This window comes from Mesoplodon bidens (genome assembly GCF_964165515.1).
Source record: "Mesoplodon bidens genome assembly, chromosome: 11".
Lineage (NCBI taxonomy): Eukaryota > Metazoa > Chordata > Mammalia > Artiodactyla > Ziphiidae > Mesoplodon > Mesoplodon bidens.
Genome location: NC_138167.1, coordinates 91,092,158 through 91,164,246, shown reverse-complemented (window position 1 = coordinate 91,164,246; position 72,089 = coordinate 91,092,158). Strand labels below are relative to the sequence as shown.

The window sequence follows — 72,089 nt, the reverse complement described above, 5'->3', positions numbered from 1 at the left end:
AAATTCAGATTCAATCTTGTCTGCCCCTATATCTACTCAGGGCTGTTTCAATTCCAACAAAAACATCCAGTTTCAGAAAAGGTTACTCCATGACTTGCAAGAAAGCCACTATGTACTTGAAGTAGAATTACCTAGAGAAAAATTATTATCAAGAGAAAAATTCTTTTTGAATCAGCTTACTCTTTATTAAGCACAATTACCTTTATGATGTTTGATGAAACAGTACTATTAATATCAAACTCCATTAGTGTTTTCATTTATAAACTTTGAATAACATTGACTGAGTGTTGTATGCTTTTACATTTTAGTATGCAATTTTTTCATGTCATACTCTTTTTCATCTTTCTATTTTTTTTAATTAATACTAAAATGGTAGAACTGGAAGTGAAACAAAACAAAATTCTTGTTTTATATGATGCAATTGTTGATTTATATATTTATGCTTTTTCTTTTTTAAGTAAATACGTGGTTACAGGATTAGAATACTTTTCAGATACCTTCATAAAAAAATCAGAACTTCTGAAATGATAAACAAAAAGTATATTCAAAGTAAAACATCCGGAAGAGTGGTCTTTGGGCCTTCATGGTGGGAATGTGAAAATTGACCACTAGATGGTGCACCTAATCTAAGTATCTAATTGAATAGGCCTCACAAGATCTTCCCATAACTTTTGGAAATTGAGTCATTTTAAAATTTTAAGTCAACTTTTCCTTTTCATTGCATAAAACATTTAATTCAGCATATTAGACAGTTATGGTGATATTTTCCATCAATTTTACTCTCAGATGGGAATGTTTTAATGCCCACCTGATTTAGAATGAAAGAATAGAAATAACAGAATAGATATTTTCTTCCCATTTCAGTTCATAAGATTCTCTTGTTGATCACCTTTACAGTTATGCTTAAGGCAAATGACAGCTTTTCTTTCTTTTGGGGACAAGTACAAGATTCAGTTGATGAAAACAGATATTTATAGAAAGTATACACAATGTTTTTATGTTCAGTCTTCACAGTTTTTAACAATTCTCAATTTGCTGCTTCAAATGAATAATAAATTGCAAGCACGAGTATAAAAACAGCAAGCATACTACTTCACCATGTTACAGACTTTAAAAAAATACATGACACAGATTAACAATAATTATTTGTGCTACCTAATGAAGAAAACATCTAGATCATTAGTTTTACATATTTTATATATGCATACATTTCTATCGGTAAAGGTTGACCATGAGATCGGTATGAGACTCATTAGGGCACAATAAATATGACTATCTTTGATGAAATTAAGTCCCTGAACACATACGGTAAAAAGTAGTTTCTCAACTAGCTTAACAGAAGTGTGATTTTTACAAAGCCAGATTCACGAAAAGAAAGCACAACTAAAATCTGTCTTCCAAATGACAGATGAGATCTCAGTGGTAGGTAGTTTTAATGAATTGGATTAAAAAAAAATTTGGACATAATCTTCAACTTTGTGTGGAGAAAACAGTAGGAATTGCAATAATTTTTTGAAAACTCTCTTTGTCTATGCAAACATACAAGCATCACATTTTCAATCAAACTACTTGGTGGCCATCTGTGACACTGGCAGAGAAAGGAAATTGTGTATTGCTCTATTACTCAGTTTTATTGAAGAAACTGTTTATACTAACATGAGAATCCCTTCTCTATAGGTTTGATATTTTGTCTGTGCTGAGATAACAGAAATAATATATACATTATGTTTGCATTTCAGACACCTCAAACTTAAGGTTTTAAATTTGTTGAAGCAATTTGATAAACTTTCTAAAATATTATTTCAAAATTTGAGAAAGTTCATAGACTTGAGAAAGTTACACTTAGTCCTTAGAAAAGATTTAACTCAATTAAACAGCAATACTTTGTTTTTAAAAAAGCCATTAAAATTTTTAGTTTTCAGCTTGTTGTGTAAGATTTAACCCAAACCCCAGGGGACAAACCACATAGTTAAATAATGAGTCATGAGGCCCAGTTCTATCCTCAGCCAATGTTAATTGTGCAAATATGAAACAGAGTCAGAGACTAGGGAAACATAATATATGACATGAAATTAAAAAAGAATCTAAATCCACAGAATTTTGTTTTTCTTTTCCCATTGCCCAAATTATTTTTGGAGTAAACTTGCTTAGAAAGCTTTGTTGAGTTCACACAAAAAAACATAGAAATATATACCTTTAAGCAAATACCAAAGTAAATTTTGACATGTTACAAACTGCTCAGTGGAGGTCTTCCTATCAGTGAAAGCTGATTTCATGGTTACAGGTCTTTCAAGCAGGTGTGGAATCATTGGTTGGTGAGACAAAATGATGACAGAATGTAGGTGAAAGCACTTTGCCAGTGTCATAGCTTAGAAAGTATAAGCTGTTATCTTGTTGTCATCTATATTTCCTCAAAGCAGTCTACTTATTCAGAATTTAGTTTCTTATCAAAGAAATAGTGATAACATCCTACCTGGCTCTAAGCTAGGAGATGCGCTATGTCTGTGCTTAGTTTTTTTTTTTTTCTGTTTTCTGAACTACGTTTATGACTAATATTTATTTAATTTTTTTCCATCTGTACATGAAAACATATTATTTGTGAAGGACCCAGATCAAGGATCTTACAGGTATTTCTGCAATGAGGTCATGTCACTTTATTCATTGCAAAAGTTTCAAAAGATAGTCATACTTAGGTCCTTTTCAAGGGCATGGGTCAGAAGTATATGTACAGAAATTGTTCTTCCAGGCTTCCTATCACCATATACATGAATTCCAGTAGCAACTAGAAGGGAATTAACAGTTTTGGAGGTTGAGCAACAGTCCTTAAGACATAATTTTAAGTATCCTGCAAATATCAGTGAGCTATGAAAGAAGAAAATGGACCTTTATCCTAGTCTCCTTCCTCTGGATATAGCTGAAGATAGTTCTGTTGTGTCAAAGAAAATCATGGATTTTTCTTTTATTGCAGTGTTGAATGAGAAAGCAAGAAATCTATCAGTCATGAAAAGAGTGAGTCCAGACAGATCATATGGTAAAAATACATACTGAAATCCTTCAGCAAAGATTTCATCTGTTCAGGGGAGTGCAGATGGTACGAGAACTTTCAAGTTTAACATATTAAAGTAGGTCCTGGGTAAAGGGAGCCACCATTGTGTATTGGCTTCTGTTGCTTTGTTTTCCATGTACATTTGGAACTTATTTACTTGGCCCAAATTATTTCACTTGGATTATTTGAGGGACTTGTCATTAACCTACAGCAGAATCCACAGCTCAACTTTCTTCCAAATATGAGACTGAAGTTAGGTGTTCAAATTTTTTGGATATTTCATATCATGTAAGTTTAAAAAATCAAACATATTCACTCATGTCTCAAATCTATTTAACTTCTCTGTGGCTCAGTCTTCTTATTTCCTCAGAGATAGAAATTATCATAATAATTCACATTGAGTGTCTACAATTGACTATACACTGTGAAGAACAGAAATATATGTGAGGAGCAGTTAATATTTAAAAACTAACTCGGAAACACCAAGTTATTTACTGTTAAATAAGCAAGGATAATTATATTTATTTGTCCAGTGAGTGTGGATAGGTATTAATTCATCTTTTAAAAAGTTATTTGGAACTATCAATTTTAAAGATACTTATTACTAAATTGAACCTCCTTCAAAAACTGATAAGCATGTTCTTAGAGGTAAAAACCTAAGCATGGCAGTGGCATGAATATTCAATTTAGCTAAGCTTAATTAAATAATACCCAACTAATTGTCAGATTGTTGATTGTACATAATCTTATGAAATCTATGTTTTGGTATACACCTATCCTCTTCACATTTTGAAATAAGAAAAATACATGTGAATTGGGCCAAAGAGAAGGTTAGATTACTTTTGCTATATCATTAAATTTCTACTAACCATTTAATACAATATATGTAGACTCAGTAGCCAAACTTTATTCTTCAAGTTTTATTTCATAATATGGTAGAGCAAAGAGAAACTTGTTCAGAATTTTGTTTAATTATAATCATATGATTCATATCTAATCTACGAGAAATCTTAAACTTGAAATATCAATATAAACGTCAGAAAAGCTGGAAAATCTTATGGGGATTAGATTTATACTTCTAAGAAATTCTTTTAATTTTTTCAGGTATGCTAATAAAAGAAGAGGTATAGTATCTAAAGATTGGCAAGTGTATGAAATCTTTGCTTTTCAGGCTTCAAGTTACAGATTTTTCTTTTCTCTCTCTACCCTCTTCCTTCCTCCCTCCCTCCCTCATTTCTTTTATTTCCTTTCCTTTTCTTTTCTCTCTCTCCCTTTCCTGCCAGTACATTTCTGTAATTTCTTCTCAGAAGTTCCTATAATTTTAAAGCTTGAATATTTGATTGAATTTAAGGTGGAAAATCCATATCTGGATTTATTCTAAGTATATTTTACTATTGTAGACAAATGGAGGAAACTCTATTCAAAAAAGTAATTGAAACTGTTTTTAAGCCTGACATTGACATATGAATACTTTAAGTTGTGCTGTAGTTTCACAGAGCAACTTTGCCTGTCCATCACTCACCTTAACCATTTCTCATGGTTTCTACATTTTTCTATTTTTTACTTGCTGAATTTGAGATCAATATTTATTTTCTTCTAACACTCCTTAAAGTTAATTGAAACAACAAAATTACTGTAAAGTGTTAATGTTGATTTATTAAATTTACTATGTCTTGTGCTTATGAAAGTATTAAACTTCACCTCTAAATCAAATACACTTCAATTAAAAAATAGGGCCTCCCTGGTGGCGCAGTGGTTGAGAGTCCGCCTGCCGATGCAGGGGATACGGGTTCGTGCCCCGGTCTGGGAGGATCCCATATGCCGCGGAGCGGCTGGGCCCGTGAGCCATGGCCGCTGGGCCTGCGCATCCGGAGCCTGTGCTCCGCAACGGGAGAGGCCACAACAGTGAAAGGCCCGCATACCGCAAAAAAAAAAATAAAAATAAATAAAAATAAAAATAAAATAAAAGGACATCTAGTCATCTTATCAAAGAAAAAAAATCACTGCCAAATCCTTTTAGGTCAGGGCCAATATTTTATTCCTCTGTAAAACTCTAAAAATAATATCATGCTTTCCCTATCTTGCAGTTTTATTGTGATAATTCGTGCAAAATTGGCTTATAAGCTGCAATTCAGTTTCAAGGGAAGTTGTTGCATTGACTGCATTGATTGGGGTCTGATGTTAGTGAGATATAGATTGTTATTTCAGTTATTTTATTCTGCTGCTTCTGGTGGCCATCATATATTGCTAGCTAGCCCCAGGCAGACTTACAAAGGACTACCCATTCAGAACAAAAACATGATACAACTGGAAGATATTTTCAGCAAACATCTTTGTTCTATCTCCTTGTTACACAGGAAAAGATACAACCAAAAAAGAAGTGACTTTCTCATTGAGTAACAAAATTAGAACCAGCATGCAGGGCATCTCAATTTGGAGGAGAAATTGACAAAGGGAGGATGCAGAATCTTTAAGTCTGAATCTCAACTCTATTACTAAGTACTGTGTCCTCACTGGTTAGAATAAAGATAACTAACCTTCCACACAAATTTGTGGTTTGAATCAGGTGAGAGAAATAGACGAAAAATCTAGAACAAGGGTAAGCAGAAGGCAAACTCTCAGCAAATCAATCCTTCACTCCCTTCCTCTCTCCCTTCTTCTTTAACCTTCAAACTAATTTTGGGGGATGATTATTGTTTTGTGCACAGTCCATAATTCATAGGCAGAATGAGCTGTACTGTTCTATATTTGGAAATACTTTGTGAAGTGAATAGGGAAACGACTCTGAAAGCTGTCTTGAATGAACTGAAGGCTGACTTTTTATAATTGGTGTTTCTCTGCATATGACACGAATGGGCCCATACTGTATACTCTTATTAAACTAAATTTCCAAAAAATAATATTTGAAGTGAAAATCATAAGTTGAAACAACTTCCTCCTACTACTAGCTTGATTTTTACTGAAACTGTATTTATTTATATAAGATATGACACTTTATTTTAAAATTACATCTCGCTTAAAAGAAATCATTTTATTCACACAAATTTATAATGCTGTATTCATTTTTTAATGACAATGAACTTAATACCTATTTCAAGAACAGAATCTTAGTCACTGCAATGATTCTCTGACTATAAATTAGAAAACAATATTCTTTTTGTAATATATGGGCAGCTACCAAGGCAAGAATTACAAATTGGTAGCAGGTAAGAAAATGGCTGTTGACTTTCATTAATATTCTAGTCCTGCTGCAGTCAGACTTACAAAGTGTGAACCATAGCATCTAACTCCATCATTTTATAATAATTCTTGAGACTGTCAACTGTATGGGCATTGTTTAGCAGCCTCAAAACACTGAGATTTTTACCATCTTATTACAGAGAAAAGCCAACTAAATGATAAAAATAAACTTTTATGAGATCAGAAAAAAATGCATGACATAAATATTTAGACATCTCTTTTTTTTTGTTATTTCCATTTCAGAGAGCGAGAAAAGTTAAGAAACAAAGGGGATATGTCTGGGGATGGTACTAGTGAACAATGAAATTATATGATTTCGATTATAATCAGAAGAATTATATATAGTATATATTACATATATATATATATATATATATATATATATATATATATATATATAATTTTCTAATTTACAGTCATCCTCCACAAAAAATTCCTCCTTTATTCTCTTTTTCTATGTCTTACTTCCTCAGGAATATTTCATGTGTTTGTGTTTGTCTCCATAAAACCTTCACCTTAAGGAAATTTCCATGCTAGATACAATATGAGCAATTGACAAAAACAGCAAAAGACAGTCTCCTATTTTCTTGAGTTTCCCTTTTTACCCTGACTTTGCTTATGTAAGAATTCATACTCACTTCATACTATATATAGACAAATTGATATACACTTTTCATTGACCTTAAAATAATGGGGAGGCTCAGACTGACAGCACTAAATACAATTTAAAGCTCCAGGAATTCATTAGGATTTTAAGGTTATTCTGTGATGATGGAGCTCAAACAATAAGAATTGGCTACCCATTGTCAAAATCACTCCCTATCATCAAAACAGAATAGTAAGACTATGGACTATGTCCAGTTTTTTTCACTCTCTTTGTATACCTCAATGAGATGTGTGGAAAACATAACCATAGAATATGATTACAGTTCCCTTAAAACTGTAATTATAAAAGTCATCTGAAGACTTTAAAAGAGTTGATTAGGAAAGAATAAGTTTCCTTGTCAGTGAGCTTTATATGCTTTGTGGTTCCACAAAGATTTTATGGTAACATTGGCCATCGAATCTTGGAATGATAGTTATGGAGAGAATTTAAAGATTTTTTATACCTGGATGAACTAATAGTATCATTCTATTTCAGGACCTTAAGCAACATCCATTAAACTAGAAAGTTATCTTGATTAAACTATGCTTTTAACCATGAGGGGGAATCCAAGCAAAGGAAATTGACTAGATGAGGGTAATTATATTTACTGATACAGAGAACATTATCTATTTATGGAGTACCTTTATCTAATATATAGGCCAGAAAAACTGTAACTCCTCTGAAAACTACAATTATTTTTTCCCAATATTGCAGCTAGGTTTTAAGCTTTCACCTACTGTTTCTTCTGACACTTCAATGGTAAAGGAGAAATTATTAGCAGCAATAATTTTTTTTTCTCTACAGAGTCAGCCATATGGATAAGTAGAATTAGTTGCCACCTAAGTAATGTGATTTGTTAAAAATCCTCCATCCCAAAATAGATACCCCATCTGCAGACTGATGCCTGAAATTCCTATTATTATATTCACTTTTCAGGTAAGATCCTGAGGCTCCAGAAAGCCCTTGAGAAATGCAAATGTACTATCACTGATCTCCCTTGGATTATTATGTAGTGTTTGGAGGCTTTTATTTTTTGTCAAATGTGGAAGTTATTCATGAATCCTTCCTAGTTACCTTGGCTGAAGTCTCATGAAATCTGCGTTAACTTCTGTAGACATATTTTCTTTCAATTAAAGAGAGTTGTTGAACGTTGAGTGAAGATTCTTTATAAAATCTATTGCTTTTAACATTTCTTGTTACTTTCTTACTGCTATGAAAATTGTGAATTTGGGAAAAAGGACACTCTCAACAATTGGATGAGAACCACACTTAGAGCCGGAGAAGGAATAATTATGAACAAATGTGACTTTCATGAAGTGAAAACTTGAATTTGAAGCAGAACTTGTCCTATACTCTGAATGAGTAGAACTTTCAGCTATTTATTAAATTTACTTAAAATTGACATTTTTTGTCCAAGTGTGTACCATGGTTCATGCCAAGTCTACAGATCTAAGATTGTCAGATTAATCACCTTTTCAATTATCTGAATTGTTTCAACATTTCAAAATAGACAGATTTTCATAGACTATCTCTATTTAATAAATGTGCACAAAACTGACTTGTAAGGCTATGTTAAGAAAGGGACATGCCTGGAATGCAGAGAGTGCTCACTAAATAGCTGACAAATAAATGACATTTAGCTGTGCTGAATAATTTAAATTATCAGTGCTTATTTTTCTACTTTCTATTATCCAGAAATTTTGTGTTATGGTTATATTATCTATGATTGTATCCAAAATAATTTATGAAACATTCATTTTTATATTATCAAAAGTTTAAACAATAATACCAAGACATAAAAAATGATGTCTTATCATTTAGTTATTAATTTGAAGGCTTTTCTTTATTCATTCATATTTATCCCTATCTGATTTGGCCACATTCTCTCACTTTCTTTTATTTTTGCTAAGCTTATGGATGGAGCTGTAGGTCTCTTTTTCTAAAATTGACATACCTATCTATCTATCTACTTAACCCATCACCAGCACCTACCTAGTTTGAAACTTCTAGAATATAAGGGTACTTAATCAAAGTATTCATCTAATCATTTGTTAGTGAAACTATTAAACCCAACTGTTTCACTCTACTGTGTACCTGAGTACATAAGCAAAGGCAATCTTCTTTAATCTTAGTTCTTTGAAAGTAAATATATTTTTTGAATTTGCAAATTTGATGAATCTCAGACAGAGCATTGCCTGAAGAAACAACACTGATTTGTATTTTTGTCTTTGGTATTAACTAGCAATGAAACTTTGAACAAATTTTTTAAACTGTCTGGCATTTCAGATTCATAATCAATCGAGAGTATTTAATTATAAATCCTTTGATTTAAATGGTGTTTGACAAAGAACAAGTTTCATTTCATCTTAGAGGAAAATGTTATTTCTTCTATACTAATCAATGGAAAGTTTAAAGATAAAATTGGTTATCTTGAGACTATCAAATAACTATAAGAAATCTCTATACGTTGTATTTTAAGTATATATGGTGCCCTAAATTCAAGCTTGATAGCGAACATTTCCAGTAATGTTTGCAAAGAGAAAATAAGGAATACAAATGAGTGTTCCTGAAACTAATTTTATGTAGATCAAATCTGAAAATCCTGTGAGTCCAAAATAAAAATTGGCCTCAGAATATTATTTATGAGATCTCTTCATTCATGTAAAAGTACTTCATTTTAGCTAGAGACCTTGCAGAGAAAAAGATTACATTTGGAATAAGACAAAACATCAACATATGGATGTATTGATTGGTCTCAAAAAGATTAAGTGACCAGGTTTCTTTTACAAGTGAATTTAATTAGACATGATTCTCTTCAGCCAGATAATAATGAGAATTTGTGAGTTGGAATTAATGTACGTGACTCCTTGGAACTATGTGTGAATATGTGTGTAAAAGTATGTGTGTGTGTGTGCATAATTTATTCTATTCATTGCTTTTGCTTTTTTTGGCTCAATCAGCCATCACCAAGGTTTCTGACACTTTACAGGTATTTGAGTAAGGACTTTAATTTCTCTGTGGGAATATGTATCAGGGCTTATATCAATAACCTCAAACTCTCTAAACACTCAGAGCAAGCCAGTGTGTTCTCTATCTGTTATATGAAATTTGAAAACTTAACAAATATAAATACATTTTTAAAGTACCCAGTTCCTGGAAAAAGAAAAACAAATATATTAGAGATTTGGATAATATGGGCTATGACTGCATGAGGAAAGACATATATGTTGACATTTGGAGAATTTATTTATTTATGGAAAAGATGAAAAAAGGTTTAACTAAGTGGTAGTTTTTCTCCCTTTCTTGAATGAGTTTACTTAAGTTTATGGACAAAAGGAAGGTAATTCAGCTTACATTAAAAAAATGCATTCTTGTATTTTAACAAATTAAAAAGATGGCACCATTATATTTTATGTATTAAGATGAAGATTCCTAGGTTTTAATTAATAAAATGTATATGCCAAGACCCATATAAAAAATTACTTATGCAGTTTTTAAAAAACTATAATCCTATGCTCAACATCACTAATCATTAGAGAAATGCGAATCAATACTACAATGAAGTATCACCTCACACCAGTCAGAATGGCCATCATCAAAAATCTACAAACAATAAATGCTGGAGAGGGTGTGGAGAAAAGGGAACCCTCTTGCACTGTTGGTGAGAATGTAAATTGATACAGCCACTATGGAGAACAGTATGGAAGTTCCTCAAAAAACTAAAAATAGAACTACCATATGACCTAGCAATCCCACTACTGGGCATTTACCCTGAGAAAACCATAATTCAAAAAGAGTCATGTACCACAATATTCATTGCAGCTCTATTTACAATATCCACGACATTGAAGCAACCTAAGTGTCCATCGACACATTTTATTTTTTTTAATTTTTAAATTTATTTTTTGGCTGTGTTGGGCCTTTGTTGCTCCGTGCAGGCTTTCTCTAGTTGCAGCAAGCGCGGGCTACTCTTCGTTGCGGTGTGTGGGCTTCTCATTGCGGTGGCTTCTCTTGTAGTGGAGCACGGGCTCTAGGGCTGTTGGGCTTCAGTAGTTGTGGCTCACAGGCTCTAGAGCGCAGGCTCAGTAGTTTTGCACGGGCTTAGTTGCTCTACGGCATGTGGGGTCCTCCCAGATCAGGGCTCGAACCCATGTCCCCTGTATTGACAGGTGGATTTTTAACCACTGCGCCACCAGGGAAGTTTATCTTTATCCATGAATGAATAAAGAAGATGTGGCACATATATACAATGGGATATTAGCCATAAAAAGGAACGAAATTGGGTCATTTGTAGTGAGGTGGATGGACCTAGAGTCTGTCATACAGAGTGAAGGAAGTCAGAAAGAGAAAAACAAATCTGTTAACACACGTATGCTAACACATATATATGCTAACACATATATATGGAACTAAAAAAAATGCTTCTGAAGAAACTAGGGGCAGGAGAGGAATAAAGACACAGACATAGAAAATTGACTTGAGGACACAGGGAGGGGGAAGGGTAAGCTGGGACGAAGTGAGAGAGTAGCATGGACATATATACACTACCAAATGTAAAACAGATAGCTAGTGGGAAGCAGCCGCATAGCACAGGGAGATTAGCTCAGTGCTTTGTGTCCACCTAGAGGGGTGGGATAGGGAGGTTGGGAGGGAGATGCAAGAGGGAGGAGATATGGGGATATATGTATACGAATAGCTGATTCACTTTGTTATAAAGCAGAAACTAACACACCATTGCAAAGAAATTATACTCCAATAAGATGTTTAAAAACGCAAAACCAAACTACAATCCTAGATTCAATAGAAAGGCATGTATGATGACCTCTATAGACCCAACAAGGCAATAGGAAGTTGGCTGGAGCTTGTATTTTTCAATCCAACTCTAATAGTATTGAAATGACTTGCAAGGGCAGGGAGGGAGCAACAAAGGAAAATATACACCTTCTATCTCATTTCTTAATCTATGGCCTTTCCAACTTGGATAAATGAGAAACTTTGGAATTTTACTGAGGTACAGTGATTTTCAATTGTTCTCCATTGTTGCACATTAGAATTGCTTAGGAATTTTTTTTAAAATACTGGTTCCTGGAAACCACAGAACACTTATGATAGACTCTCTGAGAGAGGAGCTGAGGAATGAGCAAAATACTTCCCTGGTGATGTTAACAAGCAACCAGACTTAAAAGCTACTAATTTAGGTAAACGTAAGTAAAGAATAATGGTGTTCATAAGAATTGGGTTTAGGGTTTCACTCTCAAGGTCAGAGTTTTGATCCAACTCAACTGTGTGATCTTGAGCAAATTGCATAAATCTAACTTGAGATACCTCATCTCTGAAGTAGGAATAATAGTCATTCCTACTTAATAGAGCTGGAAGGATTTAATGCAGTATTTCTGAAAGGAGTTCATGCACCATCTGCATCAGTGTTAACTGGAATACATGAAAAATACCAATTCCTAGACCCATACTATGTGTACCATAAGAATGCAGTAGTCTGATATATGTATTTTCAGTGAACTATCCAGGTGATTCTTTCGCATAATGCCTTGTAAAAACCATTGTTTTAATAAGTAACAGAAGTACCTATTAGGAGAATACCCCATACATACTAAGCACCCAGTACAAGTAAGCTGATAATGTAACTTTAAAGTTTGTTGGTGTTTTCCAACCTTTCCAAAATATTTACTGAAAATTTAAAAAAATTCAGTTAATCAACTAAAAATATTTCATACATATTGCCAAACTACCAACTAGGCAGATTTGGGGTTAGAGCTATGAAAGACTATCATATAATGCAGTAATTCAAATTTACAACTTTGGGAGTCCTTTAATACACCGAGTCCATAAGTTTTGTTTCTTTCTCAAATAACTGGAATTAGAAAAAACAAAACAAAACAAAAAAAAACAGACAACCTTAGACTTCCAGGCTGTGGCTGAGTACAGTAAAATAAATTGTAGCAACATCTTAGATGTTCAAATTTTTTAAAAATGACAAAAAACATTTCATATGAAAGAGCTTCAATCTAAATTCAGTTTTAAACTTTTATATTATTTTTAATGTAGTCGTATCTTCTAAATAATCACTTTATAGCCATATGCATTCATTGTCAATGAATGTATCATAATTAGGAGGTGATTTACAGTAGTGGTTAAGAGCAGGGACTTTTGAATTACACAGACCTGAGACAGAATCTCTTTTCCATCACATATTAGTTACTTGACCATGGACAAATTACTAAACTCCAATTTCCTCATATGCTGTTAGTTTAATAATAGTTATTGTCTTACATGATTGTTTCAATTATTAAATAAGATAATGAAATGTACATGAAGTCATTAAACCATTGTTTCACAGTCGCTCAGAACATGTTATTTACATGTAAGCACTGTTTTAGATGCTGAAACTATACAAATAATCTATAAATTAGAGACTTGTTTTGTTTTCTTATCAGTCAAGGTGCCTTTTCTTTGGAACCTAGATAACTTAGTCTCACTTTCTGTGTTCCTCTTTTACCCTCCATTAAATATGAATTATTAACATCATGATTTAATCACTCAGTTTGTAAGGAAATATTTAATTTGTTAAAATTGCCAATAGATGAAACAATGCCTTTCCTACATCACTCAAATTTCATTAAGGAATGAATCAACTGGTAAATTTTGAATTCTATGGTAGATTCATTAACATAATTAATAAATTCTATCAAAAAAAACCCCTGAATTTTTCCCAAAATTGAAAAAATTACGTTTTTTTTTTTTCCTTGTATTTCTTGGAAATAGAACCTACATTCTTGGGTCAAGTCAGTGAAAGCTGTTAAAGTGATATGAATGTAGACACATTACTTAAAAATCCTCCTAGATTACTTAAAGACCTGTGAATACTTTGTCAGTATAGTCCAGCTGTAACACGACCATATGTTTCTTGTTATTTTTAGGTCTATTTGGACACAACTGATTTCCTTGTGTGCACTCATTTTAATAAATTGTCTTGAATATATTCTGAAGAAAATTATAGGTTTAACAAATCACATTTACTATTCTTAGACTATTCCAAATTCCTATTGATTTCACAATCCAGACACTATTTTGCTTTGAAACCAAATGGAGAAATTGTAAGCAATTTAAATTAAATATTTTACATTATATTTTATATGGTAAGACCAATAAATTGACTTATCAAGAATGTTGACATAGTATGTAAAGCTAGTTCCCTAATTCACCCAAAAGGTGTCTTTGTACCTGTACAATCTCTATCTCTATGACACCTAAAATGGCTAAAAAAGCAAAATTAATCACTTAAATTATGAGATTAAATACAATGAAGCAGTGGCATGGAGATTGTTATTGTGTTAAGTAAAAGTGCACCTTGTAAAATCTTTTAGGTATTGTGAGAGTGATGTATAAACTTTATTGCAGCAATTATTAAATTTACTGATGAAAATCAAAAAAATGGTGAAAATTAATGTATTTATAATAAATTTAGTTATTCATAGTAATACAATTTACATTAATAGTAAATAAGTATATTTGAAAGAATAAAATAGGCATCAAAAGAATTTAACTAATGTCACTTTCTTCTTACAAAACAAAATACTAATTGTTAGGGTGACACTGTATGAATGGAATTTATGACAGCTATTTTTAATAGTGCATCAGATCACTACTTCTTAAGTACCTACTTATTGGTGGTGTGTTGATTGAAAATGTGTAGCTATAAATACATTAACTTGATTTGTCCAGTTGAAAGATTTATCAGAAAAAAATATTACAAAATATCTTTTTACTTTTCAAAGCTGATCAGTTTAGTTTGCTTTAACTAGAAGGGCACTTATATATTTTTAATCGATTTTATAGGAAACACATGACTCAGATTCATCATTCCCCATATTAATTTGGACCTCCTGTTGTAACATCCCATAGCAGAAGACAGTTTATCCATTTTATAAAATGGCAAACAAAATACAGCTTTCAGTCTAATCTGGAATTTTGATTTAATTAAGTGTGAGCTTGATCTATTTGGTCAAGTAATATTGTCTTTTGACAGTCTCAAGGATCAAATTTTGATTTGCAGGAGGAAAAATTTGAGGAGTATTGTAGACTAAAAAGTTGAGCCATGGTAATTTGTAACGCTGACAGGAAAGATAACTTGCTTTAGGCAAAATCATGAAGCAAAGATTTTCAGTCTGAATCCTTCCAGCTCTTGTATGCGGTATTTCCTGTTGTGATTTTTACATTCTTTGGTTGCCCAGCAACCTCTCCTTACCACAATATTTGAAAGGATTATCTCATCAATTGTCAAAGTTCAATTAGCAATCAGTTATTATCATCACTCATTTCATAGCAATTTGATATGATAGAGAATATTATGAGAGGATGTTTTTTGACCACTCTGAGAATGGTTACAAGGAATCAGCAGAAAGTGAAGGTAGAAATATGTACTTTGGTTCATGAATTTAACTGAACAAATCTGCAAGCATTAAATTACAGATACTTCAAATACACACTTAAGTCTTAGAAATCTTCTTGACTATTAGTGACACATTTTCCAAATGTTTCTCCAAAATAATTGGATATTCTAAGTGATTTTTAAGGACACTAATGAGGTCATGATTGATTATCAAATTATGGTGGATAAAGATAACACATGTAATAAACAAAAATTTTGTGCTCAGTTATATATGATTTAGAGCTTGAGAAATGTTGATAATAGAAGTACAAATTGCATTAACATAATTAAAAAATTTTTAATTTGGATATTTACTCAAATGGCAAAGCCTCTTTATTGTAATTCTATAAAAAGCTAAGGTTATAAATATTTTCATTTAGGGAAAAGCCATTGTTCATTCCATTAGCAGAGATCAGTTTGCCCTTTGGAAAATAACTGACTTAGATAGGTTGATTTATGAATCAAAGAAATCAGTTTTTAGGGAATTATTCTTCTTAAATTTATCCTTTTATTAATAGTATAATTATTTGTAGGTAGGGAATTCTAATTCAAGAATAGATCCAATGCGTTATAAAAAGAAACGTGGAAACCCTCAATGCTGTTCAACAGTACTCATTGTTAAAATGCAAGCTGTAGTTTGTTAATGTGTTTATTTTCTAATACGAATGAAAAACTTCTGCCAACTATTGACACTGTCTTATGTGGTGCACAACTGTAAGATTACAGACGTAATTTGTAGTCAAAACCAGACTACTTTAAAAGAGAAAAAGTTGGTAGAATTGAGATCATTATTTTAACTTTTTAGAAATATACTCTCACTTACTGATAAAGTAAAAAATGTAAAATAACAGTGTGTGGCAAAATATAAATATATTTAAAAGTTGGTGTGAACTATATAGATTATTTTAAAATGGGAATATAGGAAATGTCAAACATTTAAACCAATATGAGGTATTTCATGGGGAAAAATGAATATAATATTTTAAAAGTTTTTTTCAAATAGTTGGGGAAATACCACAGATAAAATGATAGATTATTATTCAATAAGAAAATTGTCTTAGATGAAATTATAATAAAATTATTTTTAACATCTTTATTGGAGTATAATTGCTTTACAATGGTGTGTTAGTTTCTTCTTTATAACAAAGTGAATCAGCTATACACATACATATATCCCTATATCTCCTCCCTCTTGCGTCTCCCTTCCATCCTCTCTATCCCACCCCTCTAGATGGGAGTGCCTGAAGTACCACGCAGAGATAGATGGCAATCCCATTTTCAATCTCCAAGGTTTTAAACTCTGTTACAAACTAGACATTTAAAAAATGAAAATATTTTATTTATATTTAATATTTAATAAAAGTATTTTTAAATGTCTAGTTTGTAACAGAGTTTAAAACCTTGGAGATTGAAAATGGGATTGCCATCTATCTCTGTGTGGTACTTCGGGCACTCTGTTTCCTCGGTGACACACAGTGAAGTGAGGCAGGAGGAGGTAGATAGAAGAAAAACTTCTCTACATCTCTTCCAGCCCTTTGAGTATACCATAGACTAAATATTTTTGCTATAATTAGCTTTCAAATATGAGTGCTAACAGCTTCCATTGCTTTATTTGTGCATTGACTTTTGGTGATTTTTATACATTAACATTGTATTTATCTGCAGTTAGGCAGAAAGATTGTAGGTTATGTTGGTTATTGTGGTTTAAGTTGTATTAAACACGTAGTATTTTGAAAGTATAGACTCAGTTTCTAAATATTTTTTTATTCACTGTCATTATTTACCCTTAACAATTAAAGTGATAATTTCCTGTATATTAAATTTAATGAGCATATGCCTCATGAAAATTTTTATTTAATAGAAAAGGTATTGAGAATCTTTTCACTGCATGTTTGATTCAGCCATTTTAAAGAGCTGGCTATTTAGGGTATTGCTTTTTCCTCCTATAAGACATGAAATTTGAACATTCTATGTTCTTAATGTGATTGTATTTTTCTATGAGCATATACAACTTACATATTTTCTCACATAGTGAATTTAACTTTTGAGTAATACTTCAAAGAGAATATCTAGACAGAGTGACATGGGAAGCTGAAGCAATTGTTCAAATAAAAAACTACTTTGGTCTCAAATATGTTTTTCAATACAGATGTTCATATCCAATAATCCAGAACATGGCTTCAAATCTACATTTCAATCTCAATGTTAAAAATAGAAGAGTAAATCATCTCAGAAGATTTGGGGATTAATGAAATGATTTCTACTCTGGACTTAAATTGGAGTAACTAACTGATGTTGAGCAGATTAATGAGGTGGAAGGGATTAGAATTTTGGGGATGCATGACTTTGTTATCAGAGTAACTTTACAGTTTGGAAATACAACCTCTTGAAACTGATATTTTAACCTTCAAATTTTATTTAAATTTTATTTAAATTCAAAGGAATTTAAATTAAAAAATAAGGAATTTAAAGAATCTAAACAGTTGCACAAAATCTCTAACGAGAAATATTTTCAGAGGATGTCATGTATAAAATATGTGGTAAGGACAAGTAACCAAAAGCCAGTTCAGAAGGGGAACATAACCAGGAAGACAGCATGTCATGAAAGCAAAAGCCAAGAATAAATGGAAGTGTGGAAGCTAAAAATAATGCAAAGGATATACATCTCTCTCTTTCAGCTATACAGGTACACGTGTACAAATATATATATATATAGCTAATATATAATATATACATGTATATACATACATGTTTATATACATATAAACATATATATATGTATGTGTATATACACACACATATATATAGAGAGAGCACTCATGACAGATATGTAGATACACGCATGTGCAATGATTTTGGAACGTATAAAAAATACTAAAGGAGATGTTTTCTCAGGGGTAGATAAAAAGTACAGTTAAAAGCAAAGGAATAACATGGGACTTCCCTGGTGGCGCAGTGGTTGAGAGTCCACCTGCCAATGCAGGGGACACGGGTTTGAGCCCTGGTCAGGGAAGATCCCACATGTCGCGGAGCAACTAAGCCTGTGTACCACAACTGCTGAGCCTGCGCTCTAGAGCCCACACTCTAGAGCCCAACTACTGAGCCCACGTGCAACAACTACTGAAGCCCGCGCACCTAGAGCCCGTGTTCTGCAACAAGAGAAGCCACTGTAATGAGAAGCCCGCGTACCGCAACAAAGAGTAGCCCCCGCTCGCTGCAACTAGAGAAAGCCCGCATGCAGCAACGAAGACCCAACTCAGCCAAAAATAAATAAATAAATTTATATTTTAAAAAAAAGCAAAGGAAAATCAGAAAGTAAGAACTGATCAAATCACCTTACATTACAGCCTTTTCCTTCCTAACAAGAATAATTCTGAAATGAATAGAGACGAAATTCAAAGCAGTAGAAATATAAACACTGGAACTCAAGGTAGTCAAGGGGATAAACTGTCTATTTCCAAGTTTGAACATCATGCCTGGGTCATTTATATCATTGCACTGGTCACTTTTGCCAGTAATGGAAAAGATACCAGAGAACAGGAAGTCAACGTTAAAAAATTTTTTTTGAAATCCTCAGCTCTATGAGCTTAATAAAGATTCTAAGCAAAATTTTAGAAATTACAAAAAGCCTTTCTTTTTCTTTATTTTTCAAAGTAAATGAATTTAGATTTCTTTAAAAAATGGTCATTAATATTTACAATGGGAACATTAGGAACAAATGTTACAAATTTTGAATAAGATTTCTAAAGTAATAGATTAGAATGACAGAAATATATCTTGATTTTAGGAAGGCATTTACATAATTCTACATGACATTCTTTTGGACATAACATAAAAAGGAGGGTGGATAATATATTTAATGCATAGTCAAGTTTATGATTCCTATTGATCAGGATGAAGGTCTCTGGTAGTGTTTTGAAGGGCCATATCCTTTTACATATGTATAACATGGCTAAAAAGGAAACATAAGTTTCTTGATGAGTTTATGTTATCTGATTTCCAACTCTAACATCCTTCAAGGTAAAATTATTCCAATTTCACAGATGAGGGAACTGAGTTTCAAAGAGATTAAATAACTTTTATCACATCTAGAGACTAATTATTGTAGATCTGAGTTTCAAACTCAGGTCTGCATGACTCTTCCATTGTATCTCCTATGAAGACAAAAGACATACATATTAAATTATGGTAACACAAATTTGGAAGGCTATGTTAAAACACTGAATGACAGAATCAAGAACTGGAAAGTGTGGGATCGTGGGTAAGAAGAAACAAAATGAAATTCTTTTGAAATTAATATTAAATTTTAGAAGAAATCTTCAAAGAATCAATTGAACATGTACAAAATGGCAAATCATGTTTTATCAGTAGATCATGTAATATAAAGTTTGAGTGTGGGCTCTATTAGTCAGTAGTATGGTGAGAAAAAATGTGTTGCATTAATGGATATATTGATGAGGCCACAGAAGAGAATTACATTTTCATCTTCAACTGCTAGAGGAGATTGAGAGCAGTGTTTTGAGAGCAGGGTTTTCAGTGTTAATCCTGGAAGCAATGTTATAAAGGACATGCTGCAAACTGGCAAATATTGAGTGAAATGTGCCATATGGACATCTAGAAGAGCAAGTGCTTTCCCTGCCATATATTTCATATATGTTTGTTTCATTTATACACCATTATTGTACAGCCAGTTTTTCTATGATAGCTTTATAAAAATTCCCCAAGAATACTGGCTCAGTAAGAAATGGAATGTTCCAATGTTATGAGTGTAACTGTATGACAGAAATAGTTCTAAATGACACATTGGTTTCCAAATTATATTTTTATAACTGGAAAATATCTATTTTATAAATTGCACAAGGTTATAGTTTTTCAATGAGAATGTAAAAGTGCTTGTGTTAACAAGTTTTATGTACATTTTTTATATCCACACTTGTTATTGCCGCTAAAATGTGTATTTTCCGAAAATGGTTATTTTCCAAATTTGTATTGTGCTTTTCCAAGATGCTTTTCTTTGATGTCCATAAATGCTGAAAAGGCTCCCATAAGAAGAATTTTAAGTGTAAGTAATCTCAGTCAGTTTAAAGTATAAAAATCGAGACGTTATTTGTCATACCATATTTTGTGCTTGAAACCTGTCAGTGTCTATTTTCATAGCAATTAAATAACTCAGCTATTCATGTCACATTCCAGTCGTTTTCAATGGGTACTTGTAACAAAGAATTTAATATATGTATTTTTTTAATTACTGCAAAGACAGAGATCTCACATAATGCTTAATAACAGAATATAATTAAACCTGTTTTTTTGCTTTGTGTTTCTGAGACAAGATTATTAGAGCCTTATTCAGAATTTTAAAATATAGGATATATAGCATTGAACCATGTAAAGATAAAGAGTGTTTGGTCAGATTTTTTTTTTTAAAGAGAAAGGTTATTTGTCCCCCTGATCCATAATGGAGAAGCTTTCTTTGTCAAAGTCTTTTCTTACAAAGTTGACCCACAGTCAACCTGTAAAGAAAACAAAGAGACAGTCTTAGGTGATTGATCAGCTCAAACCCAGTTTTAGTAATGAAAGGATCAAATTTAAGATGAAATGTGATCCCTTTGGTTCACATTAGCATTTGTAATTCTCCAGCAAACATCCAATTTCACTGTTACCTTAAGTAATCTTTCTTGAAGCATTTTCCAGAAGTTGATGTCAATGGCTGGTCTTTGGAAACACTCTCAGAAGAATATGTAAAAGTTTACAACTCACCTCATGGAGTCTACCTAGGTCTTGGTATTATATGTCTTTGTTGTGTACCTTTTATCACTGAAAGTGCAGAAAAGTTATTTCTGATTTCTGAGATATGCGTAGAATACTATATATATGATTAGCCAGTTAATAAAAGAGGGTGAGAAAAACCAAGAAAACAGAATATTTTTAAGTGTCCGGCAAGCATCCTCCAAATGAAAGCAAAGGTTATTACTGTTAGCTTAGTTTAGTTTAGTTTAGTGGCAGTATTCATCTTTTCTTTGGACTTTAAGACTTAGATGTGCCACAGAATATTTATACCTATAGGTTCATTGTTTTCTCTATCTAACACTATAGCAACTGGGTGCAAGGAAAATACACAGTAGCTATTGTATCAATAAAAGAAAATATTTCCCAATTTTTAAGTCTGAGTTTCTAATTTAATTGATTTGAATAGAATTAATAAAATACTTTCCATTCTATTTTTGGACTGTATCATACCAGTGAGTCCTAAGGATTTTGTTTCAGGATGGAAGAACAAGAGGAATTCCTATGCCTTCTCACTATCCCAAGTCTAATATCTCCCTCTCTTGTGCTCTCTCTCCATATATATATATATATATATATATATATATATATATATATATGTATATATTTGTCTATATAATAGTGTATATGAGTCTCTCCATAAACATCCATGAAGTACTCTTTATTTCTCTTCATAATAACCCCCTTCACCTTTGCTGTTTGTCAAAAAATAAAAGGATGAGACAAGCTCAGGACATTCTGAAAAAACAATGATTTTAGGATGCACTAAGGTGTCCTGAATTGTTTTAATGGACCCATGGTGTGGATACTATTGTCAAGTCCCTCACAGTAAAATTTTGACAAGTTTCCGTACCATTTGGGTGCATATACCACAAGAGCATCATTTAGCACACTTTAGGATTATTTTACAGAATGATAACATGACTTACAGAAGAATTATACAAGCTACTTCCAATAGGATAACTTATTATCTGAGACTCACATACCAGAGAACCAAAAGCATAAATTATGTGAAGACTAATCTCTACATAAGGGAAAGAACATTGTCTGGATATCAGAACATCTGATCTCTCATTCTAGCTTTGCTATGAACTAGCTCTGTGTGTAGAAGTGACTGATTTCTGTTTCTTACTTCTGTCCTTCATAAGATGTCCATTTGAACTCCAAAAAAGTATATGATAAATCACAATGGTTTCAATCATATGAATTTTAATACAAAACATATAAAATCAATTTCAAAAATTTTCTGCATATACTGAAAATGTTCATTAAGAATGGACTAACTATAAGCCTTCTTTAATTTCTTCTATTAAATGCAGGTACCCAATGGAACCTGAAAATATTGAGCATAACTTCTTCTTTGCAAAAGGGAAACTAGAAAAAGACTGCTTCCCACAGAAAATTTATTGACAATAGGTGTTCAAGTTTTTATACATTGAACAATGTCCCCTTTTATATAATCAGGGGAAGATATTTTTTAAGTCTTTTTTTTTCTTTCTTTCTTCATCACCCCACCTACACACAAAATTCTGTTGTAAAGACATCACTTCTATAAGGAGGTATTCATTGTAGATGTACAGAAGTCTATGGAAACCTAAGTTTACAAGAAAAAAAAAACATTCTCATTCTAACCAACTGCATAGTCACAGAGATGCTTAATAAAAGTTATCTGCTGATATAATGAAGTCACTTCTTAACTAAGTGCATACAGTGGCAACTGTTTTTCAAGATTCACCATCCAACAAACTACATTTTCTCTTTGAAATCCTTCATGTCACCTTTTGACATTCAGATGAAATTTTGAAAGTAATATGATAACATTAAAATATAAACAAAAGTAGCATTAACTGTGAACTGATACTCAACTTCAGAAGTTAAAATAAATGTAAGTGTGTGTTAGAGTAAAAGTATGCTGACAATGTGTAAATCAAAACGGCCAAAATGAGTTTTTGAACATCTGATCCATTGTTTTCCCTCCAGAGGATAAAGGGAGCAAAAGAGGAAGGTAGCCAAAAAGGAAACAGGAAGACCTGCTTCAGTAACTGGACATATTGATTTAATTGGCTAAGAAGTCCAAATGCTAATACTCCTAATAATCAGCCATTCCTTTTGTGTTTTGGTAACATATATCCTCATACAATGTATATCAAATGGAATTTTTTGATTTACATCAGATACTTCAAAGTTTCCATTTTTGAATTCCCCTAGTCTTATGTAAGTAACACATTGTCTATTTTGTTTAAAATATCTAATATCTCCCCCAACATCTAGGGCTCCATGATGCAAAATGTCATTTTGTCGATCTTCTGTTCCAGTATTCACTTTAATTCTTTTGATTACAATTGGATTTTCAAATATAATCACAAAGACATCTCCTGTTGACGGTGATTTTCCCCAAAAGTATTCATCAACACTACTATAAGCCTTGCTCGCATCATAATTTTCAAAAACACTCATGTTGGTATATAGACTTGCAGGAGGGTTATCTGGGATATCAAATGGCTCCTCTTCAAAATCATCATCCTTCAGCTTATTCTCAGTTCCTTTATATGACGAGTAATAACCCATGTGCTGAAAGAGAGATGGTTTGAAACGAATCACATTTTTCTGAGCCAACAGACCGCGGAAATGAGTCAGTAGCCAATCACAAGGCATTTCTTGATAAAACATTAATAAAAAGTGCGCCAAACGTGGGAGGTCATGAGAATGATAAAGTTTTCCAATATAGCCAAGCTTAGAGAATTCAAGGGTTACCCAGTAAGTTCCTTCTAGGGATGTAATGACTTTCTTGATGGCAGTAAAGAAATTTTTTGAACAGCGAACATCATCTTCAAGCATTACATAGTAGTCTGATATATTGGCACAAAAATTAAGCAAAAAAGCATAATCTACATTTTGTTTGGAACGAAATCTCACTCTGTCTTCTGGATCATTGTAATTTCTTTTAAGGCCACTCAGGATTGGGTAATATTCCTCTGGAGCATGTATAACCATTAATCTTCCCGCAATAATATGGTGGGCAAATTTCTGTGTAATATCCTGTAACATGACCTCACGCCAGGATGAATTAAAGTCAGCTAGATGAACCACCACTGAAATTTCCTTCAACTCTTCATAGCTGGATTGCTCAAAAATTGACTTGATTGTCTCAAGTAAATAATTTCCTTTTTTTCGTCTCACTGATGAAAGTCCAATTGTAAGAAACCCTGAACAAAAGAATTCATAAGGAAGACAAATTAAATGTGAAATTAGGTTTTGAATAACAGAAAAAAAAAAAAAGAAAAAAAGTTCTTTTCTCTTTAAGCCTGCTACTCTATTAAGTAAATCTAAGTGAATGATTATATACAGAACATTTTGTCATTAAAGACTTATGCTAAATATATAAAGGTTATAGTACTTTATATATAATTGATATTTTCTATGGAAAAACGGCATCTTAAGCACAATGATGTATAAGCTCTATTGCTTAAACATTTGTGTATGAAATAAGATATATGGTTTAAAGTGTTCTGCAGCTTAATGTTCTCATATATGCCCATTAGAGAAGATAGATATTTAAATAACATTGACAATGTTTTCTTAAAAAAAAAAAACTGAAAAAGGAGACAGGAATTCATCCAGTTAAGAATGACAAACTAGGGGCTTCCCTGGTGGCTCAGTGGTTGAGACTCCACCTGCCGATGCAGGGGACACGGATTCGTGCCCCAGTCCAGGACGATCCCACATGCCGCGGAGCGGCTGGGCCTGTGAGCCATGGCCGCTGAGCCTGCACGTCCGGAGCCTGTGCTCCGCAACGGGAGAGGCCACAACAGTGAGTAGCCCCGTGTACTGGGGGAAAAAAAAAAAAAGAATGACAAACTAGTCTCAAATGATGAAAAAGAAAATTAAGGGTCACTCATTCTTTTAAACATCTTTAAGTTTTTCGTAGAAAACATGCCATATATTTTCATCTTTCTTTAATCACTGTTATTATCTTGTACCAGAATAATTCATAACTGGACTTCACAATTTTATTTTGAAATTTATCTAGTATGTTAATTAGAATGAAAACAATATCATAAGCTATTTTTGAAAACCTGCATTATTGCTTAAACGTATGATGTATTGTTCTAAGACATAAATATTACTGATTTCTTTATTGTAAAACACATTTTGTAGTAATTTTGTCTGGTGAAATTTTTATTCAAATATTTAAAACCTAAAATTAGAAATTAGATATTTTTAGAGAATAAAATAAAACACTGTGAAATGGCAGTTCACCACTGAGAAGCATTAGATGTCTTCTAATTAAAATGTTTTCACTTTTTAAAGCTCTCATTCTCACCATGACTCGGAACTGAATAAAATTTCAGAGCCACCATTTGGAAAATAGGGAAATGTTTATATTCACCAAGATCACCGTTTCAAGACAGACACCTACATGATTTGATTTGCGCGATACTGAAAAAGCCCCTTCCATGAAAAATCTTTTTTACTAGTCTATTAGAGAGGTAGAAATTTACATGTTTCATTGAAATACCTGGGCTTATGATCCTGTCTTCTACTGAAAAGCTAACATGCTATCTGTTACAATTTAACTCAAGACACCAGCCCTCATTAATACTCAATAACAGCCAATACTTATAGAATACTTTCTACATAAAAGGCAGAAGTCTGAGTATTTTACAGGTAATATGCATCTTGAATATTCAAAATAGTCTTTTGAGATAGCTTTGCACTTTCAACATTCCTGTTTTATAGATAAGGAAACTAAGTCACAGTGAGATGAGGAAACTCGTGCAAGGTGTAGTACCTAGTAAGTAGTGTGTAAGAGCAGTAGACATTTGAAATAGAAGAAAGATCTAAAGAAAGCTGAATTGTTACAATTTCCTCAACCTGGTGATCACAAACTCATTTGCATAAACACTTCTTAACAGGGAACTCAATTTTTGTGGTCTCCACACGATGTACTAAGAAGTTCATGATATCACGGTGTATCACTTATTCTAAAACTCATATTTTTCACACAGAAATATTTTAAAATCAGGTTGTATATCACAATTGATGGCATCTTACAACTTAAAACTGATAATGCTTGTACTTTCTTAGTGGTGCATCAATTCGATCATGATACTTTCTGTAATCTATAATGTCTTGAAATCCATGAAATGTAGTATGTTACTTCTTGGATCCAAAGTGTCTGTAGTGGATTGAATAGTTTCCTCCAAAATTTCATGTCTACCTGGAACTTCAGACTGTGACCTTATTTGGAAATAGTCTTTGAAGATGTAATTAGTTAAGGATCTCGAGATGAAATCGTATCAGATTCAGATGAGGACCTAAATTCAGTGACTAGTGTCCTTATAAAAATAGGAGAGGACACAGAGAGACAGAGAGACAAAGGGACGAAGGCCATGTGAAGATAGTGGCAGTGATTGCAGTTTTGTTGCCACAAACTAAGGAATGCCAAGAGCGACAAGAAACTGAAAGAGGCAAGGAAGGACTCCCTCCTACACGGAATGTGGTGCTGCCAGCACCTTGGTTTCAGACTTCTGGCTTCCAGAAACATGAGAGAATACATTTCTGTTGATTTAAACCACCTAGTTTGTGATATTTGTTATGCTATCTTAGGAAACAAATATAATGACTTTCACTACTTCAAGCTGGTGGCATGTCATAAAAACCAAACCAAACTTTGAAACTGTATTACTATGGGAATAACTAGTTTTAAAAGCTAACTTTAAAAATTTAAAGTCAATTGATTTTTCCTAGTCTCTCTACACGGTACTATAGCAAACTGTTAAAAAGTTTATGTCACAATTAGGCATTTAATTTTTTGTTGTTATTAATGGAATTGGATCCGTGAATAATTGCAATTTGTGAAGAAACACTGAACTATTTCCCAAAGAATATATTAGTAAAACCCATAAACTTTTATTGTTATACAAATGAAGAAAGTTATCATTTTAAAACAAAATATTTTATTGTTCTTGATTTTAAAAGTCTAAGGATACTTACGCTTTCTTTGTAAAGGCATAACAGCTAAGAAGCGATAGGTGACATTGATGGCTCCTGAGAAATTAGATAAATCTTTGAAAGTATGCACATAGCGTTCTGGATTCAGTTGATGTGTAGACGTTTCCCTTACAAGTTGTTTGTCTCCTTCCTGAATGCCAAGAGGAAGGCAGAGAAAACAAATAAATAATAGATGGTCATGGATTAAATAAATTTTCTCCTTACACAATAAATATATGGATCTGATATATAATATGGGTATTATATAAATCTCAGTTACTGGCACCAAAAGCTGTAGATAATTATCTTTTCTTCTTTTTTTTTTTTTTTTGCGGTACGCGGGCCTCTCACTGCTGTGGCCTCTCCCATTGCGGAGCACAGGCTCCGGACGCGCAGGCTCAGCGGCCATGGCTCACGGTCCCAGCCGCTCCGTGGCATGTGGGATCCTCTCGGACCGGGGCAAGAACCCGTGTCCCCTGCATCGGCAGGCAGACTCTCAACCACTGCGCCACCAGGGAAGCCACCAGATAATTATCTTTAACCAGAATTCCTACCTAGAGTCTCTGTTCCAGTTATATTCCACTTTTTATACTATGCTTACAATTGCTTTTCTACAGCATACATTAATAGTGGCATTCTCTTGATAATAATAAAGCATTCTCTTGGTAATAATTTTAAAAATCTCTATTTGAAACTCTATTTGAAAATCTGTTTGAAACATGAATTTCATGTTAAAATTCAAATTCTTTACAATAATTTAAGGATCTTAAAACTTGACAGTAGGGCTTCCCTGGTGGCGCAGTGGTTGGGGGTCCTCCTGCCGATGCAGGGGGCATGGGTTCATGCCCCGGTCCGGGAGGATCCCGCGTGCCTCAGAGCGGCTGGGCCTGTGGGCCGTGGCCGCTGGGCCTGCGCGTCCGGAGCCTGTGCTCCGCGACGGGAGAGGCCACAACAGTGGGAGGCCCGTGTACAGCAAAAAAAAAAAAACTTGACAGTAATCTCTTTTACAGTTTCACGTAAAGCTAATTCTCACTAGATTCACCATATTTGAGTCATATTAAACTATTTACTCTTCTTCAAGCCTTATCAAATAAAAGACCACACATTATTTCTATGATTTTGAAATTTTAGGAATGATTAGGAAGATGCAGCAGTGAACATAATAGTTGGAGTCTGGATAACTTATTAATTAAAAAATTTTAGTCAGTCACTTATGTGGCCACTATAATCGAAGGCTGTTGAGAATGGACAGACATGGTCCTTGTGACACGGTAGTATTTTTTTCAAATGTCTTCAAGATAACTCAATTAGGATCCATTTGTACAAAGTCTTCAAGGAAATGTCTTTAGACCTTATACTAGTCTTTTCCATGATGTTTTCTTGTTGCTTGTGGGTGTAGAGGGGGAAGGGGAGTATTCCGATGGAGGTGAAGTTTGGTCCTTTTTTATTTAAGACCCTCATTATCGATCTGATACTGGAATTATGTCATTCAATCTTCAGGATGGTTTATATTCAAGAAGACGTTCATATTCAGCTTTAAAAATATCCTGTTAACTACTAATTGCTTTGTTTTATCTCCCTTTGATATAAGTTCAGTTGTAGATTTTGATTATCTAATCACCATTTGATCAAGCCTCTATTGGTTATACATTACTAGCAAAATGACTTGCTTGGCTTTTGTATATGGTTTAGTACCACTGGTAGAATATTAGGGCAACTAATTAGGAAGAAATGTTTCTTTTTTGGCAAGGTGTCTATTGTGCTGTGTGAGTTATGTGGATATTTCTACTATTCAGTATAGGAATGTCAGTTCAGGCATGGGCATGCCATTAAAACTACAGAGAAAGTGAATGCATTAAATAAACTTGGTCCTCATGTTTTTGGCTGTGGTCAATAAAACTTTAATCAATTAAACCTTGTTCTAAAATATTAGAAAGGATTCAAATACAAACTTTACCTCAACTGGAACATTCACTACTTTGTGTCAAATTTAAATATAAATGGAAAAGTTGACTACCTCAAACTTTTAAATCTATGGCAGGGCTGAAATTGTCTTAGAATAAAAATTGAGAGTAGTGAACCCTGACTGGGAAGAGCTATCAATCTGGTCCTTGATAAATGAAGATTCATTCTGAATATCTCTTCTGTATATTCAATTATGTTTATGAACCTATAGTTGTTCTTTAATACTGTATTTCTATATTTTATATTGACTTGATGATTTAGACAAAGAAAAAATACTTTAGTCTGATTTATAATGTATTTGCCATCTGTAAAATTATAGAGTTTCAAAATACATGATATTAAACTTTGGAGGCTAGTTTTCTTATAAATGTACTCATTGAATATCCATTGATTTCTGATTATTTTAAATTCATTGCACATAAATATTTTCATTTTTGTATTTCTGAAAACCTAAAAAACATCATGGAAGTTTTAAAATGAACAAGTTTAGGATTTCTAAAAGGTAACCAGAGACTCAGTTCTGCATCAGCTACTTTAATAGTAATGTAATGGTGTACACAGTCAATAGGGTGTAGAAGAAATATGTATAAAAATCACAGTAGTCACAACACCGAATTGATTTTACCATTCTGGTCTTATGTGATATCACATTCTAAAGGAAGTGTAGGATACTGAATATCTCTTTAAGAATTTTATCATGAACACGTAAAAATCCAGACTTTTTCTGTGATAATATAGAGTACATTCATCCTGTTTGAAGGACATAACAGAATATAAAATGAAATGAAACTTACATGAAAGCACTTTATTAAATTCTCAAGAACAAGTTTCTTTACACTTTTCAGCATAAATAAATCATGCAACTTTCACCTGAGTCTGTCTTGTTGGCTGCTTTCCAGAAGCATCTACCTGAACAGCCGGGCTCTCCCTGGATACCTTCTTTCTGTAGATACTATGCTGTAGTGTATTTCTCAGTAATAAGACAAAGCTTTATGACAATCATTTTCTGGATAGGAAGGCAATTCAATGGACTAGCTACAGACTAAATATATACCCTGGTGGCTACTTTGAAGATGCTCACAGCCGAGAGGCTAAGTTGATTGGATATGCAGTGTCTCTTCTACTTAGTTTGCCTTGTAATACTATTTGTCTCTTACACTGAACTTGGTTTTCTTTCCCACTGAAAGGCACATATGCCCCTAACATGTAAGAAATAAACTAAACTGTTACATGCCCAGATTTGGGGGCCACTGATAGATTTTCTAGCAAGAATAGTAGAATAGATGTGCTAAATAACTCTAGAAACCTTACTACTGTAATTGTTTATCTGATTTCCCTGAATTATAGCTATTATTTCGCCCTGATTTAAGAAAAACATAAAAAGGGGCTTCCCTGGTGGCGCAGTGGTTGAGAGTCTGCCTGCCAATGCAGGGGACACAGGTTCGTGCCCTGGTCCTGGAAGATTCCACATGCCGCGGAGCGGCTAGGCCCGTGAGACATGACTGCTGAGCCTGCGCGTCCGGAGCCTGGGCTCCACAACGGGAGAGGCCACAACAGTGAGAGCCCCGCGTACCACATAAACAAAAAACAAAAACCAAAAAACAGAAAAAGAACAACCTGCCAATGTCTCTGCTTAGAAAATTGCATGCATTGTGATATTTTGGAGTCAAGAAAGAAAATCAAGTCAGATAATTTTAGGAAAACTGAACAAGCACAGATAAAAGGGTTGAAAAGGTAGAAGTATTAAAAAGAAACTGCATTATATCCTAGTAGGAGGCCAGTTTTCCATGGTTATTAGACATTTTTAGAAGAACAATTTTAATTTTACACGAATGATTTAATGAATATTTCAAATATTTATATATATTAAGCCTTGGGATAAAATTTAGCTCAAAAAATGCAATTTAGGTAGAAAACATCATCTAGTAAACAGTGAAAAATTAAACTAATAAAAATATTGTCACTGAATTGTCAATATGGGGGTGTGCTTGTATTTAAAAACCATTTTAACTCACTTTTTCTAACTTAATATAAGTATTTAAAAATAATTTCAATTTTTAAAGCTAAGAAGCAAACAATCTCTTCTCTGCACCTGGGATGATTTGCAAATTTGACTAGATATATGGTTAATGTAGCAAGAAAATTTTCATTGAGAAAGTACTCTTTAGTAAGAGCTACTTCATTAAATCACACTTTTTAATTAGGTGTCTAGGACCTATGTTTAGATAGAAATGCATAAAGAGAACAATAGTGTTTGACTTTCTTAGGATATATTCTCTATTACTTCTTACACATTTTATAGTGAATTTGAAGCTCTTCTATTCCAAAAAGACATAAGGATGTTTGCTGCATACAATAATCTTTTGTCGAGAGACTTACGGGTAAGATGGCGGAAGAGTAAGACGCGGAGATCACCTTCCTCCCCACGGATACACCAGAAATACAGCTACACGTGGAACAACTCCTACAGAACACCTACTGAATGCTGGCAGAAGACCCCAGACCTCCCAAAAGGCAAGAAACTCCCCACATACCTGGGTAGGGCAAAGCGGAGAGATTCCCGCACAGAGGATCGGTGCCGAGCGGCACTCACCCGCACGAGAGGCTTGTCTGCTCGCCCGCTAGGGCGGGCGGCGCTGGAAGCTGAGGCTCGGGCTTCGGTCAGAGCGCAGGGAAAGGACTGGGGCTGGCGGCGAGAACTCAGCCTGAAGGGGGCTAATGTGCCACAGCTAGCCGGCAGGGAGTCCGGGAAAACTCTGGAGCTGCCGAAGAGGCAAGAGACTTTTTCTTCCCTCTTGGTTTCCTGGTGCGCGAGGAGAGGGGATTAAGAGCGCTGCTTAAAGGGGCTCCACAGAAGGGCGCGAGTCACGACTGAAAGCGCGGAGCCCAGTGACGGGCGTGGGACGCTGGGGCTGCTGCTGCCGCCGCCAAGAAGCCTGTGTGCGAGCGCAGGTCACTGTCCACACCGCCCTTCCGGGAGCCTGTGCAGCCCGCCACTGCCAGGGTCCCGGGATCCAGGGGCGGCTTCCCTGGGAGAACGCACGGCGCGCCTCGGGCTGGTGCAACGTCACGCCGAACTCTGCCGCTGCAGGCTCGCCCCGCACTCCGTGCCCCTCCCTCCCGCCCGGCCTGAGTGAGCCAGAGTCCCCGAAGAGGCTGCTCCTTTAACCCTGTCCTGTCTGAGCGAAGAACAGACGCCCTCCGGCGACCTACACGCAGAGGCGGGGCCAAATCCAAAGCTGAGACCCAGGAGCTGTGAGAACAAAGAAGAGAAAGGGAAACCTCTCCCAGCAGCCTCAGAAGCAGCGGATTAAAGCTCCACAATCAACTTGATGTACCCTGCATCTGTGGAATACATGAATAGACAACAAATCATCCCAAATTGAGGAGCCAGGAGTCAGTGCTGTGCCTCTGAGGTGGGAGAGCCAACTTCAGGACACTGGTCCACAAGAGACCTCCCAGCTCCACATAATATCAAACGGCGAAAATCTTCCAGAGATCTCCATCTCAACACCAGCACCCAGCTTCACTCAACGACCAGCAAGCTACAGTGCTGGACACCCTATGCCAAACAACTAGCAAGACAGGAACACAACGCCACCCATTAGCAGAGAGGTGGCCTAAAATCATAAAAAGTCCGCAGACACCCCAAAACACACCACCAGACGTGGACCTGCCCACCAGAAAGACAAGATCCAGCCTCATTCACCAGAACACAGGCACTAGTACCTTCCACCAGGAAGCCTACACAACCCACTAAACCAACCTTAGCCACTGGGGACAGACACCAAAAACAACGGGAACTACGAACCTGCAGCCTGCAAAAAGGAGACCCCAAACACAGTAACATAAGCAAAATGAGAAGACAGAAAAACACACAGCAGGAGAAGGAACAAGATAAAAACCCACCAGACCTAACAAATGAAGACGTAATAGGCAGTCTACCTGAAAAAGAATTCAGAATAATGATGGTAAAGATGATCCAAGATTCTATTTCCCAGATCCAAAATCTTGGAAATAGAATAGACAAAATGCAAGAAACAGTTAACAAGGACCTAGAAGAACTAAAGATGAATCAAGCATCGATTAAAAACACAGTAAATGAAATGAAAAATACTCTAGATGGGATCAATAGCAGAATAACTGAGGCAGAAGAACGGATAAGTGAGGTGGAAGATAAAATAGTGGAAATAACTGCTGCAGAGCAAAATAAAGAAAAAAGAATGAAAAGAACAGAGGACAGTCTCAGAGACCTCTGGGACAACATTAAACGCACCAACATTCGAATTATAGGGGTTCCAGAAGAAGAAGAGAAAAAGAAAGGGACTGAGAAAATATTTGAAGAGATTATAGTTGAAAACTTCCCTAATATGGGAAAGGAAATAGTTAATCAAGTCCAGGAGGCACAGAGAGTCCCATACAGAATAAATCCAAGGAGAAATACGCCAAGACACATATTAATCAAACTGTCAAAAATTAAACACAAAGAAATCATATTAAAAGCAGCAAGGCAAAAACAACAAATAACACACAAGGGAATCCCCATCAGGATAACAGCTGATCTCTCAGCAGAAACTCTACAAGCCAGAAGGGAGTGGCAGGACATAATTAAAGTGATGAAGGAGAAAAACCTGCAACCAAGATTACTCTACCCAGCAAGGATCTCATTCAGATTTGATGGAGAAATTAAAACATTTACAGACAAGCAAAAGCTGAGAGAGTTCAGCACCACCAAACCAGCTTTACAACAAATGCTAAAGGAACTTCTCTAGGCAAGAAACACAACAGAAGGAAAAGACCTACAATAACGAACCCAAAACAATTAAGAAAATGGGAATAGGAACATACATATCGATAATTACCTTAAATGTAAATGGACTAAATGCTCCCACCAAAAGACACAGATTGGCTGAATGGATACAAAAACAAGACCCATCTATATGCTGTCTACAAGAGACCCACTTCAGACCTAGAGACACATACAGACTGAAAGTAAGGGGATGGAAAAAGATATTCCATGCAAATGGAAACCAAAAGAAAGCTGGAGTAGCAATTCTCATATCAGACAAAATAGACTTTAAAATAAAGACTACTAGAAGAGACAAAGAAGGACACTACATAATGATCAAGGGATCGATCCAAGAAGAAGATATAACAATTGTAAATATTTATGCACCCAACATAGGAGCACCTCAATACATAAGGCAAATACTAACAGCCATAAAAGGAGAAATCGACAGTAACACAATCATAGTAGGGGACTTTAACACCCCACTTTCACCAATGGACAGATCTTCCAAAATGAAAATAAATAAGGAAACACAAGCTTTAAATGTTACATTAAACAAGATGGACTTAATTGATATTTATAGGACATTCCATCCAAAAACAACAGAATACACATTTTTCTCAAGTGCTCATGGAACATTCTCCAGGATAGATCATATCTTGGGTCCCAAATCAAGCCTTGGTAAATTTAAGAAAATTGAAATTGTATCAAGTGTCTTTTCTGACCACAATGCTATGAGACTAGATATCAATTACAGGAAAAGAGCTGTAAAAAATACAAACACATGGAGGCTAAACAATACACTACTTAATAACGAAGTGATCACTGAAGAAATCAAAGAGGAAATTAAAAAATACCTAGAAACAAATGACAGTGGAGACACGACGACCCAAAACCTATGGGATGCAGCAAAAGCAGTTCTAAGAGGGAAGTTTATAGCAATACAATCCCACCTTAAGAAACAGGAAACATCTCGAATAAACAACCTGACCTTGCACCTAAAGCAATTAGAGAAAGAAGAACAAAAACACCCCAAAGTTAGCAGAAGGAAAGAAATCATAAAAATCAGATCAGAAATAAATGAAAAAGAAATGAAGGAAACGATAGCAAAGATCAATAAAACTAAAAGCTGGTTCTTTGAGAAGATAAACAAAATTGATAAACCATTAGCCAGACTCATCAAGAAAAGAAGGGAGAAGACTCAAATCAATAGAATTAGAAATGAAAAAGGAGAAGTAACAACTGACACTGCAGAAATACAAAAGATCATGAGAGATTACTACAAGCAACTCTATGCCCATAAAATGGACAACCTGGAAGAGATGGACAAATTCTTAGAAATGCACAACCTGCCAAGACTGACTCAGGAAGAAATAGAAAATATGAACAGACCAATCACAAGCACTGAAATTGAAACTGTGATTAAAAATCTTCCATCAAACAAAAGCCCAGGACCAGATGGCTTCACAGGCGAATTCTATCAAACATTTAGAGAAGAGCTAACACCCATCCTTCTCAAACTCTTCCAAACAATATCAGAGGAAGGAACACTCCCAAACTCATTCTACGAGGCCACCATCACCTTGATACCAAAACCAGGCAAGGATGTCACAAAGAAAGAAAACTACAGGCCAATATCACTGATGAACATAGATGCAAAAATCCTCAACAAAATACTAGCAAACAGAATCCAACAGCACATTAAAAGGATCATACACCATGATCAAGTGGGGTTTATTCCAGGAATGCAAGGATTCTTCAATATACGCAAATCAATCAATGTGATACACCATATTAACAAGTTGAAGGAGAAAAACCATATGATCATCTCAATAGATGCAGAGAAAGCTTTAGACAAAATTCAACACCCATTTATGATAAAAACCCTGCAGAAAGTAGGCATAGAGGGAACTTTCCTCAACATCATAAAGGCCATATATGACAAACCCACAGCCAACATTGTCCTCAATGGTGAAAAACTGAAACCATTTCCACTAAGATCAGGAACAAGACAAGGCTGCCCACTCTCACCACTCTTATTCAACATAGTTTTGGAAGTTTTAGCCACAGCAATCAGAGAAGAAAAGGAAATAAAAGGAATCCAAATTGGAAAAGAAGAAGTAAAGCTGTCACTCTTTGCAGATGACATGATACTATACATAGAGAATCCTAAAGATGCTACCGAAAAACTACTAGAACTAATCAATGAATTTGGTAAAGTAGCAGGATACAAAATTAATGTACAGAAATCTCTGGCATTCCTGTACACTAATGATGAAAAATCTGAAAATGAAATCAAGAAAACACTCCCATTTACCATTGCAACAAAAAGAATAAAATATCTAGGAATAAACCTACCTAAGGAGACAAAAGACCTGTATGCAGAAAATTATAAGACACTGATGAAAGAAATTAAAGATGATACAAATAGATGGAGAGATATACCATGCTCCTGGATTGGAAGAATCAATATTGTGAAAATGACTCTACTACCCAAAGCAATCTACAGATTCAATGCAATCCCTATCAAACTACCACTGGCATTTTTCACAGAACTAGAACAAAAAATTTCAAAATTTGTTTGGAAAAACAAAAGACCCCGAATAGCCAAAGCAATCTTGAGAACGAAAAACGGAGCTGGAGGAATCAGGCTCCCTGACTTCAGACTATACTACAAAGCTACAGTAATCAAGACAGTGTGGTACTGGCATAAAAACAGAAAGATAGATCAGTGGATCAGGATAGAAAGCCCAGAGATAAACCCACGCACATATGGCCAACTTATCTTTGATAAAGGAGGCAGGAATGTACAGTGGAGAAAAGACAGCCTCTTCAATAAGTGGTGCTGGGAAAATTGGACAGGGACATGTAAAAGTTTGAGATTAGATCATTCCCTAACACCATACACAAAAATAAGCTCAAAATGGATTAAAGACTTAAATGTAAGGCCAGAAACTATCAAACTCTTAGAGGAAAACATAGGTAGAACACTCTATGACATAAATCACAGCAAGATCCTTTTGGACCCACCTCCTAGAGAAATGGAAATAAAAACAAAGATAAACAAATGGGACCTAATGAAACTTCAAAGCTTTTGCACAGCAAAGGAAACCATAAACAAGACCAAAAGACAACCCTCAGAATGGGAGAAAATATTTGCAAATGAAGCAACTGACAAAGGATTAATCTCCAAAATTTATAAACAGCTCATGCAGCTCAATAGCAAAAAAACAAACAACCCAATCCAAAAATGGGCAGAAGACTTAAATAGGCATTTCTCCAAAGAAGATATACAGACTGCCAACAAACACATGAAAGAATGCTCAACATCATTAATCATTAGAGAAATGCAAATCAAAACTACAATGAGATATCATCTCACACCAGTCAGAATGGCCATCATCAAGAAATCTAGAAACAATAAATGCTGGAGAGGGTGTGGAGAAAAGGGAACACTCTTGCACTGCTGGTGGGAATGTGAATTGGTACAGCCACTATGGAGAACAGTATGGAGGTTCCTTAAAAAACTAAAAATAGAACTACCATATGACCCAGCAATCCCACTACTAGGCATATACCCTGAGAAAACCATAATTCCAAAAGAGACATGTACCAAAATGTTCATTGCAGCTCTATTCACAATAGCCCGGAGCTGGAAACAACCTAAGTGTCCATCATCGGATGAATGGATAAAGAAGATGTGGCACATATATACAATGGAATATTACTCAGCCATAAAAAGAAACGAAACTGAGCTATTTGTAATGAGGTGGATAGACCTAGAGTCTGTCATACAGAGTGAAGTAAGTCAGAAAGAGAAAGACAAATACCGTATGCTAACACATATATACGGAACTTAAAAAAAAAAAAAAAAGTCATGAAGGACCTAGGGGCAAAACGGGAATAAAGACACAGACCTACTTGAGAATGGACTTGAGGATATGGGGAGGGGGAAGGGTAAGCTGTGACAAAGCCAAAGAGAGGCATGGACATATATACACTACCAAACGTAAGGTAGATAGATAGTGGGAAGCAGCCACAGAGCACAGGGAGATCAGCTCGGTGCTTTGTGACCGCCTGGAGGGGTGGGATGCGGAGGGTGGGAGGGAGGGAGATGCATGAGGGAAGGGATGTGGGAACAGATGTATATGTATGACTGACTCACTTAGTTATAAAGCAGAAACTAATTAAAAAAATTAAAAAAATAAAAATAAAATTAAAAAAAAATAAATAAAAATAAAAGGTGAAAAAAAAAATAATCTTTTGTCTACTTAAAGTTAAATATTGAAATTTCACTTGAAAGTGTCTTATATACATCATCATTGAATACAACAAGCATCCTGCCAATACCATGTTTTTGATTTACAAGATGTGATATACTTCTACCAGTACATACAGATGCAAGAAATAAATTTTTATCACAAAATTAAATCATTAATCAAGAGCTCCTCTAGTTGATTTATGATCTTTAATTCTATTAATTAAAAAATAGCTGGATCGGGCTTCCCTGGTGGCACAGTGGTTGAGAATCTGCTTGCCAATGCAGGGGACACGGGTTCGAGCCCTGGTCTGGGAAGATCCCACATGCTGCGGAGCAACTGGGCCCGTGAGCCACAACTACTGAGCCTGCACGTCTGGAGCCTGTGCTCCGCAACAAGAGAGGCTGCGATAGTGAGAGGCCCGTGCACCACGATAAAGAGTGGCCCCCCCTTGCCGCAACTAGAGAAAGCCCTCGCGCAGAAACGAAGAACCAACTCAGCCAAAAATAACTAAATAAATTTATTAAAAAAAAAAAAAGCTGGATCACCTGGGCCTTGCTCTACTGTCCTTAAATTTCATAAACCTAATAACCAGTTTAAAAAAATCTAAAATGCATGTCATTAGTAAGTTTCTCCAGTTTGCTATGTTTACCTAAATCATGCCTAGTCAAATTCTATTAACTGTGGTAACTTCAGTATTATGAATAGACTAAGGATGATAGAATGAAGAGTCCACAAGATTAAGAGCTATACTTGAAAGTAAAGGCTTAGGCAGAGTCAAGATCTAGGAATCTGACAGAATTTCGCCTGTAAAGCAAGATGCTTTACAGAAGACTTCCTAAGAGGATCTGCACAAACTTAGATCATGTGGTTGGCTCATAGGATATATCTAGAATAGTATCTGGCAAATAGTAGGTAGTTACCAAATCATGTTCAATTAATAAAACATTTTACTAGGAAATGCTCTTTGTAGTTATTGTCAGATTCTCTCTAGCTAAGATATTAATTGAAACTTAGCATGCTTGTATGATAGAATGTATTTTTAGGTCCTCTATTTGTCCAGAGGCTTTGATCTTCTGAAATATGTGAACAGGAATAATTGCACAAAGATTAGAATTTTCCCAGATATCTTAAGCTCAATTCAGATAGAAAAAGTGAATTACTCTCCATATTACTTTCATATTACTCTCATCAGACATATTACTCTCATCAGATGTGAAATTATATAATTATAACAAAAATGAATAATAGAAACAATTTGAGTTCTCACAATTAGTCAGAATGTGTCCTTTTGCATACTTTCATAATTCACTTAAAATTTATTCATAAATTATCTACTAATTTTACCATTTTTAAACTACTGAATAGCTTTCACATAATATTATCTTTAGTTCTTAAGGATCTTTATGACTTTTCAGTGACCGTAAATGTATAACATGGTGGTCATTTAGTGTTATTCAAAACCCAAATGAGATGTCACACATTGTAATAAAATGTTCCTTCTTAACAAAATAGCACAATTAGTATCACTAATTAGACAATGGGATTTTAAAATTTTTGATAATATAGAAAAGTAGAGAAAGTAAGGAGTAACACCTTTAAGCAAATTTTGTTTATTCTATTTACAGCAGACCCTTGAACAACACAGGTTTTAACTGCACAGCTCCACTTATAAGTGGATTTTTTTCCAGTAAATACGTAATACACTACACGACCTGAGGTTGGCTGAATCTGCTGATGCAGAAGTGTGGCTATGGAGAGCCAACTGTAAAGTTACACCCAGATTTTTTTGAGTGCCTGGAGGGTCAGTGCTCCTAAAACCCACATTGTTAAACAGTCAACTGTATTTCAAATTAAAGCTCACAAATTACAATGATTTTATGCAATATTAATTCAGATAGGGCTGATAGCTAACTTATTTGGAATTAGAGTTACATATTTGAACCACTATATATATATATATATATATATATATATATATATATATATGGCATTAAAGAAAACATTGCAACATAAACCAAAACAATTGTAATGTTGGTAATATATAATATAAAAAGTAGCTAGATAAGAAATATACATGTTATAATTTTGCTTAAACTAAGGCTATTTCAATAGCCTGAGACTGAAGTTAGGTTACAAGTGGACTGTCTGGTTCCACTTAGGCCTTATTGTGAACAAAAAATAATCAGCCTCCAAGACTTACCATAACATAGCTATCTTCAATGTACAAGTTCATAAACAGAAGGAAAATGACAAGAACTCCCAAGAATGAGACTGTAGAACGTTTTCGCAGGCATCGCATTTTATCTAGTGTATCGAAAATATGTTTCACTTGGTGAAATTTAAACATTCTCTCCTGTGGAAAAGAGGCACAAAATTATTAACTATTAATTTTGTATGCAAATATTTCTTCATCGTATCAGTCAAATCCAGTCTTTTATAAAATCTCACTATTCAAATATTGGAACCAAAATTGTTTCCAATTTCACAATAAATTTGGCACAGGCTATTAATACATTAACAGAAGGATAATGCAGTGGTTTATATTGATGTAGAGTAAGTAAAAATGAAAAGCACAGGTATTTCTGAACAAATAAACATTGGTAACAATAATGTAAGAAAATAATACTTCTTTGATGAGAAAGAATAAAAATTAAAGCGAAAAGCAAACATTAAGGTAACATCTACTTCCTCATATTATAATGTAATGAAAATGAAAGAAACTAGAAATATGGGCCTAATACTGATCTCAGAGTAGGTGTACTGAACGGAGTGATGGGGAGAAAATCTGGGTGAAAGAAAGAGAAGTGACAAAGGAAGTGAAAGTTTTGGGGGCAAGTCCACACATATATTTGAGTTATAATTACTTTGTTTATTTTTCCAGTAATTCTTGCTAAATCAGAGTAAATCCTGGAGTGGCATATCAACATTGCCTTGCTTGATCTACTACCTAGAAGTCTGACAGTTTATAATGATTTATGGACTACAAAAAGGCAAAACTGGAGTCAGCAAGATTAGTGGAGGCCTAATGATTTTCCATTTCATTCTTCTACATTTTGTGATCTGCTCCAACATTTTGTGATTTGTAAATGAATTACAAATTCATTTAGATTACCATTTTTTAAAAATAATAAATATCTGGGATGATCAAAAGACCAGTGGAATCATATTTTGTCAAAAATCAACTATAATCTGGAAATCGTGCCTTGTTATGTAGTAAGTCTCCCTGGGTTCAGCTTTAAGATGAAATATTTATGGGCCTAAAGAACTTCAGGAGGTGAAAAGGCCTGCATCCCAAACCCTTACAACAATGTCTAAGAAATAGCCAGCTAATGATGGCTCTTCAATGAGTTAATGCAAGAAAGCATTTATGAATCCTTGTAAATTATAGGAAAGAATATTAGGAATTGGGAGAAAGGAATGTTATAAGAATTAATGCCCATTTCCTTTGGCCATATTTTTCTCTAGGGTTATTTTTTCTTGTTGATTTTTAGGAGTTTCAAATATATGTGTAGGGATGCACATATATATATCAATCTTTGCTCACGTTGAAAATATCTAAATATCTTTCCCAAGCACTTTTTGTATTTTCTCCTTTTTGGTATGATGTTTGTAGTGTAGTGGTTCTTATGTCAAATTTATTTCATGGATGTGGACTTTTTTTCTATAATGCTTAAAAAAAATCCTTCCCTATCTTGATGTCATATGGGCAGTCTCATTTATTTTCTTCTGGGATTTTTTGTTTTTCATAGATTTTTTTTTTAGTATACCTGTAATTTATCTTTGTGTCTTTTATGATATAGTGGAATAATTTATTTTAGCTTTTCTATGTGGAGAGCTGATAATCTTCTCACAGTGCATTGGCATAACTACTATTCATACTACCACTCATAATTTCAAGGGTGTGGGCAAGCATACTCTCCTATGTACACAGAAATATAGAAGAACTGGGTAATGGTAAACATTAATACTGTATACCAGACCATACATTGAATCATCTCTTCTTTTGGTTCGTGATGCCAATTCTAGAATAGGGTCACTTTCTACTTTGCATTTATGGGTCAAAAATGTATTTATAGAGTCATCATTTATAACATTTTTCAATAAAAAATACATACATAGCACTTTTGAACCAAAATATTATAAGTGAAATTCTGTTGTCTGGTTCTATATTTTGTACCATACTGTAATCTGGTCCTGATACTACAGATAAAACATTCTGTTTGTAAAAGCTTTTTATATGGATTTGGGTGCAGGATAAGGTGCCCCTTCATGTTCACTGCAGTTGTAACCTGCCTAAGGATGCCTAGGAAGGATAAGAAGCAGGATTAAAGCTATGGACTCTCCATCTGGGTGGCTAATTTCAAGAGAATGATGTTCTGGTAGGGCCTCCAGACCCCAAGGAACTGGAGGGGATACCTACTGAGTGCAGATTCTGGATGCAGCTGAGATCTGTTAGTACAAATGCTTGTGAGTCTGGATGCTTAAGGCAGAATTCTCAGGGTCATCTGAAAGGGACCGTTTTGGAGTAGGGTCTGGTGAGGGGCTTATCTGTTTATATTCAGTGGCCGGTCCCAGAACCCTGGTGCTGCCCTCTATATTTTAGGAGGTGCTGGATTCAGGTCCAGGAGAGAATGTCCCAGGCACTTAGCTCTTAGAACCACGACTCCACATTGCCCATGGATTTTTCTCACGATTTGTCATCAGAAGTTATTTCAGCATACACGTGAAGGTGTTTTCATCACAAATTTGTTTGAAAACCAACAAGTGAAACTATTTTAAATTGACAACAGTAGAAGATGTTTGAATAATTTGTAGTGTTATTAGACTGAAGCCATTGACAATGTTGCCCTAAATGCATATTTGATGATATACAAAGGAGTTTATGAGACAGGTTAAGTAAAAAAATGGGTATAACAACAAAAAAGATTTTTATCTGAATTTTGAAATGACAAAGGATTAGAATCTTATCATACACAAGTGGCACAATATTTCTAAATGTCAATTTGGGAAGACTTGGCAATAGTATGAAATACATTTATTCCCTTTAACTCAGCAATTATATTTCTAAAAATCTGTTCAAAGACCAAAAAAATGTATTTGTGAGCAAAAGTTTAGCTATGGTATTGCAAAGCAGTGGTGTTTGTAAAACAAATTGGAAACAATCTATAAGCTGTTAACAGTCATTATCTCAGTGTAGCAGAACAATCAGGAATTTTCAATCTTGTTTTACTTTTCTAAACTTTCCATATCTTTAAAAGCACATATATTTAGTAATATTTTTTAAAGTTACTTTAAATTTTCAAAATTCTTTATTGTCTGTTGGAAAATAAAACACATTTTATTTCCTGGACACAAAAGCATAAACAGCAAATTTTTTTCAAGAAAATAAGATTTAACAAATATGTGACACTTTATGGTTATGCCTCTGGATACTTGGAAAGTTGAATGTTTTGAGTTCAATATAAATGCTAAGTCAAGAAGAATTCCATCCTAATTCTATTTTTTTGAGACAAAAAGAAAATGTAAATTATAAGATGCAAACTGAATTTGCAAAGTTCAAATGTACATAATTATATATAGAGATAGTGCTGGGCAATACATTTTGCATGGATAGCTCATTGAACCTTCATACCAATGCTAAAACATTAATATTACTATTAGACCAATTTTAAAACTTAAGGAAAACAAGGCTTTCTCATCTTCATAAAGGATGATTCCAGCTTCTAAATCTTGGAATTATTACAGAGCCCCAGTGCTTCAGGCACTCTCTCCCTTTGCTGCCTCCCTACAAGCTGTGTATGCTGGGGCCCTGTCAATCACCAAGAGCCCAAAGGGGAGCCAAAGGACCAGCAGAGAATCTTTGCAGACTGTATGGAAGGCAGAGGCCTGGCATCTTTTTCTTGAGGACATTGAAATTTCTACAGGTTGTGACTTTGTCCAAAGCCACCTGACTGGAAGAAGCACATTGCAAATTTGCCACCACAGTGAAGTCTGGATTGCTTGAAATTGGAGCTTCAGCAGTTGCTACAATAACCAGAGGAAGAAATACTTTGAAACCTTAGTAGCTTTATCCAGAGAGTTTCAAGATGGCAACTCAGAGTATCTAGGCTGCCAACTCCAAGGTCCTCCCTCTGACCTTTAATGATGTTAAAGTGCTTTCTCCTAATGTTTCACTTGTATACAATTCACATCTTTTAAAATGCAAAGCAAGTGATCACAAAGTCTATTGTCCAACTAACTTGATCACTTTGAAGTTCTACAAGGTTGACCAAGATGGACAGATATCTATTTGGGTAGGTCAGTGTATGAGTGGTTGTGGGAACACAGCTCCACAGAAATGGCTACATCTCCTTCTCATACAACCCTTAAACTACTGTAACTCTACACTGAGTACCAGTGGAATGGTTGCCAGTCTTCCAGATCGTCCAGAAAAAATAGACAAGTAATTAAATTTCCTTGGAAGATGGACAGGTGAAAAGAAAGGATCAGGTAAAACTTAAGGATAATAACTCTTTCGGGATTGGGTTCCAAAATCTTTGATGAACTGCCATGCACAAATCAATGAAATGCAGAACAGTCAGTCAAATAGGACAATACCTTTTTTAGAAAAGGAATGTTCATACATTTATTAGAACTTTCTATCCTACAAGCCTGATGTTCCTGTGTCTTCGAGTTTGGTCCCAGGTTTGAAATCACCTACCTCTGAAAAATTTCAGAGCCAGCAGGATTTTTGAAAGTCCTGGTTGAACCATAGGAAGATGGCCTGTTCATATCAGGACTTGGACTTCCTTGGCAAAACTTCTGGTTGAGACCAGACCCAAGCTATTGAAAATAACATTGTGTGCAGATAGGATAGTTCCAGGGGCACTATACAACTTCCCAGCACCAAAAGCAACATTCATGTGCCTGAAGATAGCTCCTGGGGAAATACAGCAGATCTTCCTGAAAGGTCTGTCAGACATTCTCCTTTGGAACTCAGCATTGAGCGGCATCAGTCCTGTATCACAGGTAAAGGTGAGGCACATAGAAGTGAAAACCAATCTGTGTGTTAGTTCTGGAATCCTTACTCCTGGTTAGAGAAATTTAGGGATCACTATTTAGAAGTACATAGGGCCAAGAAGGATATTGTTTGGTGCAACACAGTTTATTTCTCAAAGACCTAACTATAAATTGTTATGTATGTGGTTGTGCTTTCATACATAATTCCTTTTTCCTCCTTAAGCACAGTATATTCTTGGCATCAGCTTGAGAAAAGAAAGTACTGTTCTCCACATTTGCCTCACATTTAATCTTTATGGATTTGTTCTCTTCTCTTACCAATGCTCAGATTTTGGAATATAATTTTTAGGTCACCAAAATATTACTTTCTTGATGAAGATTTTCTCTGAACCTCATTTTCGGTCAAAAATTGTTCTTCACTTTTTTGAACTCTTATCATTTTATCTATATGTCTCTTAATTTACTTAATACTTTCTGCTTCTTGATATTGTATTCATATGTCTTATTTTCCTTTGGGTTCTGAGCTTCTTATACATAAAACATTTTTTTAAAACTTCTTATATTACTTGAATACTTAGTGGGGTGTTTTTTTAAAAAGATAGCAAACAACTACTACCCTGGGTTTTTTTTGTGTGTGTGCACTTTTGCATTTTAGAAATCTTGGACTTGGAGCTGTGGAAAAAACTACCAACCTGTGAATATTTGCATCTCTTTCCCACAGCACAGCACTCATAAAAGCTTGCCTAAGAGCTTCCCTGCCATGACCCAGATCTACAGTGTAATCTCTGGGCTCTTTGGTTGCAAAAATGCAACTGAGCATATCAAACTTGACTTTGTACATTATCAAAGCACCATGGACTCTTCTACGTTTGTTTGTCTTACAATTTATTTAAGTGAGAAGTGAGGATAATGTCACTTGTTATTTTATTATTTAATGGATTGAAATATTTTATACCCAACATAAATCAAAGTCTCTGGGGACATTTAAGAAATGCAGCAGAAAAAAATAATGTTGACACTGTAAACACTTAGAAGACCAGTAGCAAAATGACTGGTTTGTGCTGGGGAGCCTCCAACAGCTGTAATATGATCTATTTAATATCAGAATTCAGATATGGTACAAAGTTTTACAAGCCATGCAATTTGGAGACATATTCTTTGGACCTATGGAACTATTTACTTATCTTTACTACCTCATATATCTGCATACATATGTATAGGAATAAAGGTTCTGTCTTTGTAACACCATGAATATCTATTATTGACCTCAAATCATTGCTCATGGAGGCAGATAAAGTGTTGGTTGTACAAACTTCTTTACATTTCTTCTTGGGAAGACACTGGGGAAATCTGTATGCTAGTTTTCATCAACTCAAGAAACATGCTCATTTATTAAAGGATTGATGCTGATATAAAGTGACAAGTGGATTATTACACAGTAGAAGCACTTGCTTAGGGTGCATATGCTTGTGCATGTTATCATGTTTCTGGAATGTTACTTGGATTATATGCGACAAACCACCAAATGTTAATGAGCTCAGTTCTCTCCCTCCAGCTCTTTAGGGTAAAATCACTTGCACTTCCCAATGCAAACTATTCCATGCCCCATATGAGAGGATGGAAGAAAGGAAAACCATATTCCTATCTACCTGAATGAATGTGGCTACGGTAATCTCCCCCAAGACTCTAAGCTGTAACTTATATTTAATAGTCTACTTTTAAATCAACAGTCAGAATGCAAAAGTAAATTACATTCTCCACATCACATGGGCTGGTATCCAATACTTAACCTCGCATCAGGGAAAACATGAGAGAAGTCTTGCAGTCAACCGTTCATCTGTCTGACATGTGCCACTATGTGCATCTGACTTGCTTGGCTTGCCTTTTTTAATGTGTGCCCAATTTGTTTTTTTACATTGCTTTGTGGAAGGCTGAACATGCCCTCGGGGCAGTATTCAATACTTTCCAATGAACAGAAAGAATGTTGCTGACATAGCAAAAGCTTCAGGATGCCACGAAAATGAAAAGTGTCTTGTAAAACATGATTATCATTACGTTTTGTACAAAAGGCTCAGATATTCACACATTGATAGGAACAAATGTAATTGCTTTTTCCATTTAAGATTTTTTTTTAACAGTCCCAAGCTGTACTGTCCATTTGTAGCTATAGGTGGTAGCGAAGTGGAAAATTATAGAGGCTAGACTATTCCATAGGGTTCACAATGATGATGAGTGAGATTTATTTTCTGGTGCCTTTAAGCTTCAATTCAGATAGAAAATGTGTAGCATTGATAGGCTGAAGGTTTTCTGCCACTGATTATAAAAATAGGAAAACTTGAGATGAGGATTGGGAAGAAAGTAGTCTTTTTCAACACTGAAGCTAAGACAAGACGTACTTTATTTACTAACTTCTGTTTTAGAATATCATTCTGTTACAGATTTCTAATTTCTTTCCAATGAGCTGAAAAAGACCTGGCTAGAGTAGAACCAATAAAAGCAAACATTGAACTAACTACTTCAGAGAGAATGCAGGAGTTAATGCTAAGGAAAGGTATACTCATGAAAGCTGTTTTAAGTTGCAGTGAGGAAGAAAGGAATAATGATAATGATGGTGATAACTAACTCAGAGGTCTGTGAAATATATTTTATTTAATCTTCCACAAAACTCATGAGGTAGATAAGAATATATTTATGATTATTCTCACATTACAAATAAGGGAACTGAAGATTAGATAGATTAAGTGATGTGTCCAGGTACAGTATCGAGCAATTATGCTATGTAGATATGATAAACGACAGGTTTTCTTTCTAAATCTCTAACATTTTATGCATTCCAGTCTACTCAAAGAGTTTATCTGAGAGATGTAAAAATTAGGTGCTTCCAAATCAAGTTAAAATTTGGTTAAAGCAATATTACTGAAAAACATTAATGATCATATTTCTGTCACTAATACATAAGATGACTATTTTTCCCCAAAGGAATTGTGCAAACATTTATGCACAATTACTGCTATAGTATAAAAGATTATAAGATGTTGTCTCAATAAAATTGCCATACATTTTTATATGCTAATGGATCAGGTAAACTTTACCTTGAATTCAGTAATACGAACTACCGATTTGAGTAGATACAAATGATATATGCATATATATTTTTTATTTAAATAATATGCTGTATTAGAATAGTGATTGCCTTTCTCTTTAAGTAAGAATTGTTTTTATTAAGCTTGTTATTAAATTCTAAAATCAGAATGAATAAGTCTGTTATACATAATTCATTACCTATTTATTTATCCTTTCTTTCAAACACAGATAGAGTTCACAGTAAGTACCAGGGATCTGTGCTAGGCACAATGACTGTAATTTCATATCCAGCTTAACTGGAACAGAAAAAAAAACAAAACAAAATAAAACGTTACAGAGGGAAGTACAATAAAGACATACAATGTGGTTAGAAATACTTTCCTGATAGCTGTTATCAGGAATTTTTAGAAACATCATTAAGTGATTATTTAGTCTGTGTTGCCCTAGAGGTTAAATATTGCTTTTGTTCTTTCAACATTTATTGAAGCTTCACTATGCACATGACACTGTTCTAAAAAGAAAAGATTAATATGCCCATGGTTTTGCACTGCTGTTATTGCAAAGGAAGGTAGATGTGCCAAAATTCGATCCAAAAAGTGTTACACGTACAACTTCAGAAATGTGCACAAATTACAGTAGAAACACAAAATAGGGAAAGAAGGGAGTTGTGCTGTTTACTTGGGAGTGGATGTCTTCAGGAAATATCCCATAGAAGACCTGACAGAGACAGGGAGCAAGATAAGAGTGGGGAAGATTCCAGAAAAGAGTACAGCAGAAAGCAGCTTGTAGAGTGTAACATTTGTAACATTTCTGTTTTATGAAGTTTTCTTATTTTCTTAAAATCTTACTACCATCTAAGCAGAAATAGTACAAATTAATACACTACAAAGATCTTGACAAATAAAATGAGCAGACTGGTTTCAGACTTTTATTCCATAATATTTTTATTAAAAAGGAAGATAATGAGAAAATATCTTGGGGCTTTTGAAGAAAAATGCTATTATCCTATAACTGCAGTTTACAAAAGTTATCTTTATTTTCCAGGGGTGAAATACACTATTTTATCCTGATATGTAAGGTCTTAGAAAATAAAACACTTACGTATTTTTCTTTTAAAAAATTCTTAAATATTACTCAGCCATAAAAAGAAACAAAATTGAGTTATTTGTAGTGAGGTGGATGGACCTAGAGTCTGTCATACAGAGTGAAGTAAGTCAGAAAGAGAAAAACAAATACCATATGTTAACACATATATATGGAATCTAAAAAAAAAAAAAAAAAGTAGTCATGAAGAACCTAGGGGCAAGACGGGAATAAAAAGATGCAGACCTACTAGAGAATGGACTTGAGGACACGGGGAGGGGGAAGGGCAAGCTGTGACAAAGTGAGAGAATGGCATGAACATATATACACTACCAAATGTAAAATAGATAGTGGGAATATCTAGTATAGCACATAGCACAGGGAGATCAGCTCGGTGCTTTGTGAGCATCTAGAGGGGTGGGATAGGGAGGGTGGAAGGGAGGGAGACGCAAGAGGGAAGAGATATGGGGATACATGTATATGTATAACTGATTCACTTTGTTATAAAGCAGAAACTAACACACCATTGTAAAGCAATTATACTCCAATAAAGATGTTAAAAAATAATCCTTGGGCTTCCCTGGTGGCGCAGTGGTTGAGAATCTGCCTGCCAATGCAGGGGACACGGGTTCGAGCCCTGGTCTGGGAGGATCCCACATGCCGCAGAGCAACTGGGCCCATGAGCCACAACTACTGAGCCTGCGTGTCTGGAGCCTGTGCTCCACAACAAGAGAGGCCGCGACAGTGAGAGGCCTGCGCACCGCGATGAAGAGTGGCCCCCGCTTGCCACAACTAGAGAAAGCCCTCGCACACAAACGAAGACCCAACACAGCCAAAAATAAATAAATAAATTTATTTAAAAAAAAAAAATAATAATCCTTAAATATATCCACTAAGTCATTTTAGAGATAAATTAAGAACCAAGAATGGAGAGACATGGTGAAAAACGACTGCAGTTCTTTTACTTAATTTTGGTTCCAAATTCAAGAAACCAATAGGACTTAGGTATACTCACGTTGATTTTGAATCTAAGCAGTGAAGTTGAATTTTATGTTAAGTACTACAAAGCTCAGTTCCTCTTTTGTACCTCTGAATTTTCTAGAATCAAGAAATATGTTTATAAAACTGTACCCAGTCTTCAAATAGAATACATTACTCATTGTTTATAGCCACTTGAAGCAGTAACTGGATTTTTTCAGTTCATGAACTTGCTTATGATGGCTATAATATTAACATAGTTTGGAGTTTACAAGGGTAATTGCCAACAAATTTTGGTTTTGATTTATTCCCATCAGAAAGGTAGTTGTACTGGGTAACTTAAAGTCACTTCTATGTCAAGAAACTTGAGGAGTGAATTTTTTTCTGTACCTTAAAAACTCTTCCTGAATGAAAATGTCCTATATCGTGTGTCAATAAATCACCTATTATCTTGTATGATATTATCTTGCATCTAAGATCTGTAAGTATTCTTATATATTTACTATTCTTAAATACATAAAATTTTAACTATGTAAAAATGCATAGAGAAAAAGATTAAAGAACTACAATGAAATATTAATATTAGTTGTATGCACTTCATACAAGTATGGATGGTTGTTACTTTCTTTATATTCTTCTGTATTTCCCAGTTTTGTTAGGAGGCATAAAATATATTTAAAACAATATATTTGTAAAAAAAAAAACACCTAAAATTCTACATATATTTTAAACGTTATGCAAAAAAGTGTGAAGCAAAGATACTAGAAAGAATTAGTTCTAAAGGTAAAGGTTGTATGTGTTCTGAGCCTAGGAGTGTTTCAATTCTTCTTTCTCTTTTCCTATGTTATAATATTACTGCTCATATATGGATTTTATGGACAGTATCATTTTCATTTTTAAAAAGACTCATAACTGTAGTCCAATATCTAAATGGACAACTTAGGCCATAAATTTCTATATCATAGAGATTGATAAATAATTTCAGGTTGACTAAAGGTGCTAATTCAGATATAAGAAAAATATCACTAACTATCCTATAACCTGCTCTTGGTGAAATTGAAATAGTCATTTCCACAGTTAAATGCTCTAATGGGAAGCCTGTAAGTATCTGTGGCCTAGGAATATTTCTAGTTATAGTATAATTGACATTTTAAAAAATGTATTTTTAAAGTCTCAATTCCCTTTATTCACCTTGTTGTCAGAAGTCTTAAAAATTTCTAATATACCAGTTTATTTTTTTCAATTCCCAGGCTCTTAAGGTTAGGATTAAGTCTAAAAGTATTAACAGCTGTATGACAATCTTGGTTCATTTGGTTTATTTGCACATAGAAACAGAATCAAGACTTTGTCTTTTCCCGTTGGTTACTGATTTCTTAAAGTAGATCATCAAGTGATTTTTTTTAAAGAAGTAAATGAATTTCAAAATAGACATATTAACCTAGATTCATTATCAGTTCCTTAAACATAATTTTTATGCCAACCTTTCAGTCTCTCCTCTTTTTCATTCTCCCATGGTATGAATTACTTTATTGATTAGGAAGCTATGGCCTGAATGCATAATGAAAATCCACAATGAAAACTCATTTTAGAAAGAAATTAATAATTTAAACAGTGAAAACCAATTTTCCTGTGTTCAATCTTGTCATCTACTTTGCATTATTTCCCATGTGCACCCCAAAATCACTGATCATGGAACTGTGCAGATAATCAAATAAAATGAAAGAATTACATAAAATATGTTTCTTCAAGGCTAATATCTAGATCTCTCATACTAAAATAGTTATATTTCTATATTCAGAAGCTAAAGATATTATTAGAGATTAAACAGTTTTGAAAATGTATTCATTATTGAAAAATTGATACAATAATATTTCATATATTGTTTTAGGAATTATAATTTATTGAGGAAACAGGCTATTAATATAAACCTATGAAAAAGCACTAAGAAAATTCTAAATTTCAGGGGAACTTATTATATGATAGGCACTGTGCTACAGGATTTTCTACATGCATTATCTATTTTAATCCTCCTAAGACTCCAATAAGTGGATACCATGGTATTCATTTTTCAATCAAGAAAAAATGAGGCTTTGGGGAACACTTAATAAACTTGTCCAGGGTCACATCGTTGTTGAGATTCAAGCCAAAGGCCTGACTTTATATACTATGCTCTTAAATATTATATTATCTTGTCTCTCTTCATATAGTGAAAGTAATTCATTATCAACTCGATTCTAATGCTTAGACTTCCTGTACAAAAAAACGTATATATTCGTATGAAAAAATTATATCCATATATATATTTCTCCTGCCAAACTGGCCCAGGGTAGTGAATAACAATGATTAATTAGGAGGAATACTGTTCTGCAGTTATGATGGCATGTTTATGTAAACAGTCCTGAAATCTCATGTTTTTGCTAATATAAAAATAAAAACAAATTTGTTGTAATAAACAAAGGAAGGGTCCAAGTCTTATTCATAAGGAGTGGGGACAGAAAGAGGACCTATAGTACTTTCATTTTAAGTGACACAAGTAATGCAAGGATACATACAATTAGAAACAGTGAATGTCTTCCTCCACCACACCCCTAAATTCCTACTAGAGATAACCAGTTACCTCCATAATTTAATTTTCCAGGGCCTTTTCTACACACACACACAGACACACACACACACATATGCACTTTCTTAAAATAACACACATACATTGAGTCACATTGTATGTGTTATGTCTTTTTTTCTCTTCATGTATGTTGGAAATTTTTCCATGTCAGTACAAATAGGGTACTTTATTCTTTTAAATAGCTGAACAGTCTAGTTGAAACACCTAATTATTTGACCCTTGCCATATAAATATATATGCTAGTTGTTTCCAAATTTTCTCTATTACAAAAAATGGTACAGTAAAAATTCTTGTCATACATTTTTGTGCATAATTCTTGGTAATAATCTTAGAAGTGAAATATCTGGGTCAAAAGGTAGGTGCGTTTATGGTAGATACTGCCAACTTCCTTTAACCTTGTAATATATTCCTGTGTATTAAATGTAACATAATTAGAACCAGTTCTGTGTTTATTGTCAGCATTTCAAATAGATCTCCCCGCCTCCCAATAAATTTAAGCAGATCTGAGAGATTGCTGTTGACAGCTTAGTTAAATAAGCTTTCTTAGCTCTTCCAATCTGTGTGATTATAATTCTTCCAGAGCCAGAGACATTACTGAAAGGGGTCCTTTTTAATTAAGGTAGCAACAACAATGCATTTGTGTATCATACCATTTGCTAAGTAGACAGTGATTTCTACAGAAAATGTGCCTACTTCAATTTGCATTGGATTTGGTTTCTAAAATCATTATTAACCTGCTCTCAGTGTATTATGAAAAAATATGTTCACATTCTTAAAAGAAAAATAGCAACAAGATAAAGACATAATGAAACATTGGTAGGAAATCTTCAGGAACAAGAGGATTTTAACTTTGACATTACACCTCACAAACAAACTGACCATATAACATCACACCAGAAGGTGAAAAGGGCTGCAAAGAAACCCTGCAGAAGCATTTTCATGGGTATTTTTCTGGCTTATGGTCCCTTTGATAGCTAAGTATTAAAAGAAGACTTTTTCTGTCTTCCTTGTATCCTCAAAAACAATGGCCAATGACTAAGTTAAAATATCCTAGCAAGAAGCATTAAAGATCATTGGAAATGTTTGTGTTTTCCCAAAATTTTCTTTTTATTACATTTTTATGTTGAAAATCACTAGTTTTTCATTTGTTCCTCATTGGTTATTCTGATATTTAATATTTAATTAATTACTTAGGTCAAATTTTAGAGTGTATAGGTTTGCCATGAAATTCATATGATGAAAAACATTAACTGAGAATATATGTCATTACAGACTACATTTTTAAAATAAATTTATTTATTTTATTTTATTTTTGGCTGCGTTGAGTCTTTGTTGCTGCGCGTGGGCTTTCTCTAGTTGCAGTGAGCAGGGGCTACTCTTCATTGCGGTGTGCAGCCTTCTCATTGCGGTGGCTTCTCTTGTTGTGGAGCACGGGCTCTAGGCACGCGGGATTCAGTAGTTGTGCCTCGCGGCCTTTATAGTGCAGGCTCAGTAGTTGTGGCGCACGGGCTTAGTTGCTCCGCGGCATGTGGGATCTTCACAGACCAGGCTCAAACCCGTGTCCCCTGCATTGGCAGGCGGATTCTTAACCACTGCGCCACCAGGGAAGCCCCAGACTACACATTTTAACTGTTTTCTATCTGGTTAGGAATTCTGGTCCATGTCTTGGCTCTTGTAAATAGTGCTGCTATGAACATAGGGGTGCATTTGTCTTTTTGAATTATAGTTTTGTCCAGATATATGCCCAGGAGTGGGATTGCTGGATCATAAGGTAATTCTATTTTTAGGGTTTTTTTTTTATGGAAAAGAAGATGTGATATATATGTATATATATCATATATATGATATATATATTATATATAATGCAATACTAAACAGACGTAAAAAAGAATGAAATAATGCCATTTGTAACAACATGGAAGGAACTAGAGACTATCATACTAAGTGAAGGAAGTCAGAAGGAGAAAGACAAACACCATATGATATCACTTATATGTGGAATCTAAAATATGGTACAAATGAACTCACCTACGAAACAGAAATAGAGTCACGGACGTAGAGAAAAGACTTGTGGTTTTAAGGGGGAGGGGATAAGGGAGGGATGGATTGGGAGTTTCAATAATGCCCTACTACAATTTTATGATTTATAAGAAATATATATTTGGTCTTTGTTCACAGTTCCAGGCTCAAAGCTCCCAAAACATTTGGCATTTCCTAAGTGCTGAAAGCTTAAAGGTGTCTTTTATGTTAATAAGGTGACTTGGGAATGCACTAGGGATGGGGGCTGGTTGCCAGGAGAACCAGCCATGTGATTAGAAAGCTGGAAATTTCAGTCCTACCCCCAGACCTCCTGGGAGATGAGAGGGGCTGGAGGTTGAATCAGTTGTCAATGGCCAATGATTTAATCAATAAAGCCTTTGTAATGAAGCCTTCATAATAACCCAAAAGGATGGTGTTCAGAGAGCTTCCATCTGGCTGGTGAACATGCTGGGAGAACAGCACACCTGGAGAGGGCATGGAAACTCAGTGTCCTTTCCTCATACCTTGCTCTGTGTATCTCTTCCATCTGGCTGCTCCTGAGTTATATCCCTTTTTAATAAACTTATCTACTAAGTATGATGTTTTTCTGAGTACTGTGAGCCACTTTAGCAGATTAATCAATCCTGGGAAGGGGTCTTGGGAACCTTTGATTTATAGCCAATCGGTTAGAAGCACAGGTAACAACCTGGGCTTGCAACTGGCATCTGAAGTGTGTGTGTGGGGTGGGGGTGGGGGTGGTGGCAGGGCAGTCTTGTAGGACTGAGCCCTTAACCTGTGGGATCTGATGCTATATCCCAGAAGACAGTGTCAGAATTGAGTTGAATTCTTGACACTCTGCTGGTATCTGTGAATTGCTTGATATTGTGTGGAAAGCACACCCCAGCCTACCCTTCCCCCACACACAAACTTTGGAGTTGGGTCCAGGAATCTAAAAGACTTACCAAAATCTACTCATTTCTACAGTTCATCTACCATGTTATTAGCATTATCTCTCTAAAGATTCATTACAATTCTGCTTTCTTATTTAAAACCTTTCAATGATTTATAACTCCTTGTCATTCCATGTTAGGTGCATTGTAACTTGACTTCAGCCTGCAGGTCCAGTCTGTTTTTCAGGGATTCCTTTCTAACAATTAATATTACAGCTACGAGGGCCTACTCACTTCCTAAATTATGCCATTTACCTTATCATGTGTGTGTTTGTTTCTATTGTTTTCTGTGCCTCGAATTACTTTGTCCTTGTCTGCTTAATTAAGTCCAATTCACCCTTAAAATTCAGAGGCATGGACATATATACACTACCAAATGTAGGGTATACAGCTAGTGGGAAGCAGCCGCATAGCACAGGGAGATCAGCTCAGTGCTTTGTGATGCCTGGAGGGGTGGGATAGGGAAGGTGGGAGGGAGGGAGACACAAGAGGGAGGAGATATGGGAACAAATGTATATGTATAACTGATTCACTTTGTTATAAAGCAGAAACTAACACACAACTGTAAAGCAATTATACTCCAATAAAGATGTAAAAACAAACAAACAAACAAACAAAAAAACACCTCAGCTTCAAATCTCATCCTCATTTGCTTGAAAGAGATAACGTTGCAGCTAGATACATCGGAATTTGCATCCTGGATTTCCTACTTACTCATTGTGTGATTTTAGGCAAGGCCTTAATCCTCAGGTTCTTCATTTTAAAACTGGCACATTAACACCTGACTACTTCAAGGGTTATTTCTTTGACTACAGGAGATAACAAAGCAACTAGAGCTTGGTACGCACCTCCCAAAAAGTCTTATCAGATCCATTCTGTATCCCAACATCATCAGTTGAATAAACTGCTCCCATTTAGTTCACATTTCTATTTCAAAACTTGTAGCAATTATATCTGTTTAACTTTCCAAATCTAACCATCTGACAGTCACCAAGTAGACTGTAAATAAATAAATGTTGAATTTATTGCTGACTGAGATATAATCACATGTAATCAAAGTATACTATACTTTCTTAAGCCAAATATAATTTGTGGAGGTTGTTTTTATTATTCTTTACTGCTAGTAATAAAGAGGTGATGGATTCTGTGCTTACATAAGCTTTCTACACCTTTTACATCAATAGTCCCACACAGTTTTATCTGTTCAGCATTAGAATCAAACAATGAATTAAATAGAATGACTCAGATTAGAAAAGGTCTCCAGCCCTATCAAGCTTTGTCATAGTTTAAGGCAAATGTAAATGTCAGTGTCAGGTCAGAAAAGATAGAGTTGAAAATTAGGGTGAGTCATGGGAAAGGCAATGCACAGTCAATTGGAGGGCGGGACTGGATCTCCTATCACACATGAGAAAAGCTATAATGGAAACATTGCTGATTCAGTGCTGATTTTAGTATGCTTTGTAAATAGTTTATTTAAATACATACAAACTGCTTTTCAACACCTTGGGCAAAGGTATGGCCTGGTAAAAACTAGTAGAGTCTTCTCCCATTGTGATAACCCCAAATTTCCCTTCTGCTTCTTGTGGCAGTTATCGTTTCCTGCTTTGCAAAGTGTCAGGAGGCTGGGGCCCCAAAAAAGGGGGGAGGGGAGAACTTGCTGAAATATTTCTTGGAGATCAGAAATTAATTTATTGTTTTCTTATATTCATTTTCTCGGAGAGAAGGGGGCAACTTACCTAATTTAAAACCACTGCCCATGATATTAGTGATTACACTTTATATTTACACCTAGTAAGAAACTTTACAAGATAGCTATATTACAGTTAGATCCTGGCTCAGAGTTTTCCTTTTATTCATTGATGAATGTGTGCAACATTAAAAAGAACTGTGAAAGTGTAACGGTTACAGAATAGAATAGAATGTGTCTAAGGTTTAATTATAATTGTATATAACTGTATTTGGATGGACAGCTTAGAGAAAAACACTTAATAATCAAATTTCTTAATTACAAGTAGCAATTGACTTGTACAGACATTTGTTGTGCCTATAATCCTATTAAAAGGAGCACTTTGGAAATCCAAGTGTTTTTTTTTTTCCTGCATTGGAAATATCATTTTTCATGACAATGACTTGTAAAGGAAGGAAAGAAAGAAATGGTCATATATGTTAAGTCACGCACTGTTTTATAGAAAAGGCAAAGGAGGCTCAGAGATTAAATAACTTGCCTGCATTCACACAACAATTAAATTACAAAATAAACATCCATACTTAGTTTTGTACATTTTGAAATCCCATGCTAACTGGTGAAAATAAAAACTGCTTGCAAATAGTCTGTAGGAAATTTGTGGGCTATATATAGTCTGATGTTTGTGTCCCTCTTCAGAGTCATATGCTGAAAAACCTAATGCCCAAGGTGATGGTATTAGGTGGGGCCCAAGGTGGGACCTTTGGGAGGTGATTAGGTGATGAGAGTGGAACCTTTATGAATGGGATTAGAGCTCTTATAAATAAGGCCCCTGTGAACTAGCTTGTTCCATCTGCCATGTGAGGATACGACCAGACCAGAAGTTTGCAACTCTAAAAAGGTCCCTCACTCATGCTGGCACTCTGATCTTGGACGTTAGCCTCCAGAACTGTGAGAAATAAATGTCTGTTGTTGATAAGCTATCCAGGCTGTGATGTTTTGTTATAGCAGCTTGAACAGGCTAAGACACTGTTTCTATAGATTGATACTGAAGTTGAAATCAGTATGATTGTGGAATAAAAAAGAATACAGTCTATGCTAGAGATCCTCACTTCACTATGCATTTATGAGATGAAGCTTGTAATGTATCTTAATATTAGTGAGTGTCACTACCTGTACCTGGTACTATGTAAGAAACAGCACATGAAATGGAAAAGTTCACCCACCTGTATCAATGAGTAAAAAACACCTGTTGAGAAATCTATTATGCACAAAGCATTGAGTTTTTTAAAGAAGGTTAAAGAGGCAAGACTAAAAACTGATTAGCTGCAATACATATTTATACATTGCTTTGTAAGAGAATATTAGTTATATCATAATCTGGAAGAGAATGTTTATAATTTACTCAGTGGCTCAAAGCATATTTTATTTTATATTAAAATATTTTTAAAATGACTTAAAAGTCAAACTGGTAATTATAGGATACCAATCTAAAAAGGAATGCAAAGATCATTAGTCCAACCACCAATTTATGCAGCAGAAAAAATAAATAAATAAATGCTAGAGAGTCCAAGTGACTGATGTAACTTATCAATAGGACAAAGGCACAGTGGGGTATACCAAGTGAAATGGTAGGTAAAACCGCCTAATGCAAATTTATATAAATTGTTATTTCTGTTCCTCTCCCATTCTCTCTGGTTTTGCTCACCTTTTACAGTTTTATTTATTTGAGTTAAATTTGTTTAGCATGCTAAACAAATTTAATCTTGCTCTCATGCACTTTAATGCATGAGAGCAAAAAATTTAATAAATTTTAAAAGACAGAGCAAGACTAGATTATGAGTGTGTGTGATATCAATATTCATACATAAATATCAATATGAATGAACATCAAAAACAAAGCAATATATCAGGTGGAACATGGCCTAAAAAACAGGAATTTTATGACAACATCTGCAACGTTCCAATGATGTAGGTTTCACAAAAAATAGCCAGGTGAGGGAGATTCTAGGTTCTAACAGAATTGGCTTGGTCAATGCAATGTGTGAAAAAGGAAGAATTTCAAATAAATATCTAGATTTCTTTTAAAATTAGAGTGTATAGTAATAATGGGCTTTCATTCCCACACTGCAACAACTGGCTGGACCTAAGTATTAGCTAATCCCATTTAGATGGGGAAGGCTTTTTCCAGTTTCATACAATCTCCCCATCTCCAATTGCTTAATATTTTACTACTGAAGTGCATTACTCATTTATATTACCTATATGATTCTAGACAGTTGAGTATGTAACATCTGATCCAGAGGAAGGTGAACCAAGCTGTAAAAGGTTTTGATATTTTTGTTCCTAATGGTATGGCTATCCTTGAGGTGGAGAGAGAAGCAATATACACACTTTAAGCATTTGTCACCCTGCTAGAAAAGGAAAAAACAGAAAACAAAAAATCTTGTCATTAGATGTGACTCTCTTAGCTTGATTTCACTAGATCCTTACTCATCTGACCTCATATTTCGTATTTTGATAATCAGAGAAAAACATTGTGGTCTTTATTGTATTTGTCTCCTTATAAGGAGGAAATGTGTTCAAATTACATTTTTTGGCTATTTCTGGTCTTTGTGAAACTGAATTTTGATGATATATAGTATTATTTGACTATAATAAGATTTTGCTGATTATGCATACACATATGTCCAACTCAAATAATATATATATTTCTTATTGTAAATTTAAAAATTGGCAAAGTTGCCATCCATTTTAATGTCTTATGTATTCTTTTTAGTGTGAGTCCTTGTGTCAGGACCTGGTTATATCTGAAGCCCTGGTTACAGGTAAGCATTTACAGTGTAGGGACCGAACTAATGAATTTTAAATGATAGCACTATTACTTGTAAATATGTCCTAACAGATTCCTACAGCACATACAACAGAGTCTAATCTATTGAAAATGAGGCAAAGAATTACCTTTACCTTTTTCTTGGGGGGGGGCGGATCTAGGATGCTATGGTTAATTGACAAAATGCCCCAAATTCTTCCTTGTATGTACCCCCTTTTCAATATGACTATAACTTCTCTCATCGAGAGGTGGAGTTGTTTTCCACACATGAATGTAGGTTGACTTTTCTATACATTCGGCCAAAAGAATGCTGTAGAATTAATAGCGTGCAATTCTAAGCCTAGAACTCAAGAGGCCTTTCACGCTTCAACTCTCCCTCCTGGAACACTCATTGCCATGGGAATAGGCTAGGCTAGCTTGCTAGAGATACAAAGGCCATCATCTCAGCCAAGGCCATCCTAGAGAAGCCAGCTTCCAGACAACCCAGTAGCTGACTGCAAACACCTGAGTAAGCCAAGGGAGCTCAGTCAAGCCCAGCCCAGACTGGCAGAATTGTCCAGGTGACCTGTAGACTCAGAGGGAAAGTACATTGCTGTTTGAAGCCACTAAGTCAGTAATTTTCAGTGTCATCTAGGGTTACCTTGAATCTTCACCACCTTTCTCTGTGGAGCTGCAAGGTCAAAACTACTTTGATAATTATATTAAGACTTTATTTGTCTTTTAATTCTCATTCTGTCAAGAGTCTACAGTGGAGTTTTCCAAAGTCATCATAATGTTTTACATCAAAACAGTGAATGCAGTAGCAGAAATGAGAACCCAACAGTCTCCTACTGAGCCACATATTAAAGAGATTAGCAAAAATGAAAACCAATGCTACCCTTCTCGCTAAATTTTGCTTTGCTTAGAAAATGCAGCTATTTTTCATTAAAATACATTATTTATAAGTAATAGGTGTATTGTTAATGTTAAAGGAAATGATAAATATCTTAAATTTTATACTTTAGTTTCTAATACAGTAAATATCAATGTAAAATGCACACAAACAAACCTCTTTGGAGTCCTCAATAATTTTTAAGAAAGGATCCTGAGAACAAAAAATCTGAGAACCGCTACACATTTCTTATTTATTTAGCATTTCTACATTATGAGAATAGCAGTTTGTTCCTCAAGTAAAAATCACTATGCTTTGTCCCTTATGACATAATTCCTCTAGCACTCTGTGCAATTCTAAAGCCTTATGATCCATAGACTGTGGATATATGTACTTTCATTTCTAGAGTAATACAGAGTAATTTTCAGTCTTATCATTTTATATTTTAAAAATGCGACTTATTCCCTTTCTAAAGCACATGCAGATCAATATCAGTCTATCTAATTTGTAAGCAAATATTTGCTTGCTGATTTTATACAAAGCAATAATTTCCATGGAACATAGAAATACAGAAGCTGAGAATTTTAACTAAGAGAGCACCCATTCAAGGTTTTGCCAAATTTAGCTTAGGGTTGAAGGTTAAAGAAGCCCAGTGGAGTTGTAATAATGATGCACTTGGGGAGGTTAAGTTGCTCATAAATTTTATTCTACAAAGATCAAAACTAAGGATTTTGAACTGGATATGCTTCACTGCTCTAACATTATGTAAAGAAATGAAATAAAAAGTGAGAGATGACTACTCAATTCCTGAGAAGTCCATATTTATAAAAAATGACAGATAGGTAATATGGGATCACACATCTGCTGTGATGAAAGGATTATAAAAAGTAAAAATTTTCTGTGGGCTAATACTGCATACTGCAATGCAAAACAGCTCACTATAATATCTCATATGAAGCTGGAAAATTCAACTGTATTTGAATAAAATAGCTTCTTTTGCTTAGTATTTTGTTATTAGCTCTTTGATTTAGCTGTAGGTAGTTGAGTAGTGAAAATGCAGGAAGTAGAAAATGTAATTAAAGAGCCCTACTCCTCAATGCATTGAAAGGAAAAATAAACTACATACACTACAAATATTTGGGACAAAACAAATTACTGTGAATTTTAATTGCTACTAGACACTGTTTAAAAGTAAAACTTAAAAAGGAAAACAGCTTATGAAAATGACCTCGGTACTGATTGATTGAAATTTATGTTTGAAAATTTCCTCCCTCCCTCAAAAAACAGTTTGTTATAAACTGAATGATTTTGTACTGGTATTTTCACATTATCTTAAAAACTCCAGAAAAATAGCACGTGTTGTATTTTAAAGTAAAAAATAATAATGGATTTTATATTAAAAAACATAGCACATGGACATTTTAATACTGTTTTCTACAAATAAATCTGGCTGATTTAAACCAGTGTGAAAGTGCCAGCTTCCAAAGGGAGTAAACAGAAATTTTTCAAATGTTTACGCTGGAAAATGACAACAACAGCTGCTTTATATACCCATCTTTTACATGAGTAAAGAGAAGAAAAAACTTGTGTACGTGTCCTCTCCAATTTTAGCCACCTTTTCTAACTACCACATGGGTAACTTCATTAGAGAGCCTGCATGGGCATTTTATGAATTGTCCTCTTAGTTAAATAGTAAGCATTAATGGTAATTACAAGACTCTCAAAAGCAATAAAATTAATACCGTGTGATTTGGGAGTCTAAAAGATTAGAAGAGGAACCAAAATTATGTGTTTTTGTTTTCTTCAAAAGCAGAATCAAACAAAGACTATACTCCTTTTCACTCTTGACAGGGCTTAATATTGTAGTTTAGCAATATTAATGTGATAAAGTCCTTGCTTCAGGGAAGAGCAAGAAGTAACAGAACCATATCAGAATTATGAAGGAAAAGGTTGGAGACTTGTAGAGGTAGAAAATTAGTTTGAATTGAAGTTTTAGCAGAGGTCAACTATTGAGTTGAGTCAAAAGATAAAAACCTCACAGCATACACCATCTGTGAAATATAAAGAATTAAGTATTAGCATTTTTAGTAGACTCTAAACACTTTATTATCTGCTTCAAGCCAGTATACTGGATCTATATAGCCAGCGTAAATTCCTGATGAAAGCAACTGAATAAGATTATGTATACAAATATATGTGCATACTTTTAGAGAATCTTGCATCTGACATGAAAGAAATCTGCAAAGACTAAGATCAAAGTAAAAGCAGGAATCCTAAGAGGTATCACCAAAGCCAACGTACAACATGAGAACTTCTAGAGATCCTCGGAAACCTTGAGCTTCCCTTTTGACTGCTTCATGAGGATAAAGGGAAAAGTATGGTAGAAGACTTCTTCCATAAAATGAGAAAGAAATCTCATGGGGAAAAAGGGTCTGAAAGGCAATATACAGTCTTATTCTTAGTGCTGGTTAGAGAAAAAAAAAAAAAAAGGATTCATATTAACAAGTTGGTCCTCATCACAGACCTGAAATCTACATCCATGCTATTTGAAAGCATTTAGTTTAAAAGCAAAGCATTTAGTTTAAAAATCGTCCTGGACTAATAGTGCCCTAAGTGACTAGTAGAAGCAAATACTTTAAAAATGGAACTCCAAGTCTGGCCTTAAAGAATTTTCATCAATAACATTCCAAATGTGTGAGATTATAGTCAAAATTAGAACACACAAGGAAAATAAGATTTCACATGTGAGAACAAGAAGGAACCGGAAATGCAATTAGAACCATGAAAATCAAAATAGAGGCTCAACTGAAAATAAGAACAAGAAAAAGAGACTATTAAATTTGTAAAACACTCAAGTGGAATTTTGTATCAAAAATTATAAAATTAGGGCTTCCCTGGTGGCACAGTGGTTGAGAATCTGCTTGCCAATGCAGGAGACACGGGTTCGAGCCCTGGTCTGGGAAGGTCCCACATGCCACAGAGTAACTAAGCCCGTGCACCACAACTACTGAGCCTGCGCATCTGGAGCCTGTGCTCCTCAACAAGAGAGGCCGCGATAGTGAGAGGCCTGTGCACCGCGATGAAGAGTGGCCCCCGCTCGCCGCAACTAGAGAAAGCCCTCGCACAGAAACGAAGACCCAACGCAGCCAAAAATAAATAAATTAATTCATTAATTAAAAAAAAAAATGGGCAACCTCCATTTAAAAAAATTATAAAATTAAAAGAATAAAAAGAGATTAATTTAAAATAAATCACAAATACAGATCAAATCAGTGAATGGGATATAGACTCAAAGAATATGATACTAAGAAAATATGAAATGATTTGGAAAAAAATTAAGAGACATAAAAGCAGAGAAAAATGGAAAAAGTCACACTAAATGAGATAATGACCAAGGAGTTCCAGAATTGCTGAAAGACATCTATCCTCAGATTCTGGAAGGCCAAAAAGTCTAAAGTGGGATAAATAAAAATTATACACATCATAACCAGCTTCAGAACACCAAAGAACAAAGGAAGATTTTAAAAGCAGCCAAAGAGAAATAGCAAATTACTTATGCAGGTATAACAATTAGACAGACAGTTGACTTGCCATTAATAAATGGAATCCAGAAAATAACAGAATAAAATCTTCAATGGTGTCAGAAAAATATTTGACAATGTAGACTCACAGTTCAGAGAAACTATTTTCCAAGGACAAGAGCAAAATACAAATACTTTCAGCCAAAGAAAAACAGAAATCTTCACTAAAGGAAAGTCTAAAAAATATGCTTCATATAAATAGATAAGGTGGAAGTTCTAAGAAGGAACAGTGAAAAAATAGTGGTAAATATGTGAGTAAATCTAATATAATATTAATTTATAATACAGTAATAACAATATCTAATTCTTGGACTAATAGAGCAAAAATACCTATAGCATTGATAAAAACAATCTGATGGCTCATGGTAATGAAAATAATCTAATATACTTGTATTTTAGGAGGAAGTTAAAAATATTAACATGGCTGTGTGTGTGTGTGTGTGTGTGTGTGTGTGAGTACTCATTTGCTCTGAGAGATATCTTTTTTTTTTTTTTTTTTTTTTTTTTTTTGCGTTACATGGGCCTCTCACTGTTGTGGCCTCTCCCGTTGCGGAGCACAGGCTCCGGACGCACAGGCTCAACAGCCATGGCTCACGGGCCCAGCTGCTCCGCGGCATGTGGGATCTTCCCAGATCGGGGCACGAACCCGTGTCCCCTGCATTGGCAGGCGGACTGAGAGATATCTTAATTGTATTAGTTGTAATAGTATATTTTATTTTTGTTCTGTGCCTTGTTTTTTTCTTTTAGCATCAATAAAATTTCCAAGTTTTAATAAACATAGCAAGTTACATGCTTTGATAAACTCAGAAATTTCCCATAAACATCCTCTAGAGTTTACAGTAAAAGTAGTACTGTTGAACAAATAGAATGTATGCATATAAAACTGATGAGCAAATACCCTCAATTTAGGCATGCACAACTACCCTAAGACAATTTGGCTTATGGAATATCTTTGATAATATATTAAAAAATTTATAGCCTCTCAAACTTCTACTGTGAATGACACCCAATCTCACCTTAAGAAAGAAGTTGTTCACAATGTGTCCTGTGCAGAAAATGTTGACACACTGGAAAAAAGAAAGCCCAATATTACTAATACAATCCTCTTGTTTATTATTTATTAAAGTTAAAAAAAATTATTCTAGATAATTTGTTATTCCCATGCAATCATATTATATTCATATTTACTATTTTCTAAATTGAGAGAAAAATATAGAACAAACATTTTAACATAATGCTTTAATATATATATCGCACAGAACAATTCTTTATATTAAGTTAAATTATTCATTAAAAGTAGTCAAATTAAATGTATGAAGTATATGTTATATAATATAAAGATATACACATATATTTTAACATTATCATATTCCTATAACTTTCTTTGTATCTCTATATCCAAAAAATTCCTTTTGAAATCTTTCATTAGAAACTCTACTGGTATCAATATACTCCTTGAATAATTAATATTTTTTACTTTAATTTATAACTTAATTAAATTTATAATTTAATTTTTAATTTATAAATGTATGTTTTGGCAGTAGTTTAAGAAGTCAAAAATTCTCAAAGGCATAGAATTTTATGTATCCATCTCTTCAGTTTAGAGAGTTTTATTAGCTTGTAACAGAAGTTCTGGATTAAGCAGTACATTGGGTTGATCAACATGAGCTTGTCATTTTTATGATAAAAAATGATCAAATTAGTAATTTCATATGGCTCAAGTGTAGATAACTAACTGGCTCACACAACTTAAAAATCTACAGGTAGACCTGGCATGTTTTCAACATTCTGCCCTTATGAGGTTGGTTTCATCCTAAGGCCCCCCTTGTGATATTAAGACAAATGCCAGCAGCACTTAGGACTACATCCTTCCTCCTTCTTCTCAGGTAGAAAGAGGGGATATTTACTTAACAATATTCCCCCCCAAAAATCCTGAGATATACTCTGGACTTGCAAAATTCAGCGCATAACACTGGCTTAGCTGTGTTATATAAATCCCACCCCTGAAGCCAGAAGAGGAGTCAGTCTCCACAAAACCATATGGATCCCCAAACTAAACTCTGGCATAACAGAAAAGGGGATGGGAGAAGAATGCCATGAATGCAATGGAAATCATTCACTATTTTGTCTCAAAATGTTTTTAATGTACTAATATTAAGTCTAGCTAAAGTAGGAAAAATTCGTCCTGGCATAATTCCTGGGATTTCTGGATGACTGATATTTACCATTTAGGCTCTTTTGTTTTTTTTTTTTTGAGAGGAGAGGATTTCTTAAAAATCCTGTGTCTTTGATTCAGGGTTTTACAAGTAAGACTGATTTAGTATTTACCCATTATATATGTATGAGATCTTAAGGTGAAGAACAAAAGCAGAATCCTAGTTGGCTGTGATCATGTGTGAACTCCAAATGGGCAGGGGAAAACTGTTTCCAATCAAATGGAATGTCGCTGAAAAAGTGCATGGGCTAGTTTGTTCCATGTTTATCCAAGTTATTGATTTTTCCATCATATATAAAGTCTTACAACATTAAAGAGATTGTTCCTGCTACAACATTATGAATTCATTGCTTGGAACACAGTTTGCTATTGAATGTCTGCCAGATTTTGTTAATAAAGGTATTCAGAAGAAAACTGTGCAGCTATAACACATGCAGCTATAACTTTATGAATACATGAAGTCTCTAATAATGTCTTTAAAGTCATGTGCATATTCTTTAAGCAAAGATAGTTTGAGGAATAAATGCATTGTTATTTTGCATTATTTTTCTCCACTAGGCTTAAAAGTACTATTTATATTTTAAACATTTAGTGCTTCTCTGGACTACTTAGGTACCTCTGAGGAACCAATAATGTTATTTTCTGAAGTTTAATGCTATATAAAGATTTATCGTTTTACACAATGGTTAACTGTGAAAATTCATATGCTCTTGAGGCACAGATTTCTTGGCCTCTCCAGACACCTTCATCAGCTGTTTTCATTTCCACTTAGATGCGTTGTGGTCAGCCTCTGTGGTCAAAAAGGCCCTCACTAGGATTTCTGTAATTTTCTTTTATTTTTTTCTATCTTTTATAGCTTCCAGATATAGGAAGAACAGTTGCAATGGGAGATTGATATTTTAAAATGGTAAGAGTCATTTTAGAATTTTCATTTCAAATAAATTCATTTCTCAGTATGGAGCTATTATTATTACAGCTAATTGGTTATACCTTAGTACGGAGAGGGTGGCACCTACAATTATTAGAGTGGGGCAGAAAGGAGGTAGAACTTAAGAGGGTCTAGCTACAGATTCCAAAAAATTTGGTAGGCAGAAGGCTGTAGTAACAATGAGTTTAATTCTGTGCAAGCTGGTACTTAGCTACTGCAGGGCACTTGGGATATGGAGTTTGTTTTCAAACTTATGAATAGAATGTATTGATAAAGGCATTCCAGACACTAGAGGCGGTGTTCAGATGATCAGGCAGCCATGAAAAACTATTGGGTTTGAGAATATAATAATATCCTTCAAGACGAGATGTTTCATAATGGACCTAGGTCTTGAGTCTTTTTACTTACTAGTGATGTGACCTTAAACACACTTTAAGATATGTTTTAACAAAAGATCTGATTTTTTTTACAGTGTGTTGATGAATTTTCTAAAAGGCTGATTAACAAAATGGAATCTGCTAATTTGTCCTTGTATGTATATCATGAACTGGAGACTTCAACATACACTGTAAACACAGGATCTTAGTAACCCATTAGTGGTTTATAAGGATTGCATTTGGATTTTGTATAATTGTGCATATATACTGAAGAAAAATATCAGGGGTGTACCTGAGAAGAGATGCATGAAACAAGATATTCAATTAAGTAAAGGGTAATTAAGCAAAAATAAACTTCTCTGATTGTATAGTCATATACTTTATTTTAATAAACATTTTGATACACAAAGTTATTAGTATAAGAATTTATTCTATTTAGATAGAGAAATAAAGCATATGAAAAAAGGATGTTTTATTTTTCTAGTTATTAATATTTAGCATGTTAAATGGCATTTTCAATATGTCTTAAATTCTAATAGATATGATTTAGATGTATTTAGTTTCATTTTTGGGTGTCTTCCTTTTGAGGCATTACTATGAACAATGGTTAGTTTAATATCCTTATGTTCTTTAGCATGAGTAAAAACATTGTGAATTATGCTACAAATAATATTAGCATAAAAGATATTAAAGAATTTTAAAAATAATTGGTTAATAAAGTTATTTTATTATTTTCAGCAAATTTCCAATATCTAAACTTTAAATATTCAAATATTTAACATTATAGATACTTAAATTTATATTATATAAATATATGTTTATAAATACATATAATTATTCAGGTTGCCATAATAAGAAAATGATAAATTTCTATGATCCTTAAATTTTATAAATGTAAACTATGTTTCTGTATAAAATGAAGATATATGTTGAAAAGAGTCTCAGGGTAATGGTAATTGACTAAGCATTCTACAAAGAAATAGTAAACCTAAAAGTAATTATACATTTTTAATGATCATGGAAGGATTTTCAAGATAATAAATCTCAGCAAGTGAAAAATATCTGTAACAATTACTTTCTGAAGAATATACAGCCATTCTTTGATGATGTATATTTGAATACACATTCACTAGATCCCTAATTTTTGGATAAATGAATTGCTTTAATCACATAAATGTCAGCTATTATTATATTGTATGTTAAATAATAAGAAATGTGTACTGTATTATTCTCAAGCAATTTCCTTCATGAGCACATGAGAAGCTTCAAGAATCAAATCGACCACACTACATCACTCAGTGAAATTTACAGCAGATAAGGAACACAAATGAAGAAATGAGAGAAAATGAAAGAGAGAATAATTACCTTTCTCAAAAAAATCTATGCTCATCTGAATCTTAAATCATGTATTCTTTTCCCTTCATATCATTCTTGATGGGACTCTTACAGAAAAAAAAAAAAAGGGATTAAACTGACTGTGCTTCACTGTCAAGAGAAACCTATGGTCAGGGATATACCTAATTCCTAAAGCTTTCATCATTAATATTTTATGAGTCTCACTGATCTGTCCAATCTAGAAGAAAAATTTATCTTTCATTTGTGCAAGCACTGCCTGCTGAGTAATAGATTTATTCTCTGTAAATTGAGTGGTGAAGTGCAAAAGGCAGCAAAGGTAAGAAGAGGCAAATTGTTCTTTCACTGGAGTGTGGCTGCACTTTTCTGGAGTTGCAGAGTCAGCCAAGCAAAGTGAAAGATCCTTGGGGAACTAGGAAGTGTCATTTCCGTTCTAACATACTTTGGCCTACACATGTCACTGCCCACATGTTTAATCTGACTTGTAAATGAGATGATTAGCTACAGTGACTTTTTTTAACTTAAATATTTACAAGTAAGTTTGGTGCCTACAATGTTGGAAAATCACTAGCTCAACCTTAAAAATTTCCTTCATTGTAGATGAAGTAACGAAAAGGCAAATTAATGGTCTTTGAACACTTCAAACTGAAAAAGTAGGATATTTTGCCCCTTGGTTGATCATGGCTTGCCTTAGCTGAACTAAGGAGGCCATTTAAGTAGGCTAAGAAGCCAACTAAGTAGAGTCATCTGTGACACTGGAGCTGACTATTCCCTGGGCAGTGTTCATCCACAGAAAAGTGAAGTAGAGGAAGAGGGTCCAGGATCCCCTTTCACAGTCAAAAAGATATTGGGTGTCCATTTATTAAGTCCACCTGAGATAGGCTGGGACCTGGGACCCTTTGCTGCAGTGCTGCAATGCTTGCACCTGGACACACATCTCCTTGAGCAACAAAATACAAAGAAACTATATGGGACTAAAAATAACTACATGCATGTGCAGTTGGGGCAAATTCTGGACAAGAGATACAAAAAGACCAAGAAAACCCCAACTGCCACTTCTGAAGAGCTGGGAGCAAAAACAGGGGGTCTGGAGCAAAAGCAGGGTACTGCTCATGCCCCCTGAACTCAACACCACCAGAGGGGTGAGCAAAACACCTAAGCCACCCCTCTGGCCTGACCACTGGACACACCCCTACCCTCACCCCATATAAGGAACCAGCTTGTCCCCCTCAGGGAGCAAACGAGCAAGGGAACCTATTACTTGTTCTTGCTCCACCCCCTGCTGCAGCAGAGGCCCCAGTAAAGCCTTGCCTGAATTTCTTGTCTGGCCTCTAGTAAATTTCTATTGGTTGGGGAAGGCCCAGAACCTTGGTCAGTATCATGCCTAGACCACAGGTGCATCTAGTTGCACAGGAAGTAGAGTGTGATTCCCACATGTGGTTGAAAAGATAACTTCTGGATAAATGTATTTAGTGTAAAATCAGAAAAAAAAATTCTGGTTTCAAATGAATATTTTTCTTTGCTAGAGAACATAGAATTCAAAACTATATGGAAAAAATGGTTTCTTTTCTTCAGAGCTGTTATCTCAATTTTTAATTATATATTAACTAGTTTAATTACTTAACATCTTTCTAATCTCTTAGAACATAAATCGGACCCTGTTTATTTTGGCGTACAATTGTATCCCCAGAGTCTTGTACACCACTGGCAAGCAGTAGGTATTCAACCAGTTTTTGGTAAAAAATGTGCATATTTTAAATTTTCATCAATGTCTACTAGCATGTTTTATATAATAATAATGTTTGTGGTAAGAGTGATGATTTATTCAAACTACAGCTACTGATCATAAATTTACATAAAGCACTGTGTTAGAAATGGGGTGATACTAGAATGCTTAAGATTAATTCCTGGGCCTCAAAGAGTTGACCATCTAGTTGAGAGAATAAGCATATGTGTAGAGATTATACAAAATGTGAAATATTAAGTGACAAGAGAACATATTAGTTGTAATTGTACATAGGTATTAGATAAACAGAAATGAAAGGACATCTTGATAAGGAGAACTACATGAGTAAATATATTGGAATCAAAGGAATATAAATCACAAACCATAAATTATGTTGCTAAGAATGATATAACTTAGAACAACTGACAAGAGAACACTACCCCTGTCTGTAAGAACCACCTAAACCCAGTTCTTTCATTGATTTGTGTATTTAATTTTTGTAGTAGAAACACACATGATTCCCATGAACTGAAAGAATCTACATTCGACACTCACTAATATAATATTACCAGAACTACATGAATATTTCTTTTCTCACACTCCAGCTGGCTGC

The 72,089-nt window shown here is 34.5% G+C and overlaps 1 protein-coding gene across 1 annotated transcript; it reads right to left on the bottom strand.

Moving 5' to 3' along the window:
• Positions 1-22,493: 22,493 nt before the first annotated feature.
• On the bottom strand, positions 22,494-65,939 carry MGAT4C (MGAT4 family member C). The gene is made up of 4 exons (XM_081248286.1): positions 65,894-65,939; positions 40,373-40,525; positions 27,160-27,307; positions 22,494-24,368 (listed from the first exon to the last, which is right to left on the bottom strand). Exons 2-4 carry the CDS (start codon positions 40,517-40,519, stop codon positions 23,227-23,229), a joined length of 1,437 nt encoding a protein of 478 aa, XP_081104412.1. The 5' UTR covers positions 40,520-40,525; positions 65,894-65,939; the 3' UTR covers positions 22,494-23,226.
• Positions 65,940-72,089: the final 6,150 nt, after the last annotated feature.

Coding starts and splice junctions, on each gene's coding strand:
- MGAT4C (XM_081248286.1), bottom strand. CDS start 40,519: ATGTTTAAATTTCACCAAGTGAAACATATTTTCGATACACTAGATAAA. Junction 27,308..40,372: donor TTGAAGATAGCTATGTTATG/GTAAGTCTTGGA, acceptor CTTGGCATTCAG/GAAGGAGACAAACAACTTGT. Junction 24,369..27,159: donor TATGCCTTTACAAAGAAAGC/GTAAGTATCCTT, acceptor TCTTTTGTTCAG/GGTTTCTTACAATTGGACTT.